Source organism: Eleutherodactylus coqui, chromosome 6 (genome assembly GCF_035609145.1).
Source record: "Eleutherodactylus coqui strain aEleCoq1 chromosome 6, aEleCoq1.hap1, whole genome shotgun sequence".
NCBI lineage: Eukaryota > Metazoa > Chordata > Amphibia > Anura > Eleutherodactylidae > Eleutherodactylus > Eleutherodactylus coqui.
In genome coordinates, this window is record NC_089842.1 from 226015089 (window position 1) to 226087177 (window position 72089).

Here is a 72089-nt window from a genome sequence, read left to right on the forward strand (position 1 = left end):
CTCCCTGTCTCTCTCTTCCTCTGCCCTAAACTAGCAGCCGATCACTGTCATACCACCCTCAGCCGTGCCCTGGATGAAGCGGTACTGCCTATGACTTGAGCCGCAACCTTGGTTCACATCCCAAACGTGCTTCATCCGGCGGTACTCTATATGTGCCAAGCGGCAATGGAGAAAATCAAAGCTGCCCGGAGACTTCTTCCACTTTAAATTCATGCTTAAAATTTATAACCTAGCCCTACACTATGCCAAACAAGTTTATTTCACCTTCCTTGTCTCCTCATTATCCCACAACCCCAAACGACTCTTCAGCACCTTCTACTCCCTCTTCAGCCCCAAAAGAACAGGCCCCTGTGACAGACCTGACTGCTAGAGAACTAGCCACCTTTTTCAAAGAAAAAATTGACAACACACAAATAGAAATCTCCAATAACTGCACGGCTAGCCCCGATCTCGGTCTCCTCAGCACTGCATCCAGCACCTACTCACTTTCTATGTTAGAACCGACAGAGGAAGAAGTCTCCAAGCTGCATTCCACTGCCTGCCCCACCACCTGCACCAGCAACCCTCTCACCTCCTCCAGGCCCTTTCTTAAGCTCTCATTATTCACCTCACCACAATCTGCAACCTCTACCTAACCTCTGGCACCTTAACCTCCTCATTTAAGCACTCCACCATATCCCCTTTGCTTAAAAAACAAACCCTTGACCCAACCGATGCCGCCAACTACTGACCCATCTCAAACCTACCCTTCATCTCCAAATTACTAGAATGTCTGGTCTACTCCCACCTTACACGCTTTCTATCAAACAACTCACTCCTCAACCCCCTCCAGTCTGGTTTCCACTCTCTACAATCGACCAAAACCGCCCTCACAAAAGTATCAAATGACCTGATGACAACAAAGTCAAGACGTGACTACTTCCTACCAATCCTTCTTGATCTCTCTGCCGCATTTGACACTGTTGACCATGACCTCCTTCTCCCTATGCTACGCTCTATTGGCCTAAAGGACACTGCTCTCTCCTGGTTCTCCTCCTACCTCTCTGACCGCTCTTTCAGTGTCTCCTTCGCTGGCACTATCTCCCCTCCACTTCCTCTTGCTGTCAGGCTACCCCAGGGCTCGGTTATTGGTCCCCTTCTCTTCTCTATCTACACAGTCCCAATTGGACAAACCATCCTCAAATTCGGTCTCCAATACCATCTCTACGCTGACGACACCCAACTATACACCTTTTCCTGTGAGATCTCCAAACCATTCCTCCAAAATATCACTGACTGTGTGTCCGCTGTCTCTAACACAATGTCCTCCCTTTTTCTCAAACGTAAGCTCTCTAAAACTGACCTTCTTGTCTTTCCGACTTCCAACCGACCTCCCCTTAATATCTCCATTACAGTGTCTGGCACCACTATAACCCCCAGACGGCACGCCCGCTGCCTTCGGGTCACACTGGACTCTGACCTCTCCTTTATGACCCACATCCAATCTCTGGCCCAAACATGCTACATGCACCTCAGAAATATTGCTAAAATCCGGCCGTTCCTCACCACGGACACGCTAAAGACACTCGTGGTCACCCTCATCCACTCCCGACTTGACTACTGCAACTCACTATACATCGGCCTTCCCCGCACCAGACTCGCTCCACTAAATGCAGCAGCTAGGCTCATTTTTCTATCCAGCCATTACTCAGACGCTTCTGCACTATGCCAGTCGCTACATTGACTGCCCATCCACTGCAGAACTAAATTTAAACTCCTCAACCTCACCCACAAAGTTCTCCATGGCGCTGTGCCACCATACATTGCCTCCCTCCTGTCCGTACACCACCCAGCGCGCACACTTCGATCCACTAAACACCCCTCTAATACGAAATATCACCAGAATAGCACCCATCATCTGAAAAGCTCTACCCCAAGGCATCTGGACAATTCCCGATGCACGGACTTTCAGACGTGCCTTAAAAACTCACCTCTTCATGGAGTCATACAAAATCCCCTGACCCCATCCCTGTGCCCCTCCCTATGCCTCCCCATACCTTCTACCCCGCCTTTTAAAAAGTAACATCAAAATTGCGTAATGAAAAGCAATCCAAAAGTCCTGTGCTTCAAAATGGTACCAATAAAAACAACTTTTCTTGCAAAATACAAGACCTCGTATTACGTTATTTTTCCCGAATCGTGAACGCTGTAAAAACAAAACCAAAACACAATGTTGGGATTTTTACTTTTTCCCCAAAAAAATGTTATGAAAATTCTGTAACATATTATAAGTACCCCAGAGTGGTACCATTACAAAAAACTCATCCCCCCTCCAAAGAAAAACAAAATAGCCCTCAGGGCTCCCACCCACTGGCAATATTTTCTTTCTTGCGCTGCGGGGATATAGTTAAGATATAGCTATTCATGAATGAATAGCTAAGGGCTATGTGTGATTGGCTGAGCGCTCAGCCAATAGCTAAGCAGTAGCTGCTATTGACTGAGCCCTCAGCCAATCTGCACAGCCCTTTCAGGAAGCTGGAATTTTTAAATCCCCGACTGCTGAAAGAGCTTAATAGCAGTGCCGGGGAGCCAGCACGAGAGGTGAGTAATACATTTTTTTACACACTTATTGATGATTATCGGGGAAGGGCTTATATTTCAAGCCCTTCCCCAATAATCATTCCGCGGGGCTTGGCAGAAAGCAGTGCTTTCAATGGGATCGGCAGCAGTGCCGATCCCATTGAAAGCAATGGGCTAGAATGCCGGGGACTTCTGCCACAGCTGTGGCAGAGGATCCCTTCATCCCCGCGGTCCCCGCGGGGATGAAGGAAACTCCTGCCACAGCTGTCACAGCTGTTACAGCTGTGGCAGAAGTCCCCGGCATTCTCCATCTCTTTTCAATGGGGCTAGCGCTGCTGCCGCTGGCCCCATTGAAAAGACTGGCGATATGTCGACGTGATGCCGATATCCCGGCGTCATGCCGATTTTTTTCTCGCACTGCGATGCGAGACTTTAACTTTAGAATCGCATCGCAGTGGAGAAAATATCGCCAGTGGGTGGGAGCCCTCATACAGCTATATAAACAAGTTATGACTTTTGCAATGTGATGGTGAAAATCACTTGGTCCTAAAGGCACAAAATAGGCTAATCACCAAGGGGTTAATGGAATAAGCCACAAAGATTATGTGCTTTAAAAAAGGCTGAAGATGGTGGAAGGTTCTGCTGCCCCAGGGTGGTTGTTCTCCTGATTCTTGCTGCACATCGATGGACACAATTACACCACTGCTGTGCACTCCCAGCATTCTGAGGAAGAGGCTGTTTTGCCTTAAAACACATCAACTGCAGGTTGTAACAAGGAGAAGTCGGGCTCTTTAATCTTTAACCTTGAGCTAGGTTTATTTACTTCACAAGGTCGCACAGAGCCGCAGGCTTTTCTCCATTCCATCTTGCACAGTCACTAACAGCCAGCACAGACCTTGAAATTGTAAAGAATGGAAGCAAAATATAGCTTTATTAACCCTTTAAGTATAAATGTTTAGATTCCCAATGTGTCTCTTAGGCCCCCTGTCCACAGCCGTGATTTCGCCGGCGGTAAATCGCCATGAATCAAGCCGTCTGAAGCTTTCCATAGCGTTGCTATGGAAAGCGCCGGTCCGTGTCCACGAGCAGAGAATCATGTCGATTCTTCGCCCGCGGCCGTCAATTCGCAGCATGCTGCGAATCGCCCCGATTCTCCACCGGCAGCCTATCTGTCAGATAGGCTGACTGGCAGAGATTTGTCTGTAGACATTTTACTGAAGTAGTAGACATTTTACTGAAAATTGGTACAATCATGGGGATGTACTATAATCATAGTCTACAAAGAAATGGAGTAGGCTGAGGGGATACGTTCCAAAGAGCCTTTAGCATGGTGCTCTCCCGTTGTATCCCAACTCAGTCTTAACTCTGAACTGTTAAATAAGAGAAACAGTATATGAAATAATCGGCTTGGCCAGGGCCCAACTTAGCTTTATAGAAGGGATTGGAGGAGTATGGGGGATAGGCGAGGAAGGGAGGTGGTGGGAAGGTGTGTGTGTCCGAGACAGCTTGAGAATTTCCCATGGGGTGGATGCTGCCAGAGACAGCCTCGATTTGCGTTGTTGCTACAGGATAATTTTCATTTGATGCTTTCTTCTGTTCCCTATAGGGAAGTCAAGAACCTGTTCTTTTGTGAGGGGAAAGAATAGTCCAGCCATGGGGACCATATTTTCAGAAATTTTTCGTGCTTCTCAGCTAGAATAGAGGTTAATTTTTCATTTGTTAGGTACCAGTCTAGTCTACGTTTAACTTTGGTGAAATCTAGTGAGGCTTTGCGCCATGAGTGAGCGATTACTTGCTTCGTGGCTAAGAAGAAAAAGGATATTCATTTTCTAGAATCAGAAGGGATGTTGTTTACACGTTTTTTTAGAAGAGCCTCCCAGGGATCTTTACGGATATTGTGGTTTGTGACTGAATATATTAAAGAGTAGACTCTAATCCAGAGTCTCTTGACCCGAGGACAGGTCCACCAGATATGGAGCATGTCTCCTAAGGCTGAGCATCCGCGAAAATAATTGGGAGATCGTCCAGGGATTGCGTGGGCTACACAGTCTGGGGTTAGATACAGGCGGAATAGGACTTTAAAGGATGTTTCCACCATTAATATATTTCTGGCGCTGCTATTAGTAGCATCCAATATCTGGGCCCAGTCTTCTTCTGGGAGGGTTTTGTCCAGGTCTCTTTCTCAGCGAGTTACGTACGGGAGTTGTGTCCCGAAGGAGGAATGTACTAGGTCTGAGTAGATCTGTGAAATAAGACCTTTTGCATGTGGATTTTTGTAACAGTGTCTCTCAAATGATGTTAGGGTTAGAGGAGAGCTTGTATTTTTGAGGAGGGTGGATATAAAATGCTTTGTTTGCAAATATCGGAAAATTTCTGAAGATGGCAAGTTGTATCTTTCTTGTAATGTGGGGAAAGAGATTGGTCCATTTGTTGTGTATAACTGGTATAACTTGGTAAGACTTGACTTTGTCCAGTTCGCGAATGATTGTGGCGACTCCTTGCCTGGTAGAAACATAGGGTTGCGTAGTAAAGACACTAGGGGTAAATGAGGAGATATCAATTTCCCCGAGTATTTTATGGAGTCCCATATGTGGAGAGAGTGGTTAACAATCGGGTTATTGATTGTGGGTCTGTGTTTGGGTGGGGTCCATAGTAAGGAGTCTATTGTGAGAGGATGTATTTCCATGGCTTCTAAGGATACCCAAAGTGGGGTGTTATAAGAAGAATGTAGTAGAGCCATTTGGGCCACCTGGGCAGCCTGATAATATTCAAGGTAGTTTGGGACTCCCAGACCTCCTCTCCGTTTGTGTCTATATAGGGTGGATCGCAACACTCTCGGGATCGTTCCGTTCCACACAAATCGGAGGGAAATTTGTTGGAGAGTCTTTAGTAAGTGACCGGGTACTCGGATCGGGAGTGCTCAAAAAAAATATAGTAGTTTAGGAAGGAGTGTCATTTTCAAGGCGTTAACTCTTCCTAGAAATTGAATTTCGTCATGGAGTTGTTCGATGTCTTTTTCGTGGGATTCAAGAACTATGGTAGCATTGTCCATCCTATCTTCAAGAGCTATTGTTCTTTGACTAAGTTCTTGGATTTCGCCGGATAGTTTAGTCGTGATTTCTGAGGAAGTTTTGGACAGTTCTTTTTGTAGCAGTGATTCTATTTGGATTAATAAGTTTTCCGGAAGAATGGGTGCAGAACTCTTTGAAGGGTTTTGGTTGGGTTCTTCGTTGTTTGGTTGTGATGGGGTTTGAGAGCCCTCCATTGATGAGTGGGAGTATCTTGTAATTTCAGGGATTTTTTGGTATGCTATTGTGATGTTTGGGTGTTTTTTCCCATTCTAGTTTTCGCGGGGCGCATGGTTGTGGTTTAGGAATAAGTAAGTTTTAGGTTATCTTGCTCAGGTTTTGGATAGAGTGTGTCTTGAGGTCCACTTGGTAGTTTGGCCACCTAACAGAGCCGCGTGTGGCTAGAAGCACATTAAGGAGATGGCATCCTTTTAATGAGTCGGAGTCTCCTTGTCTAGTAAGTTTTGTTGTGGCGCGCTGGTACGGTAGTGCGTATAGTGCTTATCCTTGTTGTGGGATTTGCGATATCTTTGTTTTTGTATATCTCAGTCGCTATGCTGATGCAGTTTTTATGCTGGTGATATTGATATCGACCTCTTGGTGGCAGTAGAGGTTATGTTCTGTGGTTTATAATAAAGATTTCTTCTAGTGGTGAGAGTTTGGCGCTTGTTCTTTTGGAGTTTTGGGTTAACCCAAATTGGCAGAGTTTCGTTTGTAGCGCTGAGGTGGATTAGGAATGCTATTCCGGTATTGTGTGAATAAGGAAAGCTCTCTTTAAGTTTTAACTTTTGTTGCATTCACTGGGTATAAGAAATGTCTCAAATATGGATGTTGGGGGGTCCAAACTTGAAGTGAGTGTTCAGCTCACAGAAGGTATTTATTTATTTTTTTAAATTGTTAGGTGCTGAGAAATCAGTAGGTTGGAGGAGGATTAGTTTCTCCAGTAGGGAGTATGTCACTGTTCAGTGTTCAGTGTAGCTGCTGGGTGTATGTACTGCTGGCTCTGCAGTGCGAGGTGTAGCAGAGCTGCAGGGGACTCACCCAGTTAGATTCAAGGGGTTCCTGCCGGCACTCAGCAGGACCAGCTGCCGTGCCTCCCCTATGAAGTTTTTCTTCCTCTTAGGATCGGGTGTCTCCGTGGTCCTCAGGAGTACCTCCGCCTGCAGAGGGGGGCAAATGGTGTCTACGTCGCTGACAAGGAGCCTGGAGATCGGTGGTCCGACTTCCACTGCTTTCAGAGCAGTGTTCTGCCGCCGATAGTCTTGCGTGCCGTGAGGTAGGGGTTTTTCTCCTCGGCTCAGAGGTATAATTGTAGTGGGGGCTCGTAACTGTCTCCCAGTGAGCACCGCTGGTAGTCAGGAGCTGTTGTTTCCCTGGGAATAGCAGGCCGCGGCAGGGATAGGGCTCTCCTCACCCCTCACTGATGGATCGGATCCATCAGGGCAGCTGAGATTACTCACCCCGGTGCTCCCTGATGTCCGGCAGTGAATTGGTTCTCCGGGACCCAATGCCGCTCTTCTGCACATGCGCGCTAGACGTATGACGTCACTTGCTGAAGGCTGGGACCCCCGGCAAATTTGAAATCTCCTGGCTCCCGACTCCTGAAGGTAGCTGGGAGGCAGGAGATGTCACCAGGGATCGCGGTGAGTGATTGCCGGGCCTAAGATCGCCGGTATCCAATGGATACCGGCGATCACAGAAAAGTGAAAAAAAGTTTAAAAAAAACCTTTAAGTTTCAGCTGCCCTCAGGATCGGTCCTCCGTGATATTCCACAGTGATCGGGACCTGCCACAGGCTTCTGTGAATGCGCTGATGCGGCGCGCATGCGGAGAAAGCCGGAGAGCACAGCAAATTTAAAATCTGCCTGCACCCGGCTGTCAAAGAGAGTCGAGTGCAGGGAGATTTGACTGGGGACCCCTGTATGCGGTTTCTGGTCACATGATCACGGTTATCCATAGGATAACAGTGATGTTGGAAAGTTAAAAAAGTAAAAATAAAAAGTTTAAAAAGTTAAGGTTTCATCTCCCTTATGGATCGTATCTGTGATGAAACATGAAATTACATAATGGGATATTTATCGGCTGACCTTACCCCGGCTTCAGCGCATGCGCCCGTCAGCAAAATGGCGGAAGCATGCGCAAAAGTCGAGGATTGCCCAGGAAACTTAACATCTACCTGTTCCTGGCTACCGAAGGTAGCCAAGAGCCTGGAGATGTCATGGGGGTTTGTGGTATGCGGTTCCTGGTCACGTGATTGCCATTATCCAATGGATAATAGCGATCACGTAAAAGTTTAAAAAGTTGAAGTTTCATCTCCTCTCACCGATGCGATCGGTGAGAGGAGATGAAACTTTTTACCGGAGGCTTCCGTATTTGAACCTCGACGAGATCCTCCTTCATAGACCTTCCCGATTCTGCGCATGCAACCGCCTGCAAAATGTGGGAGCCAAGGAGCCTGATAAATTTAAAATCTCCTCGCTCTGTCACCAAGAGCGTGGGGCAGTGAGTAGTGGCCTCGTTGAGCTGTGCCAGTCACATGATAAAAAGGTAGCAATCTACCTTAGGCCAGTCTCACATGACCGAATAAAAATTACAGATTCTCCTTGTGTTTGATCCGCGATAGTACGCAGAAGAATCAAATGCATTGTATTACACAATTCGGCTCACATTAGCGGGTTGGAATAACGTAATCCACTTACAGAAACAGAACGCAGCAGGTTCTATTTCACAGCAGATATCAGCGACATAGAACCCGTTGTGCTTCATGGTCGCAGATATACTCGCAGCCCATACGCAACTACATTGTGTATGGGCTGCGGGTACCCGCGTCCTCGCTAAGCGACGGTGCGGAAAATATAAACAAGAAAAGGTGTACTGCGCATGACTGCCTGTGTGAGTAGGCAGTTATGCACAGTATATTACGCGTTCATACACAGCGCCACAGCCGGGCTCACAGCTGGGATCCACTGCGAGCCTCCGCAAGCAGATTCCACATATCGCCATGTGAGCCCAGCATTATTCAGACCGCTACCTGTAATATGTAATTTACAAGAAGCTCCTTTCTGCAGTTTCAGGAGCAGCTTGCTGAGCGCCTTCTGTGTGAGACCGCTGCACCTCATCAAGCTTACGAAGACTCACGGAACGCCACTTTTTACACCCCATCCCTGCGCTGAGGTCATGAAATACCCCCCAAAAAAGCATGGGTGGAGGAGGGATACCCTGTTTAATTGCCCAATGTGCCCAACCCAACCAGGCCCCCTGTTCTGTTTTCTATTGCTGTGGGGTGTGCCTGCACCTATCCATGCACCTGGCGGATGTTGTGTCTGTGCCGTGAGCTGGCTTTTGGATTTACATGAATTGTTTATATGCTCCAAACTTGAGCAGAAGCAGACAGCTCTGTTCTTAACACAGTGGTCAGGTTTGGATTACAGGCAAAGTTTCCATTTAAGTAAACGCCAGTTATACCACACCTGACCACTGCAGTGGAAACAGAGCTGTTTGCTTGCTGCAGTAATCAGCTCAGTACATGTGTGTATCGACCCAGTATACAGCTGATCAGCGAGGGTCATGGGTGGCAAACCCCTGCTAATCTACTATTGATGACCTATCCAGATGTCAGTGGCTTTGATACCAGACATGTGGAATACAGATTGCAGCTTTGCAAGGGACTGCTCCTTTAAGACTTTTATATGGTACTCATGTGCCTCTCCTTCTCTTGGTGTATTTTTCCTTTGTACACTGCTTGTATGAAGGTGTAGTATTTATTATTGTAATTCTATATGGTACTTGCAGTCACTGGAAGCCCATGTAGGGCCAAGGATTATAAAAGGAAATGTTCCAATGTGTGGCCTGGGTCACACAAAGTACCTGGGAGGCCCATAAGCTTAAGGAGCTGACTGTAGTTCCCAGGTAACCAGCCTGGTGAATAGAGTGGTGCAGCAGTGGATCAGCAATGCAGTGGTGCCCCAGTAAGAGGTAGGAGCTCTCAGCGGAGCTACTGGTCATAGATGCTAGCATTTTGAGTCTTTCAATCTCTCTGTTCCATTTTTGGAGCAGAGAATAACAGAATTAAAATTGAAATAAACGTTCCCGGTTTTTACCCACTTTCATTTCAATATGTATTCAAAAAACTGCATGCTTTGAGTCTGCTGCAGTTCTGTTTTGCTTCCGTTTTTTTTTACTGGAACAAGTTTAAGAGGGGCCTGGATGCCTTGCTTGAGCATTACAATATTACAGGTTATATCACTATTTACTCAAAAGGGTCGGTGATCCGGGGATTATTCAGATTGCCAGATTACAGTCGGGAAAGGATTTTTTTTCCTAAAATGATGAAAATGATGGCTTCTACTCAATTGGTTTATTTTAGCCTTCCTCTGGATCAACATTGGAGGCAATAGGCTGAACTGGATTGACATATGTCTTTTTTCAGCCTAACATACTATGTTACATAGTTGTTGGATAGATAGAGAAATATGACAGAGATAGAGCCTGTCACGTCCATGCGGCACACAAGTACCACACTCAGAAGCACTGCAGTTGAACATATCATGCACTGAAGAACAGTGTGCACCACAGGATGCTGAACAGTAGCACCTCTCCAGGGAGAAGATAGCCTGGCCCTAACCTAGCAGGAGGGTGAAGGGTCCCTGCCTAGAAACGGAGTAATCACCTCGATAGAGACGGCCCCACGGTCTTCTTCCTGGGCCCTGACTGTGCCTAGAGAGACCCCTGGAGAGATGAACTGAACAGCAAAGCAAAACAGACATGAAAACTAAACTACAACTGAAAAGTAAACCACAGCAATTTATCTAGACGTAGCAGTACACCCAACACAGAGGAACTCCAATACTTCTCTATCGAGCTGAATAAGCAGCATTGAGCACCAGGAGGGGTGAGAATATAAAACTACTCCACACCTGAGGACTGGCACAGCAATTAGAGAAGCACACCTCCAACCTTCTCCTAGGAATGACTAATCCAGCATTCATCATGCAGAAGAGAGAGAGACAGCAGTCTCTGCCTATGGAGCATTAACCCTTGTGCTGCATAACAAGGTGACAGGTCTTGGCCTGTGTTGAGGCCACCATGCGACGATGCTGTCGCGACCAACAAGCCGCGACAGAAGCCTTCCTGATAGGGACACCTCCTTTTTATTGAGCCCTCCCTGATACCTCCTATATAGACTAATTATATAGCCCAACACCTTTCCTTCTCTGGGTTTCACATCTAACCCCTGTAACAATATATAATTTCAACAATATATAATTTGGCCCTCCAATAGCCGCTTTAACCACTGCATCTCTATGGCTGCCTGTCCACAGGTGATTGTTCATTGCGTTACCGGCAGCGATAATCCGGCCGCGCGTAACGCAGTAAATGCTTTCCATAGCGTTGCTATGGAAAGCCCAGCCGCCGTGTCCACGAGTGGAGAATCATAGCGATTCTCCGCTTGCAGGATCTAAATTGCGGTATGCCACGATTTGCTGCAATTCTCCGCGGTGAGCCTATCTGTCAGATAGGCTCTCCGCAGAGAACTGACAGTGGCCCCCCCTCACCCCCATGGCGGGATATCATTGGCGATATTCCCCAACGGCCGTGCACAGGGCCCCTACTATACAAAGCTGTATCCGTTGGTCAGGGATCATCCTCCTTGCTTTTTTATTTTCACTAATATAATGAACTAACACCAGCCAAACCAAAATGGATCTTCATACTGTTAAAGGGTTTTTTTTTAGAACTTTAAAACAAGGTTATATGACCCTAAGGCATCTTTCACATGAGCAATGCATCTTCGACGCATTGTAAGATAATGTACTGTTGCATTAGGTGGCCCCCAGCCAGGAAGTAAACTTATGTGTCATGGCATTAAGGAGTTACAGTATTTTATTTATTTTTTTAAATAGTACAAAAAAAAAACGATAGAAATTTATCATTGTACCAACCCACATAATAAAAAGTTATCATGTCATTTTTGTGGCAGTCTGTAAACCAGGGAAACACGAATCCTCCCCCCAAAGATGGTGAAATTGTGTTTTGTTTTTTCCATTTTACTTTGCAAGCCGCAAAGTGATTAACGAGGCGGCGTGGGACTGGGGGCAGGGGGGTGAGGGGTTTAGTCAATTAGCGAGCAAAGGTAGTGGGGAGGGAGGAGTTAGAACAGGAAGTAGTAAGGAGAAGAGCGGGAAAAGCCACAAACGACCGAGGAGTGGAAGAAGAAGGACGTAGGAGGAGAGCAGACGAGCAGAAGAAAGATAGAAGCAGAAAAGACAAAGAACAAAAAAGCAAGTCGGGGAGCGCAGAAGACAGGAGTCGGGCAAGAAAGAAGCCATCAGCTGACAAGCTTGAAGAGTCGGGTGGAAGACAGTAACAGCGGAGGAAGAAGAAAGAAAATGGACGACTTACGTGCCATGATCCAAGAAGCAGTGATGCAAGACGGCACCGGATGGCTCGAAGAGGTGCTGGAAAGCTGCAGGACGATCGCCGGAGCCAGAGAACCAGCCGGAGAAGAAGGACAGCAGCGGAGATCGGGAGAGGAGCCAGCCTGCACGCAAGAACCGCCGCAAGGAAGACCGCAGCAGAGACCTGGAAAGGAGCCAGCCAGCACGCAAGATACACCACGAGGAAGACCGCAGCAGAGACCGGGAAAGGAGCCAGCCAGCACGCAAGATACACCGCCTGGGAGACCGCAGCGGAGATCGGGACAGGAGCCAGTCAGCCCGCAAGAGGCACCGCGAGGGAGACCGCGCCGGCGAAAGCAGCCCCCGGCGAGGCTCAGTCCGAGCCCCGCGCCGAAGAGAGGAGGAGGAAGAGCCAGCCAGGGCAGCGCAGGCACCAGGAAGGACGGAGGAGCTAACCGGAAGTCGGCGCCGGCACTGAGAGGTACGGCGGGAGGACCGGCATCGGAGGCTCAGAGGACTGTGCCAGCGGAGGGTCCGGAGCTCGGAGGACGGCGCTCGGGAGTGACAGCGGGCGCCGAACTGAGGCAACATCGCGCAGCCGGGCGCAGGATGACCGGACTAGTGCGAGGTGAGCTGAGTGCAAGCAGCGGAGAGGAGCAGGGGAGCGCGCGGTCCGGCCGCACGTCCCCGCAAGATGGCGGCGCAGCGCACGTGGCGGCACAGGCAGCGCCGAGGGCGCGAAAAAGAAGAAGCCCGGTGGGCAGGGGGGGAGGGGGTGGGGGGAGAGTGAGAGAGAGGGGGAGCACGGAAAGCTGGGGCCCACGCAACCCCCCCCTGACACACAGCCCGGGTAGCACCAGCGGGTCCAGCAGTAGCAGGGAGGGGGGAGGCAGGTCACGCTACCCTGCAGTGCCAGCACAGGGCGCAGGGTCAACACAATACAGGGAAGGAAACAGGCCATGTAGGACCCCACATAGCCCTAAGGGGGGAGCGGGGAGGGTACATTTAGACACATGGCCTAGCCAACCCCCCCCCCCCTCCCCGGTACATGGACACATTTCAGGCCTGCCACCCCCACCAACAACAACTCCCACCCTCCTTTACCCTGTACCAGCGCCCACCAGCCCAGACCAACGAATACAGACAGTGCTATGTTAACCCCCACTACATTCCCCCTCCAGCAGACCCCGCAGTTTACCTTCCCACACATAGCCAGGTCCCACGCCGGAGCTCTAAGAAGCAGGGCCAAGGCGCTAGGCAGAGGCAGAAAGAGCGAGCCAGGCAGGAGAGGCAGGATAGAGAATTTCAGGCGCAGCTAGAGAAGGCCAGCGTAGGGCGTAGTGCCAGCAGCAGGCCGCGCGAGTCAAGCGACGAAGTGCCTAGCAGTGATCAGGACGAGTATTGCGTGCGAAGGGAGCAGCCACGGAGAGCGGACCCGCAGTCATCCCTTTATCGGAAGGTCCGGGAACGCAGGAGGTGGCAAGAGCTTGCGCAGGATCGGTCAGGGCCGGACCAGCCTGGCACGTCCCAATCGGATGACACGAGGAGGGTTCGGCAATCGATTGGTCGGCAGCCCGCGTATGAAGTAGGACGGAACCAAGGGAGCGGTACAGCGAGGGCATCACCCTTGGCAACGCCGGAGTTCCGTCCAGGCGGTGAGTCTACCTTATACAATGTCCTTAAAAGTGTGTCGGATCCCGCAGCGGGTGCGGAAAAAGATGATTTGGTGTCGGTTCTGAGGTCGCTGTTGAGCAAGGTTGATTCAGAAAAGGGGCTTTCAGTGTCCTGTGTGGCTCCAGGGGGCGCAGGCCCGCCTGCGGGTAATATTGGTGCTTGCTCAGCAGCGGGCACAGAAAGTGTTCCAACGGATAGTTTACAATATGCTGATTCGTTGTTTTGTGGTGTTGCCCCTTTGGGGGTGGGTCTGCCCGATGATGTAGTGGAAAAGATTAAAAATGGCTTGTATATTGATATATGGTCTTTGCTTTCTTCGGACCACGTAATGGTTGACAAGGAGCGGTCGGCAGAGCGAGGTGCTGACAAAAAACCGAAGATTGCAAAAACTTTTGGTAATTGGTTGCAGGCTTTTGTGATTTTGGTTCATGTAACGTGCCAGTTTCAGCCGCGCAAAGCGACGGAGATGATGGTATATCTAAATACCATTTATAGCGCGTATCGGTTGCACGGAGGTGCAGCATGGTGGCGCTATGACGAAGATTTTCGGCGTCGCGTGTCGGGAATGCATACGAGTTGGGCCTCTAAGGCCACTGATGTATGGATTCAGCTGATCCTAGCGCAGCGTCCAGCTAGGACTTCCTTTCCCGGGGGAGCCGCGGGAGGGGCATCTCAACCACCCGCGGCATCTCCAAGGCCGAATGGCTCCTGTTGGTTGTACAATGAGGGCCATTGTCGATTTTACGCAACCTGCAAATTCCGGCACGAGTGCTCGGTATGCGGGGGGCAGCATGCAGCGATCCGCTGTTTCAAGAAACAGAGGTCGGTACCCGCGGTGGGTAGCACCGGCGGAAATGCGAACTCCGGTGAGAAGCCAGTACCTGGATCCGTGGTTAAACATGTACCACAGGAAACAGGAAGCAGAAATCCTTAGGTTAGGATTTCGAGAAGGCTTTAGAATTCCGTACGCGCATCAGCCTGCCACTATGTTATGCCCCAATTTGAAATCGGCAAGGGACGATATCGAATTGGTAAAAGAGAAGGTTCAAAAGGAAGTGGAGTTGGGCCGGATGGCCGGCCCTTTCAGTATTCCTCCTTTCGAGAACTTGCGAGTGTCTCCTTTGGGTCTGGTACCTAAGAAGGAAACCGGGAAGTTCCGACTGATACATCATTTATCGTTCCCAATAGGGGGATCGGTCAATGATGGCATCTCAAAAGAAGAAGCAGCGGTAGCCTACACGTCATTCGATTGTGCGGTTCGGCTGGTAAGGTCGGCGGGTAGATTTGCGCATTTGGCTAAAGCTGATATTGAATCAGCGTTCCGCTTGCTTCCGGTTCACCCGGAGTGCTTTCATCTTTTGGGTTGTAGAATCGAGGACCAGTTTTTCGTCGACATGTGCTTACCGATGGGATGCTCGATCTCATGCTATTTTTTTGAGTTATTTAGTTCCTTCCTTGAATGGATGTTAAAGCATGAGACGGGTATCACATCGGTGATCCATTATTTGGACGATTTTTTGTTCGTCGGCTCAGAGACATCGGGTGATTGCGGTTTCCTAATGACAAATTTTAAGAGGTTAATGCGTTTAGCGGGGGTCCCATTGTCTGAGGAAAAGACAATGGGCCCAGTTACATGCCTAACGTTTTTAGGTATAGAAATTGATTCGGTGGATATGGTGTTCAGGTTGCCGGCGGATAAAGTGGCCAGGTTGCGGCAAACAGTGGGCGAAGTGGCTAAATGTAAAAAGGTGACGCTGCGGCAGGTGCAAGTTTTGTTGGGTCTTTTAAATTTCGCCTGCAAAGTGATTCCCATGGGGCGGCCGTTTGCCAGGAGACTGTCATTGGCAACCGTGGGGGTCCGCGAACCACATCATTTTATACGTGTGACGGCAGGAATTAAGGCTGATTTGCATTTATGGACGGTTTTCCTGCATTCTTTCAACGGGCAGGTGGTATGCCCTAGGGAAGATGTGGAAGGAACTGAAATCAGTTTGTTTGCCGATGCGGCGGGTTCGGGCGGTTTTGGCGTGATCTTCAACAGCCATTGGTGCAGGGAGTCCTGGCCAAGGTCATGGAGAGAAAAACGGTGGACGAAGAACGTAACTCTGCTGGAATTTTTCCCGGTGGTGGTAGCAATTGAGTTATGGGGAGCAGAGTTACGAGATCGGAGAGTTTGTTTTTGGTCGGATAATGCGGCGGTCGTACAGACGATAAACAAACAATCGTCGGCCTCCCCGCCGGTTTTGGCTTTGTTGAGACACGTGGTGCTAAGATGCTTACAGGGCAATATGTATTTGCGTGCGGAGCATGTCCCGGGATATGACAACAGAGCAGCTGATGCACTCTCTCGTTCACAGATGGAGCTGTTCAGGGAACGGTACCCGCAGGCGGATGCCGAAGGGGTACGCTGCCCGCCTTCCTTATGGAATCTGGCAGAGGAGAGTTGTTGAAGCTGGTGGAGTCATCGGTGGCGGCTGCAACGTGGAAAAATTACAATTCAGTCTGGTTATTATGGTTGAAATTTGCAGGGGGAGCAGTGGTAGGAGGGGAAAGGGCAAAGTCAGCAACCTTGGATATGCTGACGGAGTTGCGTAAAAAGCGTTTGTCGGTGGGAGCAGCCAGAAAGCATCTAGCGGGAGTGGCGTTTTTGTTAAAATTACACGGTAGGACAGATGTGACTAAGGATTTCGTGTTCCAACAAATAATTCGCGGGTGGAGAAAAGAAAAGGTCCAGACGGATACACGCCGTCCAATCACGTTTCCAGTATTGACAAGCCTGTTGTCAGTTTTGGAGTCGGTCTGTGCGGACGAATACGAAACACTGTTGTTTAGAACGGCTTTTTCATTAGCATTTTTCGCGGCCTTACGTATCGGGGAGATGGTCCCGGCGAGTAAAGTCAAGTTGGGTGGCCTACGGGCCGCCGACGTGATAACTACGGGATCAGCCATACGGATAGGTATAAGGAAGTCGAAAACGGATGTATACGGAAGAGGTGAATGGCTCACCATTAACCAATTAGGGGCAGAATGGTGCCCGGTCCAGGTCATCAGTGAGTTCTTAAAAAAGCGCCCACAGAGCGGGCAGTTTTTAGTACATTCCTCTGGTTTCCCGCTCACGCGTTTCCAATTTTCGGCGGTTTTACGTTCGGCGTTAAAGAAGTGCGGTTTGGAGCCGGGGGAATTCGGGATGCATTCTTTTAGGATTGGGGCCGCTACGACAGCGGAAGCCCATGGTATGTCGGAGGACGGTTTAAAACGATTGGGGCGATGGAAATCGCAAGCGTACAAGTCGTACATACGACCGGATCGTACGGTAGACGTGGTTTTAGAATAGGACTGATGTGTACGAAAGACTTAGCGTTATGTAGGCGTTTTTTCTTGCAATTTGCGGGTATTTGCTATGTTTCTTTTGTTTCAGCGTCTGACCCATGGCATGTTTGGATCATCGGCCATTCGTTTATCTATTGGGCGGAGAGAAGAGCGGCCACTCGACCTATGGGTCGGAATCTGGGTCTGAGTGGCGCGCTGGTAAACTGGATGGGTGTGCGGGGGCTTCTATGGCCCAGGATTCTGCAATTCGTTCTCAAAATCAGCAGGTGGACCCCCCGGAGAGTTATACTGGTCGTTCACGCCGGGGGGAACGACTTAGGAAAAACAAAAATGAACGAATTGCTAGTACTCATGAAATAGGACATGATGCGTTTCCGGGACTGTTTCCAGGATTGTGTGCTCGTATGGTCAGACATCGTGGCCAGGAGATGCTGGAGGGGTGCCAGAGACGGTGACGCGATTGAGAGAGTAAGAAGATTAATCAACCTTAGGATGTCCAGATTCGTTAAATCGTTGGGCGGAGTGGCAGTTCGCCATTGGGAACTCGAGGACAAGGAAAGAGGAGCACTTAGGGAGGATGGAGTGCACCTTAACGATGTTGGTTTGGACACGTTTTTGTCAGGACTCCAGGACGGTGTGGAAATGGCATTGGCTAGGGTTGGCGTGGTGGGGCGGGATGCGCCATAGGAATACGGCGCATACCGCGTGCCGGGAGCTTCCCATGCGGGCTACGGCTTAGAGGAGGGTTTGCAAGCCCGAGGTAACAAGGGGCTTACGAACGTCCTGTGGCCGTTCCGGTAATAAAAGTTCAACAGTTTAGGCATGGGAAAGCGTGAGGAATTTAGACTTAGGTAGTTAGGTTAAAAGTAAAGGTTATAATATATGTTTAAAAAATGTTAATAAAGCTGTGGCCAACCCACGTTTTCAGCAAGAAGTTGTAAGTATTGGTTATTATAAGATATGTTTTATTATATGGTAAGCGAGCGTATGCTTAGGATTAGTATGCCCCCAGTCTTGCAAGCCGCAAAGTGATTAACGAGGCGGCGTGGGACTGGGGGCAGGGGGGTGAGGGGTTTAGTCAATTAGCGAGCAAAGGTAGTGGGGAGGGAGGAGTTAGAACAGGAAGTAGTAAGGAGAAGAGCGGGAAAAGCCACAAACGACCGAGGAGTGGAAGAAGAAGGACGTAGGAGGAGAGCAGACGCCCACCCACCCGCCCAGGTAAGGGGTAGGGTGCAAGGATGCAAGGTGTTCTAGAGAGGCGGAAGTTGTCACAGCTGGGGGATTGTAGGCCGGGAGCTTCCCATGCGGGCTACGGCTTAGAGGAGGGTTTGCAAGCCCGAGGTAACAAGGGGCTTACGAACGTCCTGTGGCCGTTCCGGTAATAAAAGTTCAACAGTTTAGGCATGGGAAAGCGTGAGGAATTTAGACTTAGGTAGTTAGGTTAAAAGTAAAGGTTATAATATATGTTTAAAAAATGTTAATAAAGCTGTGGCCAACCCACGTTTTCAGCAAGAAGTTGTAAGTATTGGTTATTATAAGATATGTTTTATTATATGGTAAGCGAGCGTATGCTTAGGATTAGTATGCCCCCAGTCCCACTTAGAATTTTTAAAAAGTTTTACAGTGTATCATATGGTACATTACATAGAACCATTGACAAATAGAACTCGTCCTGCTAAAAACAAGCCCTCGGACAGCTACATCGACGAAAAAATAAAAGTGTTAGGATTTTTTCTTTTTGAAAGTGGGGAGGAGAAAGCAAAAATCAATAAGAAATGGGTTGGATCCTTAAGGGGTTAAGTATAGCTACCTTTTTATGTGGTAAATGATACTAGAATGTATAAACACATTTTAAAGGGGTTGTATAGTTGTAAACGATTGATGGCCTATCTTCAGTGGGGCTCCCACCGATTAGATGGCTGTTGAGTGGTGCGCTGATCTGAATTTCTACAAGAAGCTGATGGCTCCATTCCCAGCCCAGGCTTGTTATTGCAGGCAAAGTTACCATTGCCATGAATATAAACTTTGTTGTATGTTGATCAATCGTTCTCAGACTCTTCTCTCGCAGTAGATGTTGGGAGTAAGGGCTTTTACCCACTAGCATTTTTTTTTTCGCTGTTTTTTTTTTTCCCCGAAATGTCAATGGGACTTTCTAATGTTAAAATCGCATCGCACAAAAATCGCAGAACGCAAATTTGCGATTTTTGTGCAATGTGATTTTTACATTAGAAAATCCCATTGACATTTGGAAAAAAAACACTAGTGGATAAAAGCCCTATGAAAGGTCTTTTGTTCCATAGGGAGATGAAGTCTGGCAGCAAACATATTCCTTTGTCTCCATTAAAAACACATGCTGAACCAAAATGTCTGTAGTATGGAGTAGTCGGGAGGAAAATAAGGGGTCACCCTATGTCCCTTCTTGAGTTTCTGGAGCATCATGAAATTCTTCATCACTTATTTCATCGTAACTATCTGTAAAAATAAAAAAAACATTCACACCATGAGATCTTGGACCCGACTAAGCAAAAAACCTCTACTACATATTTTCCATTTCTGAAGAAGCTGAGTACCAATATGGCCGCCATTATAGCGTTCACACTTTTTACCCAACTTTATCCCACTGCCAGACCACAAATCTGCTTAGTTGTACAGTAATACACTGCAGGGGCATAACATCTATCACTTTACAACTAGGGAGAGGATTTTGCATTGGAGAGTCTGGGGAAACTTGGCAATATTGTTGATGGAAGTTGTGACAGCAGCCATATGCGGTCATGGAGCTAAGAAGCAGCTCATTGGATCTTTTATTTACATTAAAACAAGTGGTAACTGGGATGCTGGTGAGAATAATACATTACTTTGAGGGCTTGAGCTGGATGCTTTCTGTTGAAGTTCCTTCTCCAGCTCAGAGTTCCCTTCTGAATGGGAAATGAGAATAAATCAATGAGAACAACTCAAAAACACACCTTATCTTATTTTCTAAGGTCACTGCATACATACAGGTTACACAAATCAGTTTAAAAAAAAAGCTGTAAGGAAAATGCTGGTTCATCATTGACATGGTGAACCACATACAGTACCCTTTATAGCCTGTTGGTGTCTCCAAGAGCAAAAGTATAGCTCTTAATTACATTGCAGGCTCTTGAGCTTTTAAAGGAGTTGTACCATAATTGCGACTTATCACTTATCCATAGGCTATCCACAAGATAACTTGCTGGTCAGTGGGGGTCTCATCACTGAGACCCCCACTGATCTCTAGAATGGGACTTGTGTGTCTCGCTGTGCCTGTCACTGTGAGAGTTGCTTCTCACCCCAATATGACGTCACTGTGAATGAAGCACTGACCAATCGTGCGCGGTCAGTGCTCCATCCATTTAAATGGGGCTGATTGAAATAGCGGAGTGGGTTCTGCTTGGCTATCTCCACAGTCTCAGTAAAAGTGAATGGAGCGCTAGTGTGCTTGCATGACTAGAGCTCCATTTAGTCTCCTCCTTACTGCAGAGGGTGCAGCGAGAGGCATAGGGGACATGGGACCTGTGTTCTCTATATCAGTGGAGGTCTCAGCGGTGAGACTCCCACCTATCAGCATGTTATTCCCTATCTCATGGATAGGGGATAACTTGCAATTGGGGTACAACTCCTATAGTGCAGAAGTAGCAGTTGCACCTGAGCCCTAGTGCCTAAAAAGGCCGAAAGGCCACCTAATAAGACAAATATTATAAATGGCACAAGGTAATTGTGTTACAAACTGTGCACTAGGGCCTATGAGGTGAAATTATGCGTTTGGTGATTATTAAGTGTGTTGTGCAAATCAGTAAAAAAAGAAACCTGCTTTTGGTTAAACTTTGCTAAAAGTGCAGTCAGGCATGAACCCAAGCCAAGCTATTAGCAAAGTTCTACCCAACACAGGGCTCTACTGGTGCACCCAACACAAGTCCTGAACACTGAGTGTTATACAGGGCTTTTATGGCTTTTAGACAGTGTTATACACAAGAGTGCTCTTATGGCTCTTGCGTTATACACTAGTTTTAGGGGTTTTGGTGGACTTCTGGTTCGGTTCAAACTATTTTGGACCAAACTAAACTTATCAAAACTTCGCTCATCAGTAATCATCATCACCAACTATCGCTGTGATCTTCAGAGGATAAGTACTTTTTTTTACCAAAGTGTATAATAGGCCCATCAGTCTCTCCTTCATTCACCTACAGTAAGGATGCAAAATGTGGACCTACCGGGATCACTTCTTTCTTTTCCCCCACAACATCTCCTCTAGGAAGAGAGACAAAACCATCTATGAGATATTTGGCCACATAAGAAAATCATTCTGTATATTTCATTCTACCACAACTTTTGAAATTTCCTAAGGGCAGCATCGGCGAAAACACATTCTTTACATGCCTGCCCCCTTCATCTGATTGCCTGTCACACTTTGGAGGTGTTTTCCGTGCCCTCCAGCCACTTCTCTACATTGCAGCCCTGTCTGATACTTATCAGGCACCAACTTGAGAGTGACAAGGGCACTCCTGTCACTATATGTTACTATGTGCCCCTCTAGGCAGTTCCTGTGGTAGAGTCCATGTAACAGCATAACATAGACTGAGAAACTGAATATTTTCCGACAGCTTAACCCCAAGTAGGTCTGAGCTGGTGGGAACTGAGATCACATGACCATTTGAGAAAAAGAAGGCTAGAAGTTTCAGACAGATAACTAACCACGGTAATACTAAATGACATATAAACTGGGGAGTTAGCTAGACAATGGATGAATTTAAATAATCATCGAAAGGGCCCTTTAAAGGTGTTGTACAGAGATGCAAAGCCTTGTGTTGCGCAGAGTGTTAGGGCAGCAGAAATGCAGTCCTAAGCTCTGACTCACAACCTGAAGCTTGCGGGTTCAGGTAGCCGACTCAAGGTTGACTCAGCCATCAATCTGAGTACCCAGCTTGCTGGGGGGTAAAAGATGACTGGGGAAGGCAAACGGTATTAGTGTATCTTGATGCCACCAGGAAGTACTGTTGGAAACAAGAGTGACAGACGGGTGACACCCCCTCTACCTGATTGGCTGCTGTAATTGGTCCCCTTCAGGTCGTGGCTGAAGCTTTCCGCTGGTGCTGGAAGTATCCATGGCCCTTCGCCGCCGCTGATGCTGCTGCTCACACTGTGTCCATGGCTGTTCCGGATCTCAGCTTGTCGCTGCTTAGCTCACACTTCATGAGCTGGTCCTTCTCCACTACTGCCCCCGCTGTGTCCACTGCTGTCCTGGCTCCCTGCTGTCCACTGCATGGGCTGACCCTTCTCCGCTGCTGTTCCGACTCCCTGCTGTCACACCTCCACCTGTCTTGGCTCCCTCCTGTCGCCACTCCTGGCCCGCGGCTGCTCATCTGACACTCGATGGCCTGGCCCTTCTAAGCTGCTGCTGCCGCTGTGTCCACCACTGTTCTGGATCCCTCCTGTCACGGCTCCCGGCCTCGCTACTGGTCAAAAGCTGTGCCGCCTCCCGGTCTGCCGCTGCTGATGTAACACTGCATGGCCCTTCACCGCTCATGCAGTTCCCGGTGTGCATGTGGCACCGGCCATGATGGGGGCGTGAAGCGGCGGCCGGGATGAAGAGGTCAGCGAGCGGGCGGCCGCGGAGCAGCCATGCCACAAATGCCGGCCGGGATGGAGAGGTGAGCGTTCAGCCGCATAGCAAGCGGCTAGAACCTTTATGACTTGACCCTATCGGGAGCTAGGGGTGTGACAGGGGCGTTCCTCCAGTCAAACCCCTAGCTACCGGTGGCGTCAAGATACACTAATACCAAGGCAAACCACCCCACATAAACAGTCTGCCAAGCGAACGTCACAATGTCACGTCACCCAAGGGGTCAGTCATGACTCGGTGATTTGCACCAGGGGACTTTACCTTACCTATAGAATTGAGAATGAATTAACTCCTCTTGGCATTCCTTGCAAAAGCTGATTTTGCCAGGAGAAGCAGTGGCCAGCCTGACATTTTCTACTTCAGGGGAAATGTAGTATTACAATTAGAGATGAGCGAACGTACTCGTCTGAGCTTGATATTCGTGCGAATATTAGGGTGTTCGGGATGCTCGTTACTCGTAACGAGCACCACGCGGTGTTCTGGTTACTTTCAGTTTCCTCTCTGAGACGTTAGCGCACTTTTCTGGCCAATTGAAAGACAGGGAAGGCATTACAACTTCCCCCTGTGACGTTCAAGCCCTATACCACCCCCCTGCAGTGAGTGGCTGGGAAGATCAGATGTCACCCGAGTATAAATGTCGGCCCCTCCCGCGGCTCGCCACACATGCCTTGTGAGTTAGCTGAGGGAAAGTACTATCGTGCTGGTGCTGCTGTAGGGAGAGCGTTAGGAGTCAGTGTAGGCTTCAAGAACCCCAAAGGTCCTTCTTAGGGCCACATCTACCTGTGTGCAGGCTGCTGCTAGCAGTGTTTTTTTTTTTTTTTCTCAAAATCGGCTCTGCAGAGCGTTGCACCCGGCATTAGGGACAGAAGTGGTACATAGGCAGGGAGAGTGTTAGGAGTGAGTGTAGCCTTCAAGAACCTCAACGGTCCTTTCTAGGGCCAAATTTCAGCGTGTGCAGTACTGTGCTGGCTGCTGTTAGCAGTGTTGCATTTTTTTTTTTCTAAAAATCGTCTGTGCAGAGCATTGCACCCTCCATTGATACTACAGGGACAGAATTGTGTAGGCAGGGCCACAACACAGTTATTGTTCATTGAATATACGCAGTGGGTCCTTCCCTTTGCAAAAAAGGAAAACAATTATATTTGGCCTGCCTGTGTCAGTCCTAAGGTCTCCGTGTACGTGTGAGCTGCGTGGACAACGTACAAAAATCAGACGCAACCAGCTACGGTTTACTGCAGGCTTGCGCCATTGTCTTTCCTGACTGGCAAATATCTGCTCTGCTAGAGTTAATAACTCTGCTACACTAAAGTTGTGTGACACTTTTTCAGGGCCACACTACAGTTCTAAAAGTTATTGTTCATTGAATATACGCAGTGGGTCCTTCCCTTTGCAAAAAAGGAAAAGAAATTATATTTGGCCTGCCTGTGTCAGTCCTAAGGTCTCCGTGTACGTGTGTGCTGCGTGGACAACGTACAAAAATCAGACGCAACCAGCTACGGTTTACTGCAGGCTTGCGCCATTGTCTTTCCTGACTGGCAAATACCTGCTCTGCTAGAGTTAATAACTCTGCTACACTAAAGTTGTGTGTCACTTTTTCAGGGCCACACTACAGTTCTAAAAGTTATTGTTCATTGAATATACGCAGTGGGTCCTTCCCTTTGCAAAAAAGGAAAAGAAATTATATTTGGCCTGCCTGTGTCAGTCCTAAGGTCTCCGTGTACGTGTGTGCTGCGTGGACAACGTACAAAAATCAGACGCAACCAGCTACGGTTGAGTGCAGCCTTGCGCCAATTTCTTTCCTGCCTGGGAAATACCTGCTCTGCCACAGTTAGTAACTCTGCAACAGTAAAGTTCTGTGACAGTTTTGCAGGGCCGCAACACAGTTATTAAACTTATTATTCAGTGAATAGACGCAGTGGGCCTATCCTTTTAAACAAAAGGGAAGAAAGTATATTTGCCCTGCCTGTGTCAGTCCTAAGGGCACTGGGTACGTCTGTGCTGCGTGGAGAACGTAAAAAAATCAGACGCAACCAGCTACGGTTTACTGCAGGCTTGCGCCAATTTCTTTCCTGCCTGGGAAATCAAATCACTGGTAATACAGCATGCTGAGGGGTAGGGGTAGGCCTAGAGGACGTGGACGCGGCCGAGGACGCGGAGGGCCAAGTGAGGGTGTGGGCACAGGCCGAGCCAGTGCGGTGGCCAGGGGTAGAGGCAGGGCCAGACCGAATAATCCACCAACTGTTTCCCAAAGCGTCCCCTCGCGCCATGCCACCCTGCACAGGTCAAGGTGCTCTACGGTCTGGCAGTTTTTCACAGAGACGCCTGACGACCGACGAACAGTGGTGTGCAACCTTTGTCGCGCCAAGATCAGCTGGGGAGGCACCACCAACAGCATGCGCAGGCATATGATGGCCAAGCACCCCACAAGGTGGGACGACGCCCGTTCACAGCCTCCGGTTTGCACCACTGCCTCTCCCCCTGTGCCCCAACCTGCCACTGAGATCCAACCCCCCTCTGAGGACACAGGCACTACCGTCTCCTGGCCTGCACCCACACCCTCACCTCCGCTGTCCTCGGCCCCATCCAGCAATGCCTCTCAGCGCAGCGTCCAGACGTCGCTAGTGCCACAGTTTGAGCGCAAGCGCAAGTACGACGCCACGCACACACACGCTCAAGCGTTAAACGTGCACATTGCAAAATTGATCAGCCTAGAGATGCTGCCGTATAGGCTTGTGGAAACGGAGGCTTTCAAAAGCATGATGGCGACGGCTGCCCCGCGCTACTCGGTTCCCAGTCGCCACTACTTTTCCCGATGTGCCGTCCCAGCCCTGCACGACCACGTCTCCCGCAACATTGTACGCGCCCTCACCAACGCGGTTACTGCCAAGGTCCACTTAACAACGGACACGTGGACAAGCACAGGCGGGAAGGGCCACTATATCTCCCTGACGGCACATTGGGTGAATTTAGTGGAGGCTGGGACAGAGTCAGAGCCTGGGACCGCTCACGTCCTACCCACCCCCAGAATTGCGGGCCACAGCTCGGTGGTGGTATCTGCGGCGGTGTATGCTTCCTCCACTAAAGCACCTTCCTCCTCCTCCTCCTCCAACGCAACCTCTGTCTCGCAATCAAGATGTGTCAGCAGCACGTCGCCAGCAGTCGGTGTGACGCGGCGTGGCAGCACAGCGGCGGGCAAGCGTCAGCAGGCCGTGCTGAAACTACTCAGCTTAGGAGAGAAGAGGCACACGGCCCACGAACTGCTGCAGGGTCTGACAGAGCAGACCGACCACTGGCTTGCGCCGCTGAGCCTCCAACCGGGCATGGTCGTGTGTGACAACGGCCGTAAGCTGGTGGCGGCTCTGCAGCTCGGCAGCCTCACGCACGTGCCATGCCTGGCCTATGTCTTTAATTTAGTGGTTTAGCGCTTTCTGAAAAGCTACCCCCAGTTGTCATACCTGCTCGGAAAGGTGCGCCAGCTCTGCGCACATTTCCGCAAATCCCACATGCACGCTGCCACCCTGCGGACACTGCAACATAGGTTTAATCTGCCAGTGCACCGACTGCTGTGCGACGTGCCCACACAGTGGAACTCTACGCTCCACATGTTGGCCAGACTCTATGAGCAGCGTAGAGCTATAGTGGAATACCAACTCCAACTTGCGCGGCGCAGTGGGAGTCAGCCTCCTCAATTATTTACAGAAGAGTGGCCCTGGTTGGCAGCCATCTGCCAGGTCCTTGGAAAATTTGAGGAGTCTACCCAGGTGGTGAGCGGCGATGCTGCAATCATTAGCGTCACCATTCCTCTGCTATGCATCTTGAGAAGTTCCCTGCAAAGCATAAAGGCAGACGCTTTGCGCTCGGAAACAGAGCCGGGGGAAGACAGTATGTCGCTGGATAGTCAGAGCACCCGCCTGTCTATATCTCAGCGCGTTGAGGAGGAGGAGGAGGAGCATGAGGAGGATGAGGAGGAGGGGGAAGAGACAGCTTGGCCCACTGGTGAGGGTACACATGCTGCTGGCCTGTCATCCTTTCAGCGTGTATGGCCTGAGGAGGAGGAAGAGGAGGAGGAGGAGGATCCTGAAAGTGATCTTCCTAGTGAGGACAGCCATGTGTTGCGTACAGGTACCCTGGCACACATGGCTGACTTCATGTTAGGATGCCTTTCTCGTGACCCTCGCGTTGCACGCATTCTGGCCACGACGGATTACTGGGTGTACACACTGCTCGACCCACGGTATAAGGAGAACCTTTCCACTCTCATACCCGAAGAGCTAGTGGCAGAAGGCGCAGTTCCAAGGGCCAGGTAGCAGGGGAGGCGCAGAGATCAGGCAGCATGTACAGCGTAGGCAGGGGAACATTCTCCAAGGCCTTTGCCAGCTTTATGGCTCCCCAGCAAGACTGTGTCACCGCTCCCCAGTCAAGGCTGAGTCGGCGGGAGCACTGTAAAAGGATGGTCAGGGAGTACGTAGCCGATCGCACGACCGTCCTCCGTGACGCCTCTGCCCCCTACAACTACTGGGTGTCGAAGCTGGACACGTGGCCTGAACTCGCGCTGTATGCCCTGGAGGTGCTTGCTTGTCCTGCGGCTAGCGTCTTGTCAGAGAGTGTGTTTAGTGTGGCTGTGGGAATCATCACAGATAAGCGTACCCACCTGTCAACCGACAGTGCCGACAGGCTTACACTCATCAAGATGAACAAAGCCTGGATTTCCCCAGACTTCTCTTCTCCACCAGCGGACAGCAGCGATACGTAAGCAATACGTAGGCTGCACCCGCGGATGGAAGCTACATTCTCTCTCACCATCCAAAACGGGGACATTTCTGCTTCATCAATCTGTGTCTAATATTCCTCCTCCTCCTCCTGCTCCTCCTCCTGAAACCTCACGTAATCACGCTGAACGGGCAATTTTTCTTAGGGCCACAAGGCTCACTCATATAATTTTTCTAAACAATTTTTATATGTTTCAATGCTCTTAAAAGCGTTGAAACTTTAACTTGAACCAATTTTTCGTTAAACTGGGCTGCCTCCAGGCCTAGTTACCACTTAAGCCACATTAACCAAAGCGATTAATGGGTTTCACCTGCCCTCTTGGTTGGCCATGGCCAATTTTTTGGATGTACATTAGTACTGTTGATACAGCAATTTTTGTGGGCCCTCGCCTACAGTGTAATCAAATGAATTTTTAGCCCACCTGCATTACAGCTGACGTTACATCCGCTGTGTTGGGCAATGCAATGGGATATTTTTGTGTATCGCCGGTGGGTTCCAAGGAGCCACCCATGCTGTAGGTGTACACGGAGTTTAACCTACATCTGTCCACTTGTAAAGAGCCCCAGTCTGACTGGGGCATGCAGTGTGGGCCGAAGCCCACCTGTATTAAGCACAACATTACTACCTCAGCTGTGTTGGGCAATGCAATGGGATATTTCTATGTACCGCCGGTGGCTTCCTGGCACCCACCCCTGCTGTGGGTCCACAGGGAATTATAAATGCATCTGCTTCCACTTGTAAAGAACCCCAGTCTGACTGGGGCATACAGACACCTTGACAGAATGAATAGTGTGTGGCACATAGGTTCCCCATTGCTATGCCCACGTGTGCAGCTCCTGATGGCGGTGGCACAGGATTCTATTTCTCATTGCTTCTGTACAGCATTGTGGGCTATCGCCCCGCCCCTTTTAAAGAGGGTCGCTGCCTAGCCGTGCCAACCTCTGCAGTGTGTGCCTGCGGTTCCTCCTCATGGCAGACGCACTTCTAAATAGACATGAGGGTGGTGAGGCATTAGGGCAGCTGAAGGCTGCGCAGGGACACTTTGGTGTGCGCTGTGGGGGGGAGGGGGGGTGGTTGGGCAGCATGTAACCCAGGAGAAGTGGCAGCGGAGTGTCATGCAGGCAGTGATTGTGCTTTGTTGGAGGTAGTGTGGTGCTTAGCTAAGGTATGCCATGCTAATGAGGGCTTTTCAGAAGTAAAAGTTTTTGGGAGGGGGGGGGGCCCCACTCTTGCCAGTATTGTGGCTTAATAGTGGGACCTGTGAACTTGAGATGCAGCCCAACATGTAGCCCCTCGCCTGCCCTATCCGTTGCTGTGTCGTTCCCATCACTTTCTTGAATTGCCCAGATTTTCACACAAGGAAACCTTAGCGAGCATCGGCGAAATACAAAAATGCTCGGGTCGCCCATTGACTTCAATGGGGTTCGTTACTCGAAACGAACCCTCGAGCATCGCGAAAAGTTCGTCCCGAATAACGAGCACCCGAGCATTTTGGTGCTCGCTCATCTCTAATTACAATATATTCAGCCGTGCTGGTATAAATACACAATACACAAACACAAAGGATATTTGTCTTGGGGATGGACTGTAAGGTTACCCTCCTATGGAGACTCTCAGGGTAATTGGGCTGTTGATGAAAATGGATCATTCTCAAAAATGTTCCTCCTCCTCCTGAAGGTCACAAACCCTGTTGTGTGGAAAACCCAGCAACTGTTCTGCATTTGCAAATTCTTGTTATGATGTACATGTAGTATTGCAACTAAGTGAATGTCTGAGGTCCTTTTAAGAGATTGTAAATTGTGTAGACTTGGAAAGGAACTGCAGATATGTTAACCTTTACTGTGACTGTCAGTGTAGTGTGCCTATGCTACATACATAACCCAGCTGTTACCGGTAATAGACTACAATGGGCTACGCAAACAACTAAAGGCTCCAAACTTTCATTTGGCAAAGGCTACATCTGCATTTGCCTGTTGGGCCTGGGGCCATTCTCTTGCTTGCAGTATGAAAATCACACTCCTGTTTGGGGGAGTGTAGAAGGGCACGTGCATTAGTAATGCCCCAAAAAATAAAGAGCGTTAAGTTGGCTTGACATGTTCTTTTTATGTTTATCACACATTGATGTTTTAGTTACCAGTTGCAACATTCTAAGCACTGAGCCTGCAAGTCATCGGACAAGATTGTGGAATTCTATTAAAGGGGTTGTCCCGCGCCGAAACGGGTTTTTTTTTTTTTCAACCCCCCCCCCCCCCCCCCCCCCGTTCGGCGCGAGACAACCCCGATGCAGGGACGTACAGAAAGCTTACCGGAGCTCTTACCTTAATCCCCGCGCTCCGGTGACTTCTATACTTACCTGTGAAGATGGCCGCCGGAGTCCTCTTCCTCCGTGGACCGCAGCTCTTCTGTGCGGTCCATTGCCGATTCCAGCCTCCTGATTGTCTGGAATCGGCACGTGACGGGGCGGAGCTACACGGAGCCTGCATTCTGCACGAGCGGCTCCATTGAAGAGAGCAGAAGACCAGGACTGCGCAAGCGCGGCTAATTTGGCCATCGGAGGGCGAAAATTAGTCGGCACGATGGAGACGAGGACGCCAGCAACGGAGCAGGTAAGTAAAAAACTTTTTATAACTTCTGTATGGCTCATAATTAATGCACAATGTACATTACAAAGTGCATTAATATGGCCATACAGAAGTGTATAGACCCACTTGCTGCCGCGGGACAACCCCTTTAAGTAAAGTTCAGCAGCATCCCACCACACTGTGTCATGTCATGTCGGAAGCCTCTGTTTCTTGTCTCATAAGACTGCAATTAGGCTATGGCCCTGCTGCTAAGAATCGTATTTGGAGATGGCACCTTGGGAGGAGGATGTAACTCCTCTAACCTTACACAAGCCTACGAGACTCCCTCAGGAACAAAAGCAGGCAGAGGTCAAGTCTATACCCTGTGAACCTGTAAAGCTAGGGGTCCCAAATACCATCCACGGGCCCCTCTTAAAGGAGGTTGGAATCTATTAAAAGGTGGCAGACATGGAGGTGTAGAGTAATTGCATTCAAAGTGGCCTGTATACTCCTATGAGTGACATCTAGGTGGGGCAAGCTGTATTAGAGGGTACCCCTCAGAATACTACAGCAGCACATTGTATAGCCTGCAATCACTGTGACACAACCCAATGTTGCTGGAACCCCCTCAGAGTTTGGGATTCCCAAGACCAGCTAAGTATTAAAGACTACATTACAAGTTTGTACCATGTGCATTCAATAAATTGGTTTAATTACATCTATGTCTTACTTAGGAGACCCACTTACATGCATAGGAGCAGAAGACACAAATCATAGGGAATTGTGAATAAAAACTATTTTCAGAATTTCCTTATTTGAGGAATAAACATGTTTTCAAAAAGTGCATAAATGAAAAACTTTAGCCATAAATTCTCTCATTGAAATGAATTGATAGGGCAAGATTTCTAAATTGTGATACAACCACTTTAATAGATTTTGCATGCTTTAGCTGAAGCAATAGAAAATGGTTTCAAAAAAGGACACATCCTGTAAGTGAGGTTTGGGAGTGCAAATGACCTCTGGGTTCCTACATGGGTTGTGGGAAATAGGACAGAAAGCAGAAAGAAAACTACAGTAAATTTCAAATAAACTGATACGTACATGATTTTCAGAGCACATCTTCTTCTTCCACATCACGATTGTTGCAACCACTACCACCACTGCTAACACAATCACTGATACAATCACCCCCATTGCATGCGTCTTGTGAGAGTCTTTTTCTTCTAGAAGAAACCATTAAAATTCAGTCAGACAGGAAGAGAACAACATGAACCAAAAACATCAATAAATGCATTAGCCAACGCAAAGGGATAAAACTGGAAAATCACAGTGCCTGGTCATCTCCATCCATCACTAGATACGGTGGCACTAGACTGGTGGGGGGATCAGAGTTGCGAGAAGAACATATCCTGCCCTCTTTGAAGTTTTTCTGCAATTTAGACAAACTCTTTAAAATAATAGTGGCCCGCTATGCTTTCACTGACTAATAGTGCCCCCACTGTGCTATTAAAGACACCAACTGTGTCCCCTTATATTAATAGTGCCCCCTTTGTGCTCACTTATAATAATAGTGTCTGTGTGCCCACTCATAGTAATATTGTCTCTCTGAAATTTTACTGCCCCTCTGTGCTTACACTAAATAGCAGTGCCCCCCAAAATAAGTACCACTTTTACGTTTCCAATATATAATAGTACCTACTCTGTGCTCCCTCACAGTAATAGTGCATGTGTGCCACCTCAGTAATTTTGCTCCCTCTGTTCCCTCTGTGAAATTTTTCTGCAACCACAAAGTGTCCCTTCTGTGCATTCAATAAGTAATAGTGCTCTGAGGATAGGAGGACATGAGCCTTCACATTCTCGTGATCAATGGGAGTCCCAGTAGTGGGTCATGCATTGTAAGGGACTCATCTCTAAGGGACTTCCCTAAAGAGTTAAGTTGCTATGAACACGGGAAACCTCTAGGAGCCATTTAAAAAAAACTGCACCCAGATATTGCCTCCTATGTGCTGTGCTTTGATTTCTGTTGGTAGGTTACATGTGGGGAATGTTCTAGAACCCTCTAGTAGAATGTCGTCAGGACTATAAAAAGGACACTTTCCTTCTGCATCATAGTAGATAACTCAAGGACTGTGTAAAGTTGAGGTGCTGTTGTAGAGGGACTGATGTTGCTGTCAGAGAGGAAAAGGCAATGGGAGCCTAAACCCCTGCATGAGAGAGGGGTTGTTTGGAAAAGGCAGAAAGCAATGTGCAGAGAAAATTGGAACTGTCTGCTGCCAGCGAAAGAGTGCAGAACAGAGCACACGTTTGTTGGCAATGGGTTGTAAGTGAAGCTGGCCTCAGTAAAAGCTCTAGATGTGCACATCACTAAAGGCAAAATAGTCAGTCAGCAGGCCAGCTGTGAGTCAGTATAGGGACTTCATGGAGTATTTGAATGTTATTGGGACAGTAGTGGCGAATCCTTGGCTCAAGCAGTCAGGACTGGAATATTATTAATCCCTTAACGCTATAGGACCTATAGTTATTTCCTGCAGCATTGGGGTATGTATGAAAGGAGATTATGCGGCGATCTCCCTTCATACAATTTGGGCGCGGGCTGTTTCTTACAGCTGACACCCGCAACAGCCCCAATAAGCTGTCCGGCTCATTGGAGCTGTTAACTCTTTAAATGCTGCTGTCAATTCTGACAGCTGCATTTAATTCCCCCAGCCGATGTTCTGGCGTCCCGTACAGCCCTACACGATGAGATCACAGGGAGTTGTGTGTGCGTCATGGCAGAATGCCTATCAAGCCATGCCCTTGGGGTGGCTTGATAGACTGCCTGCCTGATCGCAGTATAAGGTAATGTTATGGCATTACATCATACTGCAGGAGCGATCAAAGTAGGGAAAGCTGTTGTCCCCTCAGGGGACTAAGAGAAAAGTAAAAATAAGAACAATAAGGTTTTTTACTAACTATTATATATTTTTTTTTTTTTTTTTAAAGAAAAGTTTTTAAAAAACCTTTTGCCATATTTATAATAGAAGAATCTAAAAAACAAATAAAAATACATATTTGGTATTGCTGCATTCAAAAAAATCCAAACTTACCCTGTACAATGAACATCGTCAGAAAAAAAATGAATGCCAGAAATGCGCTTTTTTTAGTTACCTTGTCTCCAAGAAAAAATGCAATAAAAAGCAATCAAAAAGTCTTATGTATTCAAAAATGGTACCAACGCAAACTACAGGACGTCCCGCACAAAATGAGTCCTCGCAAAACTTTGTTGATGGAAAAATAAAAACGTTATGGCAGCAGAAAATAATAAAAAAAATTTAAATTAAATATCTTAAAAAAAATAAATAAAAGTACAGCAAAAAAAAAAACCCAACTATATAAGTTTGGTATCATAGTAATCGTACATTTTTTTTTCTGAAGCTAGGGCTTATTTTTAAGGGTAGGGCTTATATTTTAAGCCTCCTCAAAAATTCCGGCGAAAGAGCGCTACAAAGTTGCACGACTTTGTAGCGACACAAAATTGTGATATTGCCACTAGAAAATACAACGATATGGCAAATAACACAGATGGAATATCGCTGTGATTTTCTCACATCGATATCGCGTCGCCCTAAATCTTAGGATAGCCGTATTCAGCATGTGTAAATTCACAGTAAGGCTTCATGTCCACTGGGAAATTTAGGACCGCACCGATTCCCCATACAAAATCCCGCGGGGGATGTGCCGCGGGCCGCACGCATACACCGTGTACACTTTTTTTTTTTAACTCCTGCTTTCCCGCCATCCTACGGCACAGCACAATAACGGCAACGGGTGTGCCGCGGGACCAGACGGTTTCCATAGGCTTTAGTGGAAGCTTCAGGAGCCGTACGTGCAGGAAAACCGCCCGAAATGGAGCATGCTGCGGGTGGTTTACCGCGTGCCAGGGAAAAATGACATCGGCAGGTATTTAATTACCTGTGGGTGTCTAATGATTCCCTATGGGCACGGATCACGCATGTGGGATACCCGCATGGCTTTATTAATTCTATTTTGCCCGTGGACATTGGGCCTAAGGCCCCCTGCACACGAGCTGAAATTCCGTGGCGGGATTTCCCACGGAATTTCCGCTGCTGGAAGCCAGCATAGGATTGCGTTAACAAACGCAATTCTATGCAGACGGCCGTGATTTGGCCGTGCGAAATATCGCGCGGCAAACAAATCGTGGCATGCTCTATTTCTGAACACAGAAATGTCACTCACCCGCCGCCGTCTCCGGTCTGCGCATGCGCTGGCTGCCCGGTAAGCCGGCACATCAAACAGCCGGAGCCGGCGGGCTTGGGTGAGTATGCGCTGGTCCCTGCAGGCGCTCGGGTCGGTTCCCGCGGCGAGAATTCTCGCCGCCAGATCCGACCTGCCTGTCTGCAGGCGGCCTAAGATGTGAAGTGTTGTTATAACATTATTCATTACATTTGTTTTGTTTGCAAATAAAGATTGTATATTTTGTAATTCTGTCTGCTACAACATATCCTGAACCTGTGCTGCAATACCATTTCCCATGACAACCAATCCTGAGGCTAAGAGGTAAATTTCAATTCCTTTAACCCCTTGAGTGGCGGGTTTCCTACCACCCTGTTGTGCCCACCAGGGCAGGTTTTTTAAAATGGTCTAATCATTGAATTTCAACTAGTTTTGCAGTTGCGTCTCAAGAGCCATAACTTTTTCATTTTTCCATTGACATGGCCATATGAGGGCTTGTTTTTTGCGGGACAAGTTGTGATTTTTTAAACAGGGGGGAGGAAAAAAAGAAATGGGGAAAAAAGAAAAAAGGGGCCATGTCATTAAGGGGTTAAATAATGTATTAACTTCCTTCTCTGGGTCATTATGACGCACACGGATACCACATGTGTGATTGTATTTTTGATTTTTTTACAAAGTAAAGGGAGACAAGTGTTTTATTTTTTTAATCATTTTTTTACTTTTTTTTTTTTTATTTTTTTTTAAATTTTTTTTTTTTGTCCCTTTAGGGGACTTCCACAGGGACCCATCAGGACCCCTGATCACATTCTGGGGGTCCGATGGTGACAGCCCTTTACATGCTGCAGTGACAGCCCTTTACATGCTGCAGTCACATAGACTGCAGCATGTAAGGGGTTAACACAGCAGAGATCGGAGGTTTTCTCTGATCTCTGCTGTAAGAGCTGGTACCTAGCTGTCCTCTGACAGCTAACAACCAGCTCTCCCTGCCACAGAGACCATCGGCTTGCTTCTGACAAGCCGATGGTCTCTATGGCAACCTGTAAACAAAGCTGGACATTGCCGACATGTCGGCAATATCTTCTGCTGGTTTTTCAAAGCCCTTGCACTGCTCTGTGTGGGTCTGTGCAGGCAGAGCACACTGTCACAGCTTGTGGCAATGTGCTCTGCAGCTCCCATAGTGATACATAGCCCGGAAATCTTCCGGGCTATGTCGCTATGAGCAGTGGAGCTCGTCCCGGAAAATTTCCGGGCGTGCCACTCAAGGGGTTAAAGACAGTTTTCTTACATTAAGCCAGCAGCAGAAACAAAAACAAGAAACAGGAAGGATAACATTGAAGAGAACAAGCCCCTTTTTCCCAGCAGTACATTTTTATTAGTTTAGCACACAACCTACCAGAAATGTGCAGGAGGTAAATTATTCTATAGTTCTTCAAGTTTATCATAAATATGTCAGCGATATACTTTCCTTGGTCTTCCATTGTTAAGCTTTGTATGATCAGCGATCCATCATTTGTCCCCATCAGTCTTCCATCATATCTTCTGTCTCTGATGGTCACACCTATCAGGGGTTTGGTTGTAGCAAAATTAATCTCGTTTTTGAGCCACTGGATGTCTTGTATTTCACTCTCGTCAATGGTCTCTACTAGTAGCGTTACCGCTTTTCCACATAGAGTAGAGATATTCTTTGTTTTAAACAATGCATCTGAGAAAGTAATCAACAGTGTAAAGTTAATTACGTAAGAAGCATCTTCCTCATAACCTGCTAACCTAGGTTCTAAAAGGACATACACCTTAAGGGTGCATTCACACGAGCGTATATCGGCTCGGTTTTCACGCCGAGCCTATATACGTTGTCCTCATGTGCGGGGGGGGGGGGGGGGGGGGATGGAAGAGCCAGGAACAGGAACTGAGCTCCCGCCCCCTCTCTGCCTCCTCTTCACCCCTATGCACTATTTGCAATGAAAGGAGGCGGGGCGGGGACAAGTTCCGAGAATTATCCCCGCACCGCTATTCCCCATTGCAAATAGTGCAGAGGGGTGGAGAGGAGGCAGAGAGGGGGCGGGAGCTCAGTTCCTGCTCCTGGCTCTTCCATCCCCCCCCCTCTCCCTGCGGATGAGGACGACGTATATCGGCTCGGCGTGAAAACCGAGCCGATATATGTTCGTGTGAATGCACCCTTAAGGGAACCTGTGACATGGAAAAGGCAGTCCTAGCTCTGGGCAACGTGTTACAGCACAGAAAGAGCTATGCATATTAAAATATAGGCTTGTGAAAAAAAGATTCAGTAGAACTTATTGAGCCTGCTCTTTCCAAGCTTAGGAGTCCAGTGGGCATGCTTTTAAGTGATTAACAGCTATTTCTGCTTGTATACTTATAGAGGGAAGGCTGTCAGTCATTAAATAGGACCGCTCACTGGACTTCCAAACCTATGTTGAAGTAAAACCTTTAGATTCAGGTTTGGTGAAAAGGCTACCAGGATCTAAATTCTCTCATTTGTCCAAATTAATTAATGATGATCATCGGAGAAAGAACAAGAGACATCAATTGTGTGAAGTCACTGCTGTGCTCTTTCTAAATGCACTTTAAGGCTTTATTCATATGAGCGTATATTAGCTGCCGTTTTCGGTGGCAATCTGATGCACTGGATTCCAATACATCAGATAAGATGGGGGCGTATTTCCGTGGCGTAAGAGGGCAGTCAATAATGCGCCAGGCACTTTTATGTCTGGCAGGAAAGATAGTCCTGGAAATACCATAGACTCCTATGGGAGCCAATGACAGCTGCCGGAGAAGGGAGGTGGGAGGAAGTATAGCAGCATGACTGCTAAACTCCCTTCCCTTCTCTCTTCCTCTCTGCCCCTTGCTGGCTGTTTGCAATGGAAGAGGTCATGGCGGGGGCGGGGCTAGTTGCTCAGCTCCCGTCCTCTCCCATTGCTGGCTGTTGACAAGGGGTGGAGAGGGGGCGGAAGCTTAGCACATTAGCTCCCGCTAAGTCCTGCCTCCTCCCCATGCAGAGAGCTGTGAGGGGGAGGGAAGGGGGAGATAGCTTAGCAGAGTTAAACTGTCTCCCCCTCTGCCCGACAGTAATGCGGGCTCGGCGTATATGCGCTAGGCCCGTACCATGTGAACGGGGGCACAAACATTAGATTTGTGCACCTGTTGAAGCGTTTTTACGACGTTGGAGGACGCATGTAAAAATAACTATGGCTGTGTGATTAAGCCCTAAGGCAGTGGTCTACAATGGATATCCAGCAGCACCTTGTGATGTTGGCAAACTGGAACACTTTAAGTTCCATGCAAATGACTGGTTTTATGGTTCCATAAGGGGCTCCCCTAAAGGGTGTACTGGGCTTCACAATGGAGCACCAAGATGGCTGCTTAAAACTGAACTATTATTCTCCCTGAGAACATTCCAATGAGGGGATGTCAGCACTCTAAAAGCACAATTTTCTGTTGTGTCACAAAAGAAGAAGCAAGGACTGCTTATGAGAGCTGAGGTGCTGCTGAAAGGGTGCAACTGTAGTGGCCTGAAACACCTATTCCTGGCCCCTCCATAAAATGTCATACATGTAATGTCTTTTGTGTAGATGCACTGTGCAAATTGTGATGTGCATTGCACAGCTTCAGCAAATGAAGGGTTAATGTCTGCATTTGACTGGGAGATGTCTGCAAATGTATCAATTTATGTCCTGTCATGTGGTATGCTAGAGACTAAGTATGAGTGTCTGAGAGTGGGAAGTGGCTGTTCTTCTTCTGCGTTCCTGAGAGAGAGTGCCAGCCACATGGGGGTACCTTTAACCCTCATGTGGTGAAGAGAATGGAAGAGAAAGAAGGGTTCCATGAGATGTTCTATGCCAGGGAACATTGAAGAGTGGAGTGAGTACCCTAAGACCCAGATCATTGTGCAGAGGTACAGTGTCCAGAGGATATCTGTGGAGAGTCTACCTCTTCACTTTTTCCAGGAGCATTCCCATACAGATTATTAGGACTGTCAGGCTGGTGTCATCCTGAGTATACCCCTTCCAGGAGTGGTTCTGTACAAGTCCTAAGGATTGTAGGACCATACTGAGTTCCTCCCAGATCTTCTTTCTCTGTGTTGCCTGCATTGGCATATCAGTGTACCTTTGTAAGGTGTTCTAGTTATTACAGTAAAGTTCCCTCAGTTCCTCACCATTCCCAGGGACTGAGGTACTTAAAAATTAACAGTGTGTGGAATCTACTTATAACCACCAAGGGTCATACCAGTGGGAAAGAAACTGTGGTGTCACCCATGACAAACTGCAAATCCTGTTGGATGTTTATTGGCGATCCCTATCCTAGGGGTGTGCAAAAGAGGCTTCATGGTACTTGGGCCAAGGTCATGTGTAGCCCTCTAGGAAGGAGTCTGGAAAGGGCCATCGTGACAAGTGACAGCTTTACTCTCCCAGCTCCTCAACGTGGGCCTCATGTCCTGAGTGGACCCTCCAGGTCACCACAGGCTACCCCTTCTTTCTGGCGACACAAGCAGGATCAAATCCTCTGTGCCACATCAATTTGCATGCCTTACCGCAGAAGTACTCAAGAAAAGGAAAATAAAAGAAATTGTGGTGAACTTTAGTGCAATAGAAGTCTCTAAGGCAAGTTTTCCCACCAAATCCCCTCAAAATGGCACCCAACGGCCATCTTTCCTTTCTCTCTCTCTCTCAAAAGTTCCCACAAGAGTTTTGCTGCCAGAGAACTCGCACCAAAAGTCTCTACTTTGGCTGTGCTTAAAGTAGGGGGGAAGGACTACCCCTACTCAGACTACCTGGTGCCAATCTCAGCTCCGCCCCAAGGAGTGGAGAATACTTTCTGCTGGGTTGCAGTCAAGATGCTTCCCCTAGCTACACCTACCGGCGAACCTATATAGGGCATGGCCGCCTGCTATCCACCACCACAGCCACGTTCTTTTGGGGCGATGACAAGCACATGACCCAGTCAGATGCTTTGCGGGAACCCACAGCCAACCCTTCACCTGGAGGTCCCAAAGAAGTGACACTTCCAAAGAAAGGACCCTTCCAGATTGGACCCTTGCAGCCTGCCAGGCCCAGGAGGGCTATTTTAAGGGTTGTCCTGCCCAATGTCCCCACGCTGGAGCTGCGACAGATTCTGATACCACAGATGCTGCCATATGAAAAAAGAGAAGTTATCATGCTGTGGATCATAATCCACAAAGCAAATAGGGTGGCACAGGCAGCAATTCCCCCAGGGTTGCGTCCCTACATCAGGGACTTTGAGGAACCTGGGGTGAGTGTGCTTTTTCATGCCAGGGAGCACTTTCATTTGTGCAGGAAGTTGCGCCCTCCTATCACAAGGCCGCCAACACAAGTGGAACACTGTCTCGTGTAGGCTGTCATGCTTACATGGACTGTGATCCGATGCGTCCAGGATCCAGACAGTCCTTCATCTGTCGCCTCCGTGGAGATCAGCTCTTGGAGCAGCTTACCCTCCCCCACAGGCTGGACCACAGAGTCGGAGAAAGACAAGGAGATCACGGTGGCAAGCAGCGTGCGGCGGATCAAGAACGTGTTTAAGTTCTAATCAGCTTAAAAAAAATTTAAAAAGACTTTACGCAAAGGCTGATTTAGACACAACGATTTTCACTCAAAAATCGCTCAAAGCCAAGTTTTTGTTAAGCCATCGCTCATCGTTGTCTTTCAGCATGCCGAAAGACAGTGATGAGCCTTATCAGGGATTCACAGCGGGATACAGCTGAAACTATTGTTTCAGCTGTATCCCGCTCCCTGATGACAAGTTGGGTATGAAAAACAGAGTGGTTCAGCTGTGTTCTTTATACCCCGCTTGGAGCACTAGGCTGTATAATAGCCAGGCGCTCCGAGCGGGGAACAGCTGAATGCAGAAGAGAAGCAGTGCCACCCGAGTTGTCTTCTGCATCCTCCGCTCAGAGCGTTTGGCTATATAACAGCCGGGCGTTTTGAGCAGGGAACAGCTGAATACAGAAGAGAGGCAGGAACAGAGATGTTCTTTACAGATATAGACACACTGTATCCACCATAGTGTTGGTCCTGCAGTAACATCTGAGTTCTTTACTTTGAGATATTCCCATGGTATTATATATTTATAAATACTAGTAATTATTAGGAAATTATAGTACCAGTGTTTCTGGTGGCGCAATGCACCACACAGCTCTGCTACATGGTACATGCATTATGATCCTCAAACATCACACACACAACAGCTTGATTACCACATAAGATAAACACAGCTTGGCTTCTCCCACAGCAGTGACTTCACCACAGGTCATTCAGCCCACCGGATCTCTGTGGTAAGGATAGGTCAGTGTGTTCTGTCAGGACTGCTGAGTTGCATCTGACATAATAGCGCTTTAGTTGTAGTCTCGTTTTGTTATTTTTTTCCTCCCCTTTTCAAGAGCCCTAACTGTGTTGTTCTTCTGTCGGTCAGGCTCTGGATTTTTATATATGTTGTAGGACCTTCGATGACATCACCAGTGGGGGAGCATAAAAATCACACACACATACATACTCACAGACAAGTGGTCGTTAGTAGTTTGATGAGAATCATACAGTATGGTGTAACTCTATAAATACTTCATACATGTTATCTTGGGGACAACCTATGTGGGCACAATATATATAATATGATCCAGTTACATTGATAGACCTAATGCCTTATTTATAATGGTTAATTTTGGTTTTATGCAGCATCCATTTGAATTGATCACTTTGCTCAGTGATTTGTTCTTGCTATACTAGCAAGATATACCTCAGTGGTATACTCATGTAACCCTTGTTGCGCAATATCCTGTCATTCCTGCACATGCTCTGTTCTATGAACTGTGTCTCTATAGTGCTCTGCTAAGTTTCGGGCTGCAGTAGCGCTCACAAGATGGAATCCCATGCATGCACAATAAATCGGGTCCCACCAGTAATCACCTGACTCTGGCAACTCCTGCGGGATCATTGTAACCCCACGCATGCGCAGTTTGCACATAGGACGCCGGTATATATCATTATGGAGCAGGATACATCATGATTGCCTCGTGCACCTTGCTCACCTGTTAGGCATTTAGATAGTAGCCTATTACTATTGGTTATGGTTTTAATTATGTGTTTTGTGATTGGTCATTGTTTGTATTTAATATGTGTACCACTGTCTAGATGTCCATAAAGGGGTCAAAACGTTGCTGTCTATGAGTCGGGGAAGATTAAAGATATATCTTGCTCGATGTTTCTGCACCATGTATGCTGCCTTCTTGTGATTTATACCTAGGACAATGCAACAGCTGTTGCATATATCAACCGACAAGGTGGAACCTGCAGCACTCAGGTGATGGCAGAGGCGGCCCGCATCCTAACCTGGGCCGAGGTCAACCTACTGGCATTATCAGCAATATACATACCTGGAGTGGACAGTTGGGTCACCGACTACCTAAGCAGAATGACGGTAGATCTAAGTAAGGGGGTAATTCATCCAGACATCTTTCAGCAACTTTGTCATAGCTGGAGACAGCCAGACATGGACCTCATGGTTGCCAGGCTCACCTGCAAGATCTCGTAGTTCGTATTGAGGTCCCAGGACCTTCGGGCCTTAGCAGTGGATGCCCTTATCATCCCGTGGTCCAGATTTCTGTTCCCGTACCTATTACCACCTATACAGGATTACCAAGAAAACCAAGAAGGAGCATATTCCTGGGCTGCTCATCGCTTTGGATTGGCCGCGTCAGGCATGGTACGCCAAATTAATAGATCTGCTTGTTGACGTGCTGTGGCGTCTTCCACTCTGAGAAGATCTTTTCTTGCAAAGGCCCCTCTTCCACCAGCATTTACTAATGCTGTGTTTGATGGAGTGGAAGTTGAATCCACGGTGTTGAGAGTTTGAAGATTCATGGTTATCTGCACCATGAATACAGCGCGGAAACAGTCATCTTCAAAGATTTACCACCGCGCCTGCAGGCATTTCTTCGGCTGGGGCAAACATCAATACGTGCATCCCATGCAGCTCCAGCTTCCCAAAATCCTTGCCTTCTTGCAGGCCAGCTTAAAGTTGGCACTCATATAATGAAGAGTGCACCTGCAGCACTACTATATCACCCACTCTGGGTCGGGCAGTCAGTTATGCATCACGCAGAGTGGGCCCTTCACAAACTCGATCTTGTTCAAGCTCTGAGAATTTATTTGGTGCAGAAAGCCTTGTGCCAGCATTCTGACGCCCTGTGTGTGCTTCCCGAGGACGCACACTGTGGTCACACCGCCTCCAAGGGCACAATTTCACGCTGGATTTGTTCAGCGGTGGCTAAGGTTAATTGGTCCAAGGGCCAGACTCCCCCCTTATGAGTGACTGCTCACTCGACCAAGGCTGTGGGAGCATCATGGGCAGTACGCCAACGGGTGTCTGCCGCGCAGTTGTGTAAGGCTGCTACATGGTCCGCTATGCACACTTTCACCAAATTTTACAGGGTGCATATGGTGGCATCGGCTGATGCTGTCCTCAGCTGCAAGGTTCTACAATCAGCTATTGTCTGACAGCTGCCACTCATTATAATACCCACCCAAAGAGACTGCTCGTGTACTTCCCACTGTATACTGTATCCCCGATATCCCTACAAGAAAATGTGAATTTTCAGTTACCGTAAAATTCTTTTTTTGACCAGGATATAGGAGATACAGCACCATCCTTTTATTGTTATAGCAAGTTATGTGGATCATTGTTGGAGCCCTCAGTTCTCAGATTTCACATGATGTTACTAGTATCATGCTGTTCTGTACCGTATCATTGTGTTTCACGGTTTTGGTTATGCTTCTCTGCTAGGACTTCTACTACTGCTTGCTGACAAACTGAACTTCCCCAGCAGGCAGGAAGGGGTATAGATGAAGGAGGAGTCAACTTGTTCAAGCTTTATGTCGCCTCCTTGTGGCAGCTACTACCCCCTCTATCCTGTATCCCTGATATCCTGGTCAAGGAAAAGATTGTACGGTAAGTAAAAAATCTTGTTATGTCTACTAGGCCTCTGCTGGGTGCTGTATAGCACATGCTGCTCTGTCTGGTGTTCTCTCTTATGTAAGCTAGATGCTGCGGAGCCCTCACTGTTCTCATGTCCTCTCTTATCTTTGCTAGGCCTCTGCTTTGTATTGTGGAGCCCTTACTGCTCTCCTGTTCTTTATCATGTCTACTAGGCCTCTGTTGGGTGCGGCAGAGCACTCGCTGCTCTCATGTTCTCCCTTACGTCTGTTAAATGTCTGTCGGGTGGTGTGGAACTCTTACTGCTCTCATGTCTAGTAGGCCTCTACTGGGTGCTGGGGAGCAGAGGCCTAGCAGGCATAAGAGAGAACATAAGAGAAGCACGTGCTCTACAGCACCCATCAGAAGGCCTAGTAATCATAAGAGAGAATATGAGAGCAGTGAGGGCTCTGCAGCACCCAGCAGAGGCCTAGTGGACATGATGAGAGCAGTGAGAGTTCCACAGGCACCCAAAATATGTTTAACAGACATAAAGGAGGAACTTGAGAACAGCATATGCTCACAGCACCCAGCAGAGGCCTAGTAGACATAAAAAAGAACAAGAGATCAGTAAGGCTCCACAACACACATCAGAGCCCTAGCAGGCATAAGAGAACATGAGAGCATTGTATGCTCCGCAGCACCCAGCAGAGGCCTAGCAGACATAAGACAGGATATGGGAGCATTGCGGGCTCCGCATCACCCAGCAGAAGCCTAGCAGACAGAAGAGAGGACATGAGAGCATTGTGTGCTCCGCGGCACCCAGCAGAGGCCTAGCAGACAGAAGAGAGGCCATGAGAGCAGTGAGTGCTCCGCATCACCCAACAGAGGCCTAGTAGACATAAGAGAACATGAGAGCAGTGAGGACTCCGCAGCACACAGCAGAGACCTAGCAGACATAAGGGAGGTCATGAGAGCAGTAAGGGCTCCAAAACACACAGCAGCAGCCTAGCGAACATACGAGAGGACATGAGAGCAGCCTGTGCTCCACAGCACCCAGCAGAGGCCTAGTAGACATAAGAGAGGACATGAGACCAGTGTGTGCTCTGTAGCATCCAGCAGAGGTCTGAGATCATGTGGTGGCAGCTGTTTGAGAATTGTGACTAGAGTGCTGTCCCTATGGTGGGAGAGGAACACATTATTAAGAGGCAATGAAAGGGCCCGGTTGATGGGGGCTGCAGCTGGTACACCGAGAAAGACACAGATCACGTGGAAGGAAAGGTAGGCTCCCTTACCACAGGGAGTAGATCCCGAAATAGATGACATCAAAATGAATCAACAACATCGTCTGTGAGGCCGACCTATAGTGCTTGAGTATGCGCACACTTGACACACTTCATGGACTGACTGAGGAATGTGACTAGTGATTAGTTGTTGATATGTACACTGGTAAAGTGCATATTAACATGGTGCACTGGTTATGTTAATGCTGTCTACGTTCTTGTATGGTTGAGTACTTCGTAGAGATGCTACGTTCAATAGAGAAGCTATAATATGGAAGTGATACACTTCTGTTTTGATGTATCTTTAGTGGAGTGTAGGTGTAACTCCAAGTTTACATGTAAATGAGAGATTCTTTGCATTACGTGAAGGCGGCCCATATGCTACATTGATGCTGCCATGTTAGAGCATCCCGTGGAGCGCCAGAAATAAAGTATGCTAATAAGTTTAGACCGCTTATTGGTGTTAAGACCCAGTTAAAGTTATTATGTAACATTCAAGCACCGTGCCCTCCTGCGGAGTGGAAATCTTTATCAAGTTCCAGTTCAGTAAAATGATATATATTTTTTTAAAAACTGGCGTTCGTCTCCATCTGTCAGCCATCCTGAAGTTGTTTTTGTTTCACCATTGGTGATAACTGGCCAACGACAGCAGCATATCGTCAGAAGAAAAGCCATGGACTCGTAGAAGGGAGACATAATATTTCAACTTTAGAAAGTGTTTGTGGAGCCTCATTTGCAACATACAATCACAGAGGTGAGGGAAAAAAAACAAACACATTATTCACAGAAAAAGCCAAAAATGCAATACCTGAGTCTGCAAAGCAGACACGGTCACCATAGGCACGATCGCCATAAGGCAGGCACAATCGCCACCGGCATAATCGCCGTAGGGCAGGCGCAATGGCCATAAGCCCTGAAGATATGCAGTCAGCCAGACAATAATGTGGAGGAGCAGCTTGTTCCTGGCAGGCTAGTATGCAGTCACCCACTCAACCCAGTCTGGCTGACTGCATATGTCCAGGGCTTACGGCCATTGCGCCTGCCCTACGGCGATTGTGCCTGCCTTATGGCGATCGTGTCTGCTTTGCAGACCTTCAGGTATTGTATTTTTGGCTTTTTCTGTGAATAATGTGTTTGTTTGTTTTTTCCTCACCTCTGTGATTTTATGTAATTTATAGTGAGTTAGCGTAGGTACTGACGGAAGTGGTGTGGCCCCGGCGCGGCCCGTCAGCCTATGCGTTTTGGCCAAAATGCAGTACCAACACCCGCATTTTATTAGTATGCATTAGTACTTTTGTATGTAGTTTGCTAGTTGGTGGGGGAGCCCAAGATGTCAGCCAGTGTGGCCCACTTTAGGGTGCGTTCACAAGAGCGTATATCGGCTCGGTTTTCACGCCGAGCCGATATACGTCCTCCTCATCTGCAGGGGGGGAGCCTGCAAGAGCCAGAAGCAGGAACTGAGGCTCCCGCCCCCTCTCTGCCCCTCTGCACTATTTTCAATGAGAGGAGGCGGAACACGGTCGGGGCTAAGGTCCGCGAATTAGCCCCGCCCCCGTCCCGCCTCTCTTCATTGCAAATAGTGCAGAGGGGTGGAGAGGAGGCAGAGAGGGGGTGGGAGCTCAGTTCCTGCTCCTGGGCTCTTCCAGCCTCCCCACCCTGCACATGAGGACAACGTATATCGGCTCGGCGTGAAAACCGAGCCGATATACGTTCGTGTGAATGCACCCTTAGAGATACAGGGCAACCCGCTGTTATATCAGCCAGGGTGGATATCCTGTATGGTGGGTCACCATCCATCTGTGGCTGACATCTTTGGTATCGTTCACATGTTCAGGCTATTAGTATATGCAGTCACTCCTCCCCAATCAGGGCTGGGTTGAGTGGGTGACTGCATATTAGCCTGCCAGGAACAAGCTGCTCCTCCACATTATTGTCTGGCTGACTGCATATCTTCAGGGCTTATGGCCATTGCGCCTGCCCTACGGCGATTGTGCCGGTGGCGATTGTGCCTGCCTTATGGCGATCGTGCCTATGGCGACCGTGTCTGCTTTGCAGACCTTCAGGTATTGCATTTTTGGCTTTTTCTGTGAATAAAATCATTTGCAACATACAGTTCAGTTCTGGTCACAAGTGTATGGGAAGAAAGCCATGGAGATAGCAAGGTACAAAGAACAGCAATTAAACTGATAAGGGGCGTGAAGGAAATATTAAAAGAAGTACAGTAAGTACAGAAATGTATGTCTTCCTAGAACAAAATCACATCAACATGTATTGAAATGTACAGAATTCTTTCTTTGATGGTGTTCCAGTCTGATTGCCTCTCAGGATCAGAGGGCAAAGGTCTCTTTTTTTAGGGCAGACTGGTTTGTGCCTTATGTTTTTTTTCACTTCCTCTTGATCAAAAGAGGAAAACAAATTCCAAAGTATACTATACTATTGCAGTTTAGTATACTATAGTATTACAGTATTACATTATACTGTAAGAGCAATCAAACAATCATATGTTCAAATCCCCTGAAAAGTCTCAAAATGCGTAAAAAAAAAGTTCTTAATTCGTTATAAAAAAAATGTAAAAAAATTTTAATAATCCCCTTTTTCCCAGTAGTTGCATCACAAAAAAAAAATTGGTATCACTGCGTCCACAAAATCCAAATGATCAAAATATCACACTTAATTCTGCACGGTTAATGCCATCAGAAGAAAAACAAAATGTGCAGTGCCACAATTGCACTTTTTTGATCATCCCCTAGCATCATTAATCTCAGCATATAAGGGGTTAATAGTGGGAATCAGTGTTCTCACCAAATCCCACTATTGCAGTGGGAGGCCGGCTGTCAGTCACAGCTGGCTCCTCCTACAGATGGCGCAGGCTCAGAAGCTGAGCCTGCTCCATACGTATTTTGTAACTATATGTCATTTTGCTGGAACCCCTTCCCACCCGGGATGTACTGTATATATACATATACTGTAGTGGGAAGGGGTTAAAGTGGTTTTCCCAGAATCAACCTATCTTCTTAGAATATGAAACAAGTATCTGATTGGTGGGGGTCCTACCATTGGGCCACCCAGCGATCAAGAGAAAGGCCTGTATTCCCCAATAAGAATGGGAATCTTGGCAAACTCTGGTAGTCTTACAAAGAGGAGTGCAGTGTGCATGCTTGACCATCACTCCATTCATACAGGGGGACACAGGACACCATTCTTATGATCGTGGGGGTCTCAGCGGTCTGAATCCCACCGATACTATGGCTAGGGGATACATTTAAATGGGATAACCTCTATAAGTGTTCTGAAGCAACGGAAGTTTAAATGTATAGTATGACAACAGGGATATTTCTGACCTTTTTCTGAAGACGACACCACTTCTTGGTTTTCTTTGATGTTATGAGTTTTAGTCTTTTCTGTAGATCCCAAGGGTGTTCCTTCTCTACCATATACCAATCGCACTAGACAAGCACAAGACACATTACTGTATACAAATGCAAAACAAATTGTGGGACTTAAAACTTAAGTGAAGTATCGATTGATTGTGACTAGTTAAATACACTGACGTGCCATAATTCATGGAAGAGTGATATGTAAATTTATAATAATGAAGTGCTGTTACCTCAGGGAATGGCTTGGGAATGCCCACACCTGTATAAATTGGGAGGGATTATCTTGTGAACGAGGCTGAACATTGGCCAGCATGCTCATGGCAAAGCGAATGCATCAATGAAGGCATTACCACCCACAGTGAACAGCACAGCGGCCGCCCACAGGTGCTTAATGATCGCAACCAGTGGAGCCTCACTAGAATGGTCTGTGTGAATAGACAAATTACTCCAGCAGAAACTCTATCCAAATTCAATGAAGGAGGCCCAACACACATATCCTGCAGGTCACTGCACTGTTCTTTACCTTCCATGGGACATGGGGGAAGGCGACCAAGCAGAGCACCTCTGTTACCATCACAACACCAAACACAGTGCCTCATGTAGGCTCGTGAAGTAACTGGACCCTGAAAAACTGGTAACATGTAGTGTGGTCTGAAGAGTCACGGTACCAATTGTTTTGGGCTGATGGTAGAGTTCATGTGTGGCACAGATCCCATGAAGCCATGGTCCGCAGTTGTCAATTAGGCACTGTGCAGACTGGTGGTGGCTCCATACTGGTGTGAAGTGTTCCCATGGAATGCGTTGGATCTACTGGTCTACCTACCTAAACACGTCATTGACCAGTGCCTGCTACGCTTCACTGCTTGGTGACCATTTTGCAGCCCTTCATGGACTTCATGTAACCCCATAATGATGGGATATTCCAGCAGAATATAATGCACCGTGCCATCGGGTCCAAGTTGTCCAGAACTGATTCGAGGAGCATTCTTGAGAGTTCCTACAAATGTTGCGGTCTGCATGTTCACCCAACATGAGCCCAATTAAACATTTATGGGATGTGATGGAGAGGTGCATGCCCATCTAAGATCCTGTACCTACAAATGCCACAGAGCTGTGAGGGGTTATCTGTACGTCTCAACATCTCTCCAGATGTCTTCTGTCCACATGTGGAATCAATGCCATGTTGAGTTGCTGCACTTTACAGGGCTAGAGGGGTCCTGCATTTTCATTACAGAATCATGCCTGTTTTTAATGCAGTGACCACTATAGTGGAGGAGAAGAGAGCATGCCATGTAACCAGATATCTCCTGTATAGAATTATATATGTACAGCTGCTATACATCTCCTGTATATAGTAAAATACACCATGCTGGTATAACCTGGGTATCTTCAGTATATGATTACACACTTAAAATAATTAAAGAATGCATCAAACCTGCACGCGGTTTTCAAAACATTGCATGTATTGTTTAAATCCACATGTGGTTTTTAATAATCTATGCAGTTTTTTACTCTTCAAAAATGCAACAAAAACCATGAATGGAGCCTAAAGGGCTACAAACACATTTTAATATAGTTTAGGAAATGAGTCATGTTTGGAAAGCGTATGCCAAGGGGCTAGATCATCTTTGTAAATATGTTTTGCAGCTGTATGCAGCATGGTTTAGGTATGGGTACAGGTACAAGTGGGGGCAGGGGAGGGCCCGAGCTGAACTTTTGCACCCGGTCCCTAAGCCTTTAGCTATGCTCCTGGCAGTGACACCTGAGGACCCGTAGATCTGAAGCATCCAATTTTGACCGTCGACCTTGTCTTTTGTGCACGTGAAAGTTTCCAGATTCTCTGAGTCTTTTGATGATATTTTGTACTGTAGATGGTGGAATACTCAGTCTTCAAAATTTTATATTGAGGAATATTTTTCTGAAATTGCTTCATAAATTTTACATTAAATGTTAGTTTACGCAGACTGGTGAACCTCTGACCATCTTTGCTTCTGAGAGACTCTGCCTCTCTAACATGCTCTTTTTATACACAGTCATGTGATTTCCCAATCCCAATTATTGTGAGATATGTTGCTACCATTAATTTTTTTAAATGAAATGGAAAAATGTCTCCCTTTCCCCTTCTGATATGAGTTCTATTGTGAATAAATTATGGTTAGATGAGAGATCCAAATCATTGAACTGTTTATTTCTTTACATTTTAAACAGCATCCCAACTTTTTAGGAATTGGGGTTGTATATGTGTGGTGATCTTCTTTGGCATGCTTCAATTTTAACCTCTTTATCAACGAGCATCCCAACAGCGAAAAGCTGGAACAATGTGTGGCCTGGAAAATATCTTCTCATGTATGGGCGGCTTTAACCACCTCAATTTTTTTGTCATCTACCAAAATTCTGGGTGCTTTCTTATAAGATTGGTATAGTTCCAGCACGCTATGACACGGCATAGGATATATGAAAGAGGATACTTTCTTTCATCCCAATGACACCAATAGAATATACTGAATTGGCCTTTTTTAGAAAGCCCCATGTAGAAGCCCGTTCGACCTCTTTTGGTCTTCAGATTTGTAGCAATTGATTGTGGCGTAGATTCAACGAGGTGATGAAATTATTCTGCAGGAATATCGGCCCCTGCGGACAGGAAACTTTGTGTAGTTGCTGCAGAATAGATGGCGGTGCTGACATGTTCTGACCAGCTGACAGGAAGGGTTCACTGATTTATGCTGCTTGTGCCAAATTCTGACCTCCAATCAGCACAGCAGAAATCTGGACCATCTGACCAGGAGATGTTTTTCCGCTGCTCAGTGATACAATTTTTTTTGCTCTGTTGCCCGCTGGAGTCTCACCTTTCTGTTTCTCTTAGACATAATGGCGCTGCAACTGGTTGTCTGCTATTATAGCCCCCTCTGTGCTATAGAACAGTGAGTTGTGCATGCAGACACATTATTTAGAGCTCCAGTGTTGCATTTGGCTGCTCCTGAATGTGCAACATCTGTTGTTCAGAATTATTTAGGTCATCCTCCTCTGACCCTTTGCAATGACAAAGTTTGCCTCCACAGGATCCCTTTTTAGTGGATGCTATCCCATGATCACACCATTCTTGGTATACTTTCCACTCATTTAGTCTAGCACCGATGATCAGGCTTCTTTCCTGCTGAAATTGCTGGATTTTCCAGTCTAATGTGGATTCACACTGGAAACGATCCATGAAAAACTTGTTACCTGATTTAACGATGCACTTTGGGGTCACAGGGATAATTTTCATACAGTGAGAGGGCTAGGGGCTCTAATAAAGTGACAATGGGCTTTAATAAAGGACCGTGGGCTCCAATACGGGGGCCGGGGACTCCAATTAAGGGTCTAGCGCTAATAAATTGGCCTTTCAGTGTACATCATATTTGCCTATAAGCAGACTGACATATCGATTAGTCAGTGATTCCGCGCATGAGGGGCTCTGGTTGTACATCAATAAACCAATATTATACAAGCCTTTTTGAGGTTTGGAAACTGAAATGGACTTTGGGAAATCAGGATTGGTAGGAGATTTGGCTTACTCGAAACACAGGAGAGGCGACTTACCTATCATCAGTATAAACATCAGGTAATAGGTAGTTTCCATCTTTTTTTTCTTCTGCTCATTTCTACAAATAAAAAAAGAGTGTTAAAGACATTTTGGTAACACCTGTGTGAGATCCTGTTTGTAGCTTTACCTCTACATATTTGGAAAGGAAGAACAAATCAAATCTCAGATCCTTTTTTTTATTTATTTCAATGTATGTGGCAATAATTCAGATCAGAGATTTTTTTTTTTTCATTTTCTTGTCCTAGCCCTCCAAGAGCCATAACTTTTACATTTTTCCATTGACATAACTGTATGAGGGCTTGTTTTTGTTTCAGGACCAGTTGTATTTTTAATCCATTTAATGTACCATATAACATACTAAAAACTTTAAAATTTTTAAGTGTGGAGAAGTAAAAAAAAAAGTAATTGCGGCATTTTTGGTGGGTTTAGTTTTTCCAGCATTCAGAATGCAGTAAAAATTATTTATGAACTTTGTTCTATGGGGAAGTACGGTGATATCAACGTTTTATAGGATTTTAATGTTTTTCTAGTTTTAAAAGTAAATAATATTTTTTCTTAAGGAAAAATTGCTTTTGGCGGCCTTATTCTGAGACCTATAACATTTTACATTTTTTGGCCAATGGGCTGTGAGAGGGCTTATTTTCTAGCCAGCTTTTGGGTGAGATGTAGTATTTTGCCACCATTTTGGGAAGCATAAGTCTTTTTGATCACTTTTTATTCAAATTTTTTGGGAGCCGGGATACCAAAAAATATTGTAATTCTGGCATTCCATCCTTTTTTTCTTATTTACGGTCTTCACCATATGGAATATTTTAATAGTGCGGACAAAATGTGTGGGTATTTTTTTAAATGTTCAGATTTTTTTACTAGAACCTCCATACCTGCATGCATTACATCTTGTATTAAAGCTAGAAGCAGTACAACTGTATACTAGAGTCTCTATACCAGTATCACATCTTATATGCAAGCTAGAGGCGGCCTAACAGGGTGCTAGAGCCCCCATGCCCGCTCATATCACATCTTGTAGCCAAGCCAGAGGCTGCCCAACAGGGTACTAGAGCCTCCATGCACACCTGTATCACCTCTTGTATCCAAGCTAGAGATGGCCCAACAGGGTATTAGAGCCCCTATTCCCACCCATATGACATCTTGTATGCAAGCTAGAGGCAGTCCAATAGGGTACTAGAACCTCCATGTATGCCCGCATCACATCTTGTATCCAAGCTAAGGGCAGCCTGCAGCGTACTACAGCCTCCATGCTCGCCCGTATCATATCTTGTATCCAAGCTAGAGGTGGTACAACAGTGTACTAGAGCCTCCATGCCTACCTCTATCACATCTTGTATCCAAGCTAGACGTGGTACAACAAGTTACGAGAGCCAATATTCCTGCCCATATCACATCTTGTAGCTAGAGGCAATATAACACAGTACTAGAATCTCCATGTCCATCCATATGCTATGTTGTATCCAAGTTAGAAGTGGTACAACAGGGTTCTTCAGCCTCCATGCCCATATTGCATCTTTAATCCAAGCTAGAGGTGGCCTAACAGTGTACTAGAGCCCCCATGCATGCCCATATCACATCTTGTGTACAGGCTAGAGGTGGTACAACAGGGTACTAGATCCTCCATGCCAGCATGTATCACATCTTATATCCAAACTATAGATGGCCCAACAGGGTACTAAAGTCCCCATGTCCGCCCATATTTCATCTTGTATACAAGCTAGAGGTGGTACAACAGGGTACTAGAACCTCCATTCCCGACATTATCACATCTTGTATCCAAACTTGAGGCAGCCCAATGGGTACTAGAGCCTCCATGCCTGCCAGTATCATATATTGAATCAAAGCTAGAGGTGGCCAAACAGGTTACTAGAGCCTATATGCCTGTCCATATCACATTTTGTATCCAAGCTAGTGGAGGTACAACAGGGTACTAGAACCTCCATGTCCCCTGTATCACATTTTGTATCAAAACTAGATGCTGTACAGCAGGGTACTAGAGCCTCCATGCCTGTCTGCATGACATACTGTATCCAAACTAGATGTGGTACAACAGGGTACTAGAGCCTCCATGCCTGCCCAGGTCACATCTCGTATCCAAGCTAGAGGCGGTACAAGAGGGTACTAGAGCCTCCATGCCCACCCGTATCACATCTTGTATCCAAGCTGGAGGCAGCCCAATGGGTACTAGAGCCTCCATGCCTGCCAGTATCACATCTTGTATCCAAGCTAGAGGCGGTACAACAGGGTACTAGAGCCTATATGCCCATCTGTATAACATCTTGTATCCAAGCTAGAGGTGGTACAACAGAGTACTAGAGCCTCCATGCCTGCCTGTATCATATCTTATATCCAAGCTAGAGGCGGTACAACAGGGTACTAGAGCCTCCATGCCTGCCTGTATCATATCTTATATCCAAGCTAGAGGCGGTACACCAGGGGATTAGAGCCTCCCTACAAGGAGTCAGTTCTCCACAATAAATTACTCTTTTTCTTTGATATTGTAAGCCCTTAGTTATATCAATGTTACAATCACACAAAAATATTTGAAAGCGCTCACCTCTACTCCCAGCAGGAATTTCCCTTTCCTTTAGGCCGCCTGCAGTCGGGAAGAAATTCCGCGGCGGGATTTCCCGCGGGATTTCCGCCGCTGGAAGCCTGCATAGGATTGTGTTAACAAACGCAATCCTATGCAGACGGCCGCGGTTTGGCGCCACCTTCGAGCCCCGCACAGAAACGTCACTCACCCAGCTCCGGTCTGCAAATGCGCCGGCTGCCTGGCAGCCGGCACATGAAAGATCTGGAGCTGCGGGGCGCGGGTGAGTACGCGCTGCTCTCTGCAGGCGCTCGGGTTGGGTCCCGCGGCGAAAATTCTTGCTGCCGGATCCGACCCGGCCGTCTGCAGGCGGCCTTATAGTAGAGTCTGCTCTATATCAGAGGAAACTTAGCTTCTCGTCTGTTGCCGCTTGATCCAGCCGGCCTCTTTAGCAGATATGCAAATAATGGAAGCTTCGGACTAGCATTAAAGCGAGCTTTCTTCTTTATTTATGCACACATAATCTATCATCATGATGCTGTGAGTCCGAAGCTTCCATTATTTACAATCACACACAAAGTTTCATTCGATTCCAACAACTGCTTCTAGAGGAAGGAATGGTTTCTGACATTGAGTGTATATCATTCAGGCAAAGGGACAATCTTTTGGTCTCTAACAAGTAGTGGAAGGTTGTAGACAAGTTTAGGATATATATCAAGAGGTTTCCAGCAAAAATGTGATGCGACTGTCTCTTTTTGAATTCAGGTATGTCAACCAAATCAAGTGAATCAACTTGAGAGAGAAGAAATGTGACTGGTGTTGCAGCATTACATTACAGTCACACAGAGTAAGTTTCATCCATTCCAACAAGGTTTTTTGGGGTTTTTTTGATAACGAGTGTATAATGAGACCATATTCATTCCTGCACATGACCCAAACATTGCAGTAAGACACACATATATATAATACAGAGATAATAAGCCGATAAATCATTAAGAATCCAATGTAATTTCAACCTCACCATCATGGCTGGGACGGACGGGATCTCCTGCATTCACTTTCACTTAGTACTCCACACCCTTCCAGGCGTTTCCTGCAACAATAAATTATCCTTTTGCTCGGATTCTGTAATCAGTTACTTACATAGGTCAACATTACAACCACTGAGGGAAAGCTTTGTTACATTCCAACAACTTGTAGATGAGGGATTGGTTTTGACAATGAGTATATTATGGCTGTTATGCCGCACGGGGAACGGTAGAGCAAAAAAAAAAAAAGCCAGAATTGCTAATTATCCGCCTTTCAGAAAATGCAATAAAAAAAATTATCAAAATAGTTGCATACAGTCTTCATCATAGGAATGTACGATGCTCGGGGTCCCGGTCAGGAGACCTGTGGTCAGGCTGTGACGCACTTCTGTTGCGGACTCAAAATAGAGGCCAAAATACGGCAGCGTGTCACCTTATCACCACACAAGATTATGGTAGAACTATATCTCCCAGCATGTCCTGAATGTCCAGAACTATCAGGCCACAGTGGGAGTTGTAGTTCTATGAAAATCTGAACGCAGGACCTACAGTGTGATAGAACTACAACTCCCAGCATGCCCAGACAGTTGCAGACTGATAGCATGCTGGGAGTTGAAGTAGGTTGAACTCCCCCACCAGCGTTTTACCCCCTAGTCATCTTTCCTCCACTGGCATTAACCCCCTGTGATTCTGGAGGTGAAGGGGCTGCTCTCTTGCCTCCACTGCAGACAAATCACATAGGAAAGGCCCTGCGGTGGTCATGCCACTGATGTCACTGCAGCTCCTTCATCCATTGTACTTCAGTAGCTGCACTGAGGAGCTGGGGGGAGGTGTGGACATGTCCCAAAACTGGGACTATACTACAAAATATGGGACTGTTGGGATGACTGCATAAATGTGGCTTTACAAGGGGCAACTATTGTCTAAACACTCTCTCAAAATAATCGTTAAAGTGTACAAATGACGGTTGCTTGTGCGCTTCTATGCAGAGTGATTGTAGTTCATTTGTTGTTCAAGTTCAGTCACTGAACGAACTGTTGGGAGCTTTTACATGGGCTGAAAAATCGTTCATCAACTAGTTAAGGGGCAAAAAGTTCTTTGACGGGCATGTATTTGCCATTTTAAGCCCCCCCCCCAACACACGCTCACTCGTTGCCAGATCCCCTGAACACACATGAATACGTTTGAGCGGTCTTCCAGAGAACACTCGCTGGTTTAAATGATCGCTCACACTTACTGGATTTGTGTTTAAGGGAACCAATGAGTCTTCAGAAAAAAACAAAAAGGCAGGAGCCAATCAGCGTTCAGTAGGCGGATCACACCCAACAAACACACACCTCCCTGCAAAGTTATTGGCTAGCCATTGAAAGACAATGATGACCTGTTTACGCCAGACACTAATCAATCAGCGACTATTTTCAGGTGAGATGAAACAAAGCGACTAGTGAACGAATTCTCACACATCACCCAATTGGTGGCCGTATTCACACAGAAGAATTATCGTCTACATGTATTCCATCGAGCAACTATTTGGATCATCGTTGTCCCATAAAGCCAACTTTAAACAGAGGACTCTCACTAACAAGAACTGAAACACACACAGTGTCACTTATAAATGAAGAATATTGCTGCGGCGGTTCTGTGATCTGTTCCTTCCTAGTAGGCTGGATTCACACGAACATATATTGGCTGGGTTTTCACGCCCAGCCGATATACGTCGTCTCTCTCTGCAGGGGGGAGACTGGAAGAGCCAGGAGCAGTGCTCTGAGCTCCCGCCCCCTCTCCGCCCCTCTGCACTATTTGCAATAGGGAGAGGTGGGATGGGGCGGGGCTAATTCTCGGAATTTAGCCCCCCGCCCCCGTCCCGCCTCCTTTTTATTGCAAATAGTGCAGAGGGGCGGAGAGGAGGCAGAGAGGGGGCGGGAGCTCAGTTCCTGCTCCTGGCTCTTCCAGCCTCCTCCCCCCCCCCCGCAGTTGAGGACGGCGTATATCGGCTCGGCGTGAAGACCGAGCCGATATACGTTCATGTGAATCCAGCCGTAATCTGGTTCAAGTCTTGTATTTGGTTCTCTTCATCTTCTGATCTGGTGGGAGTGGTATTTGGTGAGACTTGCTTGGTCTCATCTGTGGGTAATTTAGGAGGACTATTTAATCTGGCCTTGCGCTTAGCTCATTGCTGTTTAATTCAGTCTCCATTTGACTGTGGTGGAAATTTGAGGTTGGTACTGGATCTCCTGCTTTCCTGATTCTTCACCAAGCTAAATACTGAAGTTACTATTTTTGATTTCCAGTTCTCTGTTTTTGTTTAACCAGTGTTTTGAGTGGACTTGAGGTCTGTTTGTTCACAGCCCGTGAGTCTTTTAGGTTTTTGGATCCAGCGCATTGTAATTGGATGTAAAACATATATTCTTATCTTGGGGATCTGATTCAATGTGGTGAATGCGGGTCCGCATCTTGGAGGAGAATGAGTGAAGGGGGTCTATGTAGAAGTGCATAGAGAGAGCCACAAACATGCATGCCCACTTCTCCACTTACTCTTTGCTTGGATGCTGCCACATTGGTGAGGGATCTGCATCTACCAGACATATATGCAGATTCTGTCAATATACGATGGATGTCTGGGGGGTGAATTCCTACTACACCAATGTGGAACCAATAGTACTGCAACGCATTATAGCTATTCTGGTTCAAGTGTCCTACAGGAACTTAAAAAAAATAACTAAAATTTTTTTTAAAGCATGAAGAAAAAGCTACAAAAAAATCCCTTTTGCATAAAAAAAAAAAGATAAAACCCTCCCATATATTTGGTACAATATCTCCCATAGCATGAGTAAAAAAAATTGCAAATATGCAATTACACTGCATATACAATGCATTCCGAATGCAGCCATAGAGAACAGGGCTCTTACATGCGTAATACGTGGAAAAATAGAACATGATGTGCTTTTTCTTTTAGGTGCCTAACGTACACAATACATATCCGAAAGTGGGAGTGGAACTGCTAAACTGCTGCCCCCTTGCTGGCTCTAAGCAAGGAAAGGGGGTGGGATGGGGCGGGAGCTAGTGTGCTAAGCTCCCATCCCCTCTCCGCCACTTGTCGGCTCCCGCCACCTCCCCATTGCAAACAGCCATCAAGGGGTGGAGAGTAAGAAAGGGGGGTGGTAGTTTAGCAGACACGCTGCTAAACTCCCTCCCACCTCCCTTCTCCGGCAGCTACCATAGACTCCCATAGGAGTCTATGGGAGCCACCGCCGGCGTAAAAGTGTCTTGTTTGAAATGCGCACCGTATGCTCTATCTTGGCCGGCCAGGCGCTTTTACGCCGCAGAAATACGCCCATCTAAACTGATGCATTGTAAACCAATGCATCAAATGGGCAGCGTATATCGGCGGGGCGTGAAAGTGCAGCCGATATACGCTCATGTGAATAAGCCCTTATGCTGCAAGATTAACACTTAAAAAAAAAAAAACTATGGCAGAATTGATGCTTTCTCTCACCACCGTAAAAAAAAATGTTACCAATAAAAACTACAGTTCGCATCGTAAAACAAGCCCTCCTCCGGCCATGTCAATGGGAAAATAAAAAAGTTATTGCTTTTGAAAAGTGGAGATGAGGAAAAAAAAGTGTTGCATCTTTATGGCCATAATAGGCTAAGGGGTTATTATTATTCCCCATAGCGCACAATATGCCAGATATATAGTGCACATCTCAGCACCTCTGTGAACCTAAATAGAAATCTATGCCGGGTCCTGCTGTGCATGTCTAGAGATGTGAGCAAACCAAAAATTGGAGAAGACACTGCAGATCTGAGGCATTGATTACCCTGAGGGCGAGCACCCACTGGCGTTTGCGTTTCCGCGGGGAAAAAACGCAGCGTTTTTCGCGGCGTTTTCGCGGCTTTTCCATTAATTTCCATGGAGAAAAATAAGGACACATATGCAACTGACAGTTCCTATGTTAAAAACGCAAACGCAACGCAAAAAAAACGCCAGTGGACAGGAACACATGTTATCTCTATGCCTGTGCAGGAAAAACGCAAAACGCAGGTAAAAAAACGCCAGTGGGTGCTCGCCCTTAGGGCTCAATCACACAGGCGTTTTTTGGTCCGATTTGCAGACGCGCTTGCGGTCTGCAGATATATAGACCCAATGCTTAGCAATGGGATCGGTCACATGGTCGTTTTTTATGCGGATGTGCCGATGATTATATGACACAGCGATTCGCAGAACGCATGTAACTGCATTCTGCGCAAATCGGTGTACTTGTATATGCGCTCAATGGGGCCGGCGGCAGCAGCGCCGACCACATTGAGAACATATACTGAAGATTGTTCTCCTCTGCCACAGCTGTAACAGCTGTGGCAGAGAAGAACAATGTTCTCCCATTGAAGTCAATGGAGCCGGCAATACAGCCGGCTCCATTGTAAGCAATGGGCTGCCGGCAAGCGCTGTATTAATTTTCGGGGAAGGGCTTAAAATATAAGCCCTTCCCAGAAAACCATGCAAAAAAAGTGTAAAAAATATATATACACTCACGTTTTTGCAGCTGCCGGAGTTCAGCCGCGGCCGGCCGGCAGTTCTCCTGATTTAAAATTTCCGCCTGCTGAATGGGCTGGCTCTGATTGGTCACAGCCCTCATCCAATCAGAGGCAGCTCTCACTCACCCATTTATGAATTCATGAATGGGTGAATGAGTGCTGCTTCTGATTGGTCACAGTGCTCAGCCAATCAGAGGCAGCACTCATTTACCCATTCATGAATTGGCTGAGGGCTATGACCAATCAGAGTCAGCTGTGGCAGAGGATAGCGGGTAGCACTTGTGTGACTGAGCCCTTTCGGCTGATAAATGCTGCTAGCAGCGTTTTATTTTTCAGCCGTGACGCTGGCCTCGGTCACGCGTTTTTTTTTTGGAGCGCATCCGTTATGCGATCCGCAAATCGTGCGAAAAAATGCCCATGTGACTGAGCTCTAAGAGAATTAAAATATGGTTGGTGGGTTGCTTGATGCTTTGGGATGTACAGTATGTCTTTACTGAACTCAAAATCAAAAATTTTGCTCAATTTTCTGACTTTCCGAATCTGGAAATAACTTCACATTTGGGACTGGCAGTTTCTACTCTTTGCCTGTATGACAGTCATCTCTCCTGACATTGCATCTTTTCTGTATGCAGTGAATATGAATTAAATTTTGTAAGTTTGAACCAGAAATTCGATTCGCCACTCAAACCTTCTCCTTATCTCCATTTGGAGTTGGCTTCTCAGATTAGGGGTTAAACCGTTTTAGGTCGTGTTATATGCTGACCCCACACTTTTGTCAGTATACCCAGTCCTAAATATTCCTAAACGAAGGAGGTTATCTACCAGACCTCCAATGCCCCTATTTAAGCATTGCAACACCTCACAGCTATGATGAGTCGTGCAGTCTCTATATACGATTGCTGAGTAATATCCTCCCACATTGCCGTTTTTTACCCGGCTGGGTGGTTAATCACGATTTTGCACTTTTAGAGAGGTGGAGACATATATATTGATCACCTCTTTTACGCTGCCAGAAACAAGTTTACACTGGCACCATAGTCATTATTACATAGGTGCAAGGGGAGAGTTCTGTAGGCTATTGTCAGCACCTTTATTGTAGGTGCTCAAGATAGTACATAGCCTACCACTAATATGCACGTGGGTGATGCAATTTTCTTGCATCAGCCTCACTTGATGCATGTTTGTTTGTCTTTTGCTACTGGTCCTAAAAAAACATATTTAAAGTTTTTAAATTGCATTTAATAAAGGTTATATTTTAAAGGGGTCCTCTCCCGTGACACTGCATAGAACCCATTGGGACTTCCTCCGTCCCTGTGACTTCATACAAAAATCATCTTGTAGGAATATCGGCCCCTGCGGACAGAAAGCTACTTGTAGTTGTGCAAATTAGATGGAGGTGCTGACATGGTCTGAACAGATGACGGGAAAGTCTCGATTCATGCTGCTTGTGCCAAATTCTGACCTCCCATCAGTACAGCACAACAGAAATCTGGATCCATATGATCAGGCGATGTTTCTCCACTGCTCAGTAATACAATTTTTGTGCTTTTTTGCCCTCTGGAGTCTCACCTTTCTGTTTTTCTTGGATACAATAGTGCTGGAAATGGTTGTCTGCTTTTGTAGCCTATCTGTGCTAAGGAACGTCAGTTTGTCCATTGGGATGTTAGTTGGCGATCCAGCCTTGTATTCCGCTGCTCCTGACTGTACAGCGCTTGTTGGTCAGAACGATTCCAGACATCCTCATCCAAAAACTCTTGGTAACGAGTTGTTTCTGTCCACAAGATTCCGTTTTGGTGGATGGCTTTCCTTGATCACGCCTGTCTCAGCATACTCTCCACATTGCTGCACAAGAAAACCCCACACGGTTGGCAGTGAAATCTTGGCCTCAGCTAGTCTAGCATCACTGAATGGGCCTTATTGAAAATCACTCAGATCGCTGGATATTTACATCTAATGTGGATTCACACTGAAACTGTTCCACAGAAAACTTTTCACATGATTTTATGCTGCACTCCGGGGTCACAGTGATAAATCCATTACAGGGAAGCGCAAATGGTCTCCGATAAAGTGGCTGTTCAGTGTATATTACTTCCATCCCAGAAATCAGACACTTATGACCCTGCTCTGGGTTAGTTTTTCTTTAATTATGCAAAAATCTTTTGATAAAGACATGGTGTTGGTCACAGCTGGTAGGCTTGTGGCAACCACTCTAAATTGCACTGATGCCTGAGCATGGTGGATCTCATGAAAATATGGTCCAAATACGCAGCTAAATTAAAAAGAATGTGTCATCAAAATATTACCTAATAGGGGGCGTGGCTTGGAGAGAGCCCGAGACGGCTGTGTCTAGATAGACTCCGCTCGGCATCATCGCTCAGCGTCTGTTACAGCAAACCGGAGGGCTCGCTACTCCCGTTATCGGCAAGGAGTAGTGCCAGGGAACATGGCAGCGACCAGACGGAGAACTTCTAAAGCTCAACCAACGCGTCTGGAGGAGTTTTTTGTGCCACGCACCCCCCTCCCTGTCATGGCGACGGAGGAAGAAGATGCAGCGGCGGCTGACACTCCGGTAAGAGGATCCCCTGAAGCCCGAGAATTGCAACCCCTAGGTGATCTGATTGCCCCCGTTGCCAGGGATCAGCAGGGGGGACTGGGGCAGAGGGAAAAACAGAACAAGGGAGACCTTAAGCAAAAGTTAGATCCCCCCACCGGCCGCAGTATGAAAAACAAAATGGCGGCGGCGCCATTACAGGGAAGCCAGACGTCCTCTGCTTCCAGCAGCCCTGCCAAACAACGTCAGAGAATGACAGAAAGGGGGGATGAGGAAAGTTTGGAAGATGCTTCTCCCTCATCTGCAATAGATGGCGAAATAAATAATTTATCGGCAACAGAAAGACCTGCCTCAGAATTGTATATTAAAGAGGCTATCCTGGCCTTAAGGCACACGATCCAAACTGATTTAAAAAGTCTAACCCAGCATGTAGATTCCTTGGTGTTGGAAGTCACTAACAGAATTAACAACACGGAGCATAAAATGGAGGAGATGGTCAAATCGCACAATGCTCTCATAGACGCCCATTACGACCTTGAAGGTCTGGTTACTAAACTACAGAATAAAATAAGCGACTTTGAGGACAGAAACAGGCGTAATAATGTAAAAATAAGAGGCGTCCCTGAAAAAATTACGAATTCCGACCTGATGGATTATGTTGTACGCATGGTCCAGAAAATCTTACCAAACATTCCGGAGCAGGAACTTAAGATCGACAGGGCGCACAGGCTCCCACTGCCCAAATTTTTGAGAGAAAATAGCCCAAGGGACACTATTGTTCGTTTCCATTACTTTAGCACAAAAGAGGCCCTCATGAACTCCGCAAGGAAATTGGGGGTATTGCCAAGCCTGTACACGGACATCCGCCTGTTTATTGACCTGTCCCAAGCCACGATGGAAGCTAGACGTAGTTTTGCAGGAGTGACTTTCGTCTTGAGAGAGGCGAAAATTCTGTATAGATGGGGTTTTCCCACCAAGATCATTGTGTCAAGAGAAAATTCTTCTCACGTTTTTCTTGATCCCATTTCGGCCAAGGCTACCCTGAAAACGTGGGGCATAATTATCAAAGACCCTCCAGCCCCCCGCTTCGAAGGTGATGTTGGGAGAAAGCAAGGAAAAGAGGCCCGAATTAATTGACCTCCCCCTTTTAAGGATATATAAAGGATCAATGTTCTCTGGTATCTTGCTAAAGCTGTTCCTTCGTTTATTGAGCCCGACCGTAATAGGTCTTCGCAGATTTGAGTGATGTTTCCCACTCTCCCGCGAACTGTTACTCCCCGATTATAAGACCGCAAGTTTTTGCTTGCCTAGTTCTTTTAAGTATGTCCTACTGTGCTCTTTTGACTGTCAGTAATTTGCTAATATGTTCTCTTACTGTTTTCTACGGTTTTATCCCCTTTTGCTTATCTAGAATATGCATCTCTAGTTTTGTTTGTAGTTGTTTATCAGGCATCCCCTATTATGCTGGTTCTCTAGCTCCTAGCTCCGCACAGCTACCGATAGAAAGATGGCGTTGAAGGTGCTATCTCTGAATGCTAATGGATTGAACTCCCCGATCAAAAGGAAGGCTGTGTGGAAAGAGGCGATTCACCACAACGCTGATCTAGTATGTATCCAAGAAACACATTTACTTGCAACAGATTGCTCTCGTATGTCACATAAGAAATTCCCCCAACTGATGTTTGCTTGCGCACATATGAAACACGCGGGGGTGATGATTGCGGTTAGAGATTCCACAACATTCACAATCGACACCCAAGTATGCGATCCTAAGGGCCGTTATATAATACTAGTGGGCACCTTGAGGGGCTCACAAGTCACATTAATAAATATCTATGCCCCTAACATGAAACAAGTCCACTTTCTAAACAAACTTATGAAAAAAATACACAAAATTGCCAAAGGCCCGCTTATTCTGTGTGGGGACTTTAATTTGGTGCCTGAGAACAGAATAGATTCCACCCAATGCCATATAAGAAGGGACCCCCCGCTGGGTCGTTGGATACGTGAGATGGCCCTGTTCGACACTTTCCGTTGCTTAAACGCATCGGCAAGAGAATTCACCTTTTACTCCTCCCGTCACAGGACGTTCTCACGCATAGACTTGTGTCTGGTGGACAAACAATTGATTACCTCGGTGTCGGAGGCGGCCATCGGAACAGCCACATGGTCGGATCACGCTCCCGCAATAACGTCAATACACATAGGCAGCTCTCAGCAGGGTGCAAAATTGTGGAAAAATAATCTTTATCTCATGAAAATCCCTGAATATAAGAAAGAAATTATAAAAAACTTAGAGGAGTTCTTTGTCATGAATGACACCCCTGATGTAGACTCCAGTACTCTTTGGAACGCTCATAAAGCGTTTATAAGAGGACTGCTTATACAGTTGGGCGCCAGGTATAAAAGATTGAAGCGTGATAAGACTGAGTCCTTGGTGACAAATATCCAATCCCTTGAAAAAGAACTACAGACTTCCCCCTCCACTTCCACCCATAACAAATTACTCCATACATGATTGGAACTCCGCAAAATTTTACAAGGGGACTTTGAAAAAGAAATCACCATAAATAGAGCCAACTTATACTCGTCAATAAATAAGCCAACAAAATTGATGGCCAACCTGACAAAAGAAAAGACAGTCAAATCCAGCATCCCCTTCGTATGGAACTCAAAAAAGAAAGATTTCAAAATTTCCCACCCGAAACAAATCGCTGACAGATTTAGCTCCTACTACAGCGATTTATATAATCTGAAAGGGGATGCTTCCACAATTCAACCACAAAAGGAGATGATAGAGAAGTTCCTTAACAGGTTAAACCTTCCCAAAATCTCCAGCTTCCAGAGAGCCGAGTTAGATAAAGAAATGTCTCTGTCAGAAGTTTTGGATACTATTTCAATAATGAAAAACCAGAAAGCACCCGGCCCTGACGGCTTCTCAGCCGAATATTACAAACTATTCCAAGGTCTGCTGACCCCGCACTTAGTATACCACTTTAATCTAGCTATGCGGAGGGGTGCGTTCCCAGCAGAATCCCTCTTGGCTACCATTGTAGTATTACCTAAACATGGAAAACCCCCTGATGACCCGTCTAACTTTAGGCCAATTTCGTTGTTAAATGTGGATGTAAAGATATACTCTAAAACTTTGGCGAAGAGACTGTTGGAAGTCCTCCCAGAGGTTATCCATCCTGACCAGGTCGGGTTTGTGAAAGGTAGGCAGGCATCAGATGTAACGCGTAAAATAATAAACCTCCTTCATTCTTTGAAATCCTCCCGTCTCCCAGCGATCATGGTCGCTTTAGATGCCGAAAAGGCTTTCGACCGCGTCCACTGGGATTACGCATTCATGGCCCTGGGAAAGTTTGGCATGGGTGAGGGGGTACAAAGAGCTATTCGGGCCTTATACTCCACGCCCTCAGCCAGGACATTGGTAGACGGGACTCTGTCCGAGCCGTTTAAAATAACTAACGGCACGAGACAGGGCTGCCCGCTGTCTCCTATATTATATGTCATCTCAATTGAACCTTTAGCGGAGGCTATTAGAACATCACTAGAAATCAGAGGGATTCCTCTAAACCTCCGCCAGCATAAGGTCGGGTTGTTCGCGGATGATGTGATCCTGACCCTGTCGAACCCCCTAAGCTCTTTAAGAGCAGTCCACCGCATCTTACAGGAATTTAGTCAAGTCTCGCAATACAGACTCAATATAGATAAGTCCATGATTATGGGGATAAACATCCCTAAGGATTTAAAAGACTCCATAAAAAAGGAATTCCCCTTCGAGTGGCGGGACAGGGGTCTCCCATACTTGGGAATATGCCTGTCCCCCGACACAAACGATCTGGAGAAAACTAACTTTCCCCCATTACTGTCCTCCATACAGAAAGAACTGGACAGACTGGCAAAACTTGGTCTGTCATGGTATGGCAGAGTTATTATATTTAAAATGAAACTCTTACCCAAGATCTTATATGTCTTTCGAGTTCTGCCGATTGACGTCTCTCCAAGTACGCTATCTAAATTCCAAAAACAAATATCATACTTTATATGGGAGGGAAAGAAGGCCCGTCTGGCGTTACCTATACTAGCCATGCGTCGATCCAGGGGAGGAGCGGACATCCCAAATGTGGAGAAATATTTTAAGGCTTTACTCCTGAACCAGTCTAGAGGCTGGCTTTTACAAGTAGACAAAATGGGATGGGCGAGTATAGAAAGCAACTTCGCAAGGCTTAGCTCATGTAGACCACTGCTTATGGCGGCGTCCCTGGAAGCCATGTCGAACCGCTTGGATCCGTTGAATAATTTGAAAATTTATGCAAAAAACCTCTCCCCCACTACCACTGCCTCCCTAAGAGTCTGGAGGGAATTGACTGTAAAATTAGCCACATATGATAGGTTGGTGCTCCCACAGATCCCTTTGGAGACACTGAGTTTGTTCCTCCCGGATTTGGACTTGAGGTACTGGAAAGTTAGGGGTGTGTTATATGTATCGGATCTAATGGTGGGTGATGCTATGTGGTCCTTTGAGAGGCTCACGTCCCGGTATAACCTGCACCCACAAGACCTATATAGTTATACAAGACTTGCCCATTTCTTACATAAATCGCAAGTTTATGCGATCAAAATCCCACATGAAGCCATAAAACGAATCTCTTCCAATGCGGTGTTGGAAAAATCTGAGACCAGGCTCTTTTATGATATACTTACGTGTAACAATACGTTATCTAAAAGAGTTCATATGCTTAATTGGGAAAGAGAATTGAAGACAAATATCCCAATAGATAACTGGAATAACGCATTTAAACTAGCGGGAAAGGCTACTAAAGGGATGAGGATTCTAGAAGTACAAATTAAGATCAATATGCGTTGGTACTACTCACCAGCACTAATTAACAATAGATTCCGTAAAGGGGATGGGGCTTGCTGGAGAGAATGTGGAGACAGAGGTACCCTCTCCCACATTTTTTGGTCGTGCCCTAAACTGAAGGCCTATTAAATTTATTAGACAAGACCTTACATATCCGGGTTTGCAGGAAGGCTGAACAGATTCTGCTGCTGGTGGGTCTGGAGGGACTCCCCCCTCCGTCCAGAAAATTAGTAGGCCATGCCCTGATGACGGCGAAAGCCTTAATAGCGAAACACTGGTTGAAAGTAGATGCCCCGCTATATCAGGAATTCGTTGACAGGATGGCTGAACAGAAGGTATTCGAAAGATGGTTGGCATTCAGAGAAAATGGTACTCTGAAGTATGAGGAGATGTGGAGCGTGTGGAGGGAACCCACCTAACTAGTTATAAGTGTTTTATCGTAAGATGCCTTTCTCTGTTTCTTGGTTGCTTTGTTTTTTTATGCGTTATGTTTCTCTTGGCAAGCCTCAACATTCTTCTACGTATATTATATACTATGGGTCGACGAGACCAAAGTTACGCAGATTGCCAACAGATCCGTTCTCTAATTCTTAACGGTAATTGTTTTTCTTTACTATAAGGAGGAAATGTTAGATCTTTAGACAGAGCTGTGTACCACTGTATTCACATTACCATGTTTTGACATTCTGTCTTACAAACGTTTTTGATTTATGTCCACGTGATTTCTTTATTCCTCAATAAAAATCTAATTAAAAAAAAAAAAAATATTACCTAATATATGCAGAGTTGAGTCCCATTACTGTGACCACCAGCTAATATCCAGAGTAACCACCATGTGCCGCAGGGACTGCAGCTAGACATAGTGACTCATTAAGATGCTGGTAGGTTGTCTCTGGTATCCAGAGCCATACTGTCTGCAGTGCATCCCACAGTTGCCGAAGGGAGCGTGGGCTAGAATCCATAGGGCAAAAACAACGATTGAGGTGGTCCCACATATGCTCAATTGATTTCAGGCCTGGAGAACTAGGGAGCCAGGGAAGTACTTGCAAGTCTTGGTTGTGCTCTTCCAACTCCTGTTGGACATTTCTAGCTTTTTGACATTTCATGTTTTTTTCTGGAGGATCCCATCTGGCACAGGGAAGATAATCATCATGTATGTGTCTACGAGGTCTGCAAGAATGGATTCATAATCAAATTGGTTCAGAGTGCCTGCTGCATAGATGAGTGGGCACAAAGAATGCCACAAAAAACGTCCCGGACCATAATGCTGTGGCCACCTGCTTGTGTTCCAATAATCATTCCCTTTTGCAATTCTGATAAATAGCCTCTTTTACCCCTGACAAGTGTTATGTGAGCAGACGGGCCATACTGTATATACCCACCAAGCCACCCACTTCCTTCATGGGCTATACACTGCCGACGTTGAAAGTAGGAGGTGGTCATAATAATGTGACCCAACTGTGTAAATTACATTTTCCTGTTAAACATATTTCTAACCCCTCAAGGACATGGCGATTTGGGGCATAAGGATGCAACGATTTTTGGCGGATTTTATCTCCATTTTTTTAAAAGCCATAACGTTTTTATTTTTCTGTCAATGGGGCTGTGTAAGGGCTTGTTTTTTGGGTGGCGAACTGTAGTTTTTATTGGTGCCATTTTGGGGTATATAAGACTATATTGTAAAACATCCATAAATTTTTTTTTTTATAGCAGGGTAGAGATGAGCGAGCATACTCGTCCGAGCTTGATGCTCGTTCGAGTATTGGGGTGTTTGAGATGCTCGTTACTCGAGACGATCACCACGCGGTACTCAAGTCAATTCCATTTCCTTCCCTGCATGTTTAGCGCCATTTTCTGGCCAATAGACATGCAGGGAGGGCAGGGCATTACAACTTCCTCCTGTGATGTTCCAGCCCTATCCCACCCCCTGCAGTGAGTGGCTGGTGAGATCAAGTGACCGCCGAGTACTTACAGCGGTTCCGCCCGCAGCTCGCCTCAGACACACGCTGGCAGAGATTAGGGAGAGTGTTAGCATCTTCAAGAACCCCAACGGTCCTTTTTAGGGCCACATCTGACTGTGTGCATTACTGTTGTGGCTGCTGGGAGCAGTTTTGCACCAAAAAAAATTTTTTCATCTCGGGCTCTGCAGGCTATTACAGCTATAGCATTCTCAGTCTGCAGTCAATTATACAGAGTATAGGGGCAGTACTGGTGAGGCAGGGACAGTGGTAGTGTAGAATCCTATCTACAAGAACCCCAACTCTCCTTCTTAAAGCTACATGTGACTGTCTGCATTTTACTTCGTGGCTGCTGGGAGTTGCAGTGCTTCACTATTACGCAGCTAGGCCTTTTTGCAGCCTTGCGTATAATTTTTTTTCTGGCTGCAGTTTGCGTAACATAACCTGTCAGCCTCCAACTGTACGCCAATAATTCCCTAATTTTTTACGCCGCTCTGTGTCTGGCGGCAGCTTCAGGCACAGTGTGCGGCAACAGCCCCTGATAGAGGGAAAGTCATATACATGCTATATAGCCTCCTATTCTTTTTCCAAAAAATTACAATAAAAGCTCCTTAGTTGGGCTACTCTTGACCGTCTGAAATTTACTGTGTCTGGTGGGAGTTGTAGTGAATCCCTATTGCACGGCTAGGCCTGTTTGCAGCCTTCTGTATTCTTTGTGCCTTGAGTTAGCGTTACAATACCGCTGTCAGCCTCCAACTGTACGCCAATAATTCTATAATTATTTACACCGCTCTGTGCCTGCTGTCAACTTCACGCACAGCGTACGGCCACAGCCACTGATAGAGGGAAACTCATATACAGGCTATATAGCCTGTATTCTTTTTCAAAAAAAAAAATTACAAGAAAAGCTCCTTGTTGGGCTACCCCTGACCGTGTGCATTTTACAGGTTGTCTGGTGGGAGTTGTAGTGCATCACCATTGCAGAGGCAGACCTTTTTCCAGCTTTCCGTATAATTTTTTTCTGGCTGCAGTTTGCGTTACATAACCGCTGTCAGCCTCCAACTGTACACCAATAATTCCCTAATTATTTACACTGCTCTGTGCCTGCCGTCAACTCCACGCACAGCGTACAGGCACAGCCACTGGTAGAGGGAAAGTCATATACAGGCTATATAGCCTGTATTCTTTTTCAAAAAATTACAAGAAAAGCTCCTTTGTTGGGCTACCCCTGACCGTCTGAAATTTACTGTGTCTGGTGGGAGTTGTAGTGAATCACTATTGCGCCAATAGGCCTGTTTGCAGCCTTCCGTATTCTTTGTTTCTGCCTGGAGTTAGCGTTACAATACCGCTGTCAGCCTCCTACTGTGTGCCAATAATTCCATAATTATTTACACCGCTCTGTCTGCTCTATTCGCAATCCACCATGCTGAGGGGTAAGGGTAGGGCTAGAGGACGTGGACGCGGGCAAGGACGCGGATGCCTAAGTGAGGGTGTGGGCACAGGCCGAGTTCCTGGTCCAGGTGAATCGCAGGCAGCTGCTGCAGGATTAGGAGAGGGGCAAGTTTCTGGGGTCCCCAGCTTCATATCACAATTTCTGGGTCCACGTGGTAGACCCCTTATTACAAACAGAGCAGTGTGAGCAGGTCCTGTCGTGGATGGCAGGAAATGCATCCAGCAATGTATCGACAACCCTGTCTTCTACGCCGTCCACTGCTGCAACTCTGAATCCTCTCGCTGCTGCTCCTCCTTCCTCCCAGCCTCCTCACTCCATGAAAATGACACGTTCTGATGAGCAGACAGACTCCCAGGAACTGTTCTCGGGCCCCTGCCTTGATTGGGAAAAAATGGTTCCTCTCTCACCTGAGGAGTTTGTTGTGACCGATGCCCAACCTTTGAAAAGTTCCCGGGGTCCAGGTTATGAGACTGGGGACTTCCGGCATCTGTCTCAAGAGCTTTCAGTAGGTGAAGAGGATGATGATGATGAGACACAGTTGTCTATCAGTGAGGTAGTAGTAAGGGCAGTAAGTCCGAGGGAGGAGCGCACACAGGATTCGGAGAAAGAGTTGCTGGACAATGAAGTGACTGACCCCACCTGGTTTGCTAAGCCAACTGAGGACAGGTCTTCAGAGGGGGAGGCAAGTGCAGCAGCAGGACAGGTTGGAAGAGGAAGTGGGGTGGCCAGGGGTAGAGGCAGGGCCAGGAGTTCAAAGGTGTGGATGTTTTTCAGTGAGAGCGCGGACGACTGACGAACAGTGGTGTGCAACCTGTGTCGCGCCAAGATCAGCCGGGGAGCCACCACTACCAGCCTCACCACCAGCATGCGCAGGCATATGATGGCCAAGCACCCCACAAGGTGGGACGAAGGTCGCACCACTGCCTCTCCCCCTGTGCCCCAACCTGCCACTCAGATCCAACCCCCCTCTAAGGACACAGGCATGAGCGCCTCCCGCCCTGCGCCCACACCCTCACCTCCGCTGTCCTCGGCTCCATCCAGCAATGTCTCTCAGCGCAGCATCCAGCTGGCGCTAGCGCAAGCGCAAAAACGCCGACACGCACCCGCATGCTCAAGCTTTAAACGTGCACATTGCCAAATGATCAGCCTGGAGATGCTGCCATACAGGCTTGTGGAAATGGAGGCTTTCGAAAACATGATGGCGGTGGCGGTCCCATGCTACTCTGTCCTGAGTCGCCGCTATTTTTCCCGGTGTGCCGTCCCAGCCCTACACCATCACGTCTCCCGCAACATCAATCGTGCCCTCACCAACGCGGCTACTGGGAAGGTCCACTTAACCACGGACACGTGAACAAGTACTGGCGGACAGGGCCACCATATCTCCCTGACAGCACACTGGGTGAATTTGGTGGAGGCTAAGACCGAGTCCGAGCCTGGGACCACACACGTCCTACCCACACCCAGAATAGCGGGTCCTTGCTCGGTTCGGGTATCTGCGGTGGTCTATGCCACCTCCTCTAAACCCTCCCCCTCCTCCTCCTCCTAAGCAATCTCTACCTCGCAATTAAGAAATGTGAGCAGCACGTTGCCAGCAGTCGATGTGGTGCGGCGCGGCAGCACAGCGGTGGGCAAGTGTCAGCAGGCCGTGCTGAAACTACTCAGCCTAGGTGACAAGAGGCACATGGCCCCCGAACTGTTGCATGGTCTGACAGAGCAGACCGACCTCTGGCTTTCGCCG

At 47.1% G+C, this 72089-nt stretch overlaps 2 long non-coding RNA genes across 2 annotated transcripts; both read right to left on the bottom strand.

Annotated features, from left to right (window-relative positions):
- Positions 1-19283: 19283 nt before the first annotated feature.
- Positions 19284-21381, bottom strand: LOC136631622 (uncharacterized). Its single transcript, XR_010793067.1, has 3 exons — positions 21261-21381; positions 19887-19946; positions 19284-19500 (listed from the first exon to the last, which is right to left on the bottom strand). It is a non-coding gene; the product is annotated as an uncharacterized lncRNA (long non-coding RNA).
- Positions 21382-47794: 26413 nt separating this feature from the next.
- LOC136631623 (uncharacterized) lies at positions 47795-55050 on the bottom strand. The gene is made up of 3 exons (XR_010793068.1): positions 54977-55050; positions 51410-51471; positions 47795-47899 (listed from the first exon to the last, which is right to left on the bottom strand). It is a non-coding gene; the product is annotated as an uncharacterized lncRNA (long non-coding RNA).
- Between the last annotated feature and the right edge of the window lie 17039 nt (positions 55051-72089).